This window comes from Leptodactylus fuscus, chromosome 2 (assembly GCF_031893055.1).
Source record: "Leptodactylus fuscus isolate aLepFus1 chromosome 2, aLepFus1.hap2, whole genome shotgun sequence".
Taxonomy (NCBI): domain Eukaryota; kingdom Metazoa; phylum Chordata; class Amphibia; order Anura; family Leptodactylidae; genus Leptodactylus; species Leptodactylus fuscus.
This window is the reverse complement of record NC_134266.1, coordinates 110,302,319-110,371,612: the sequence shown is the minus strand read 5'-3', so window position 1 is coordinate 110,371,612 and position 69,294 is coordinate 110,302,319. Positions and strand designations below refer to the sequence as shown.

The following is a 69,294-nucleotide window of genomic DNA, read 5'->3' as shown; positions in this document are numbered from 1 at the left end:
ACACTCAAATTGCATAAAAAATAGAATAATCTTGCGAGGTTCTAAAGATGGATTAGGTATAACCAAAGTGAAAGTAATCATCCCAGGTCAATAAGTACCCTATTATACTTTACCTATCTTCTTCCTGTCCAGGATTCCTTCTGCAGGGAACGGCTCCTCTTCTTTTGAGACTGCCAGTGCGCAGCAGTCCCAGCACCGTGCTGTAGCCTTCACTACATCTCTATTGTGCAGGCTCCCATGCTTGCGCAATGGAGATGGATTGTCGGCTTCAGCGCAAAACCAGGAGTCCGGCTCTTTTGTGTAGGCTGACGTCAAGGAAGGAGAAGGAGCCATTCCCCACAGAAGGAAGCCTGGACAGGAAGAAGAAAGGTAAGTATGGCTCTGGCTTTGGGCACAGCCGACTGCGCATGTCTGCAGCCATTTTCTTGTGACTGCTTACATGAGCGTACTGTGTAAGCGGCCACAAGAAAATGGCTGCAGACATGCGCAGTCGGCTGTGCCCGAAGCCTGATGGCAGAGCCGACTGCGCATGCCTAGGGTTTTTAAGACCAGGCCGGAAGATGACGCGGCTAGAGGCGTTCCGGAAGAAAACAAAGGTGTCACTGGAGATTTTGCAAGCAGCATTAGGGATGCCCCCAGTGCTGTTTGAGCACTGGGAACACCCCCAGTGCTGCGAGAAAAATCATTTACATACCGCAGAAAACTGGGAATATCACCGGAACGGCGGCGCAGCGAAGACTTCTATAGGTAGGAGAATAGCCTTTCTTAAGGCTATTCCTACATGTCAGTCTTAAAAATGGGATTCTAATAATAGAATCCCTTTAATATAATTCTGGGCAAGCGCCCACACCATCACATCAAACTGGAAAAAGCACATAGGGCCCTCCGACCTAAAGGATTCAGGATTTTGAGCTTAAGGAAACCATCATGTCTCAGGCAAGTTATAAGAGACTTTGATATGGCCTCCATACAACAGTATCATGATCTTTCTTGGATTACACTTCAAAAGAGAAGGAACCTATGACCACTTCTGTATGTACCTTCACGGTCTGCAAGGATGGCCTCTTTTTTTGTGAGCTTGCCAGGTTTCTGTGTCTCCCTGGGCATTGTTCAACCTCATCTACAGAACTGGGAAGCGAGTGTCCTCACCGCCATCCCCCTCCTCCAGTGTAGAAAACAGTCATGCAGAAGAAACGCCACTTGCCCTTGACTGACTCAGCATCTTTCTCCTTGACCTTCATGCCCCCTGCATTGAGATTTGCCACGTTGACCCCTCTCCGTCTCTGGGAGGACTACACTTTTTTGATCTTGCTGTTCCTGATTGAGGTTTTCTTGGTATTAGAGATCTGTTTTAAGGTTTGTTTTTTTTTTGCATAATTTTTGCAACATAGTTTTCTTTCTTTGTAAGCTTCAAATAGAAGAGACCGCTGGGAGTGTATCTGTAAGGATTGGAGTCAGGGTCAGGCAGTGCAAAGTGACACAGCTGGGAAAGCAACACTATGCAACTAATGACAAAAGGGGTCGTAGGCCCTGCAGCTATAACTATGCTGTAATATCTGAGATGAGGCAGACCAATGCACTTCCTAATTGAAGTGCACCTACCACGACTCCTTACGCTTCTATCCCGGCGGCTAGGATAAGGGAAGAGGAGGCCCTGAAAGTCCTAGGGACTGGAGTCACGGGGTCACACCTAAACAGAAAGCACAGTGTAACTGCAATGCAAAACAAAAGACTAAACAGCATGGAACCAGGGAGGACCACAAGTCCCAGCAAGACACAGAAGAGAAGGCGAGGTCAGACGAGCAAGAGGTCAAGCCAGGAGATATAATAAAGGTACCGAATCAAAAGACAAGGGATAGTCAAAAATACAAGCCGGGTATATAACCAAGGAACAGACTGAATACAAACAGATAGGGAAACAGACTGAGCAGGGGGACCAGGAAACCCAAAGTGAATGGCTGGCAAGGATCCATGCCTGGGTGGGGTTTAAATAGCAGCAGAGAAACACACCTGATGGCTAATGACATGGAGACTGAGAGCAAGGAAAAGATTAACCCTTAATGACCTAAGCACACCCAATAGAACTCCTAACACGTCTCCCAGGGAGACGCCGCGCAGCAAGGAGACCGCGGCGACTCCGTATCCTGACAGTATCTCCGCTGGAGTTATCTGGTTCTATCTCCACTTTTCTGGGCTCTTGCGGTCTTGCATTACGGTGTTTGAGGGTGTATAACCATGGTTTACTGTACTTCTTCACAGTTCTCTGATAATGTTTTCCTGTTCGGTAGTAATCTTACCAGCCTTTGCTGGGAATAGCACTCCCTGAATTGTCTCTCCCCCTTTCCTTCTGTTTTTTTCTTCATCTTGTTGACCCCTGTTGCATATTTTGGCCTTCTCCATCTTCAAAGGAATACATAATTGCCTCTGGGACACCGCTGGATTCATGTATCTACTGCATATATCGTACTTCCCTTAAATATGGCTAAGTTAGTTTCATTAAATATTAAGGATCTTAACTCAAATGTGAAAAGAAGGATGGCTCTCGTTGATTTGCATGCCCTTAAGGCAGTTATTACATTTCTGCAAGAGACCCATTTTGATGCCTCTTGTTCCTGTAATTTTGCACTCTGTTATTATCCTACTGTTTATTCCGTCTACAGCTATTTTGGTCTCCTTGTCCTGCGTACTGGAGGTTACTCCTTCTATTTTGGACCCACATGGGAGATATGTCATTTTGCATGGTAAACTTGAGGATAAACCTGTCATACTATGTAATCCCTATGCTCCCAATTCTTTAAATTCTTTACAAATTGACTTTCTTACTCGGGTCCTCAATAAAGTGGCCAATCTCCCACCTGCAACTGTAATAGTAGGTGGCGATTTTCAATATGCCCTTCTTAGACACAATGGACCACCAGAGTCTCTCTGGAGGCTCCTCAAGTCCTGCCCAGAGATGATTGGCAGCTAACTTTTGGTGCATTATTAGACAGTACTACATGTATGATTTATTGCGGATTAACCACCCCTTAGATGGTCCTATACATATTATTCCCCGCTTCTGCTCCGTGTCTCCCCTGGCCGGCCTCCATGACTTCTACATGATCAAACACATCTGATGATTGAACTGACTAACCATAATGCATGCACCAGCGTGGAGACAAGTCAACTGCTCTTGTCCCACCTTTAATCCATTTTTTTTTCTTTTTTTTAAACTTAAAGGGTCGATCCCATCAGAGGCAGTACTCTGGAAAGCCCATAAAGCTGTAAGGCAGGATCACTACTAGTGACTAGGTTGCAGTGTGATGCTAACTTCTCCCTTAACCCTGATGCATTCACCCTATTAATCAAGCTTACTGGTAGAGAAATAATGGAAGTTTTGAGTTTGATTCCAGGTCCAAAAACATGTATAAATTAGATACTGAATCTGAAACTTGGGAAAATACAGCAATAGTGGATCCACCAGTAGCTAACCTTTCTAAGGGTAAGGCCCCACGTTGCGGGAAAGTTGTTTTGTTACAGATTTTGCTGCCCATTCACTTTGTAGCCACTATTGGGTTTGGTACAGAAAAACTGCCGCAAAATCTGCAACATGTTAAAGCAGCTTTTTCGGAACATGGGACCTTAGCCTAAGTAAACTTCTTTTTCTAGGAGATAATTCCTCATTATTAAGCAACCTATTGATCGCAGAGCCGATGCATTGATGAAGAAAACCTGTCTAACAACTTTTAGTAAGGCAGCAATGGCAATAGTCCCAGTGTCTCGGGCTTTCAGAATCTGTCACCTTAAGCAAAATGTTCAAAATGGTGCTTTTATGATGAGTTAATGGAACAAATGTTTTCTATTAAGCTAGCAGTGAATTATATCTGTGATTTTGCACGGTATGTGTTAAGTATTTCATCAAAAAAAATATAAAGACTTCCAATGAGACAAGATGTGCTATCTGGCTAAAGCCCTGGTTAGTGTGCCATTCCTTTCCAGCCTGGTCATTTATTTGGAGCTTTTAGAACTTTTAGACTCTAATAGCAAAGGGAAGCCACTGAGGTTTATGCAAGTCAATAGGAAAATGCAATCTAGAGTCTCCTATCAGTGGTGTAACTAAAGACTTGTGGGGCCCCGTTGCAATCTTTTGTACAGGGCCCCTTACCTCATCCCTACAGCGAATTCTTGATAGTGCTGGTTACAGGTACTGAAGAATTTAATCAACCTTATGTGGTTAGGGTAATCTGTGGGTGTCCTTGGCTTATGGGCTAGATGAAAGCTGCATACTTAATACTGATGCCAATGCTTATGGGGTCCTAGGCACTGGTGCGACTGCACCCCCTCATGTTATACCCCTTGTGAGAGAGTGAATGGCGTAGTCTGGGAAGACAGTTATGTCCGAACCAGGCAGCTAAAGGGTGTTTGGTAAAGGCCCACACCAGGAAGGTCAGCTGACTAATCAAGGCCTGATAATAGTCTGTGTGTGAAAACTAGGAGTGTGGCACCACACTGACAGAGCTGACCTGTCCAGACCGAACCTCCAGAGCAGGTATTGTGCCACCTGTTGTTGTTGCCAAGGTGGAAGTCTGGTAGCCAGGCTTCTGCATAGTCAGGGAAAGTTTCCTTATGTTTAAGTTGTTCTCAGCTGAGAAGGTTTTTGTTTTGGTTATTTGTGCCTTTGCAAAGGCAGTTAATGCACTACAAGTGAATAAAGCCTGAACTTGTGTGCACCCAGTGTCTGTGTCCATGTTTCCTGCACTACTACAATGTATCTACCTGAGCGATTCCCCACAACCTGTTCACTATCAAAATAGGAGTGACTACTATTCACCTACAGGAAATCGAAAAAGAAATGATCAACTCAAGAACAATGAACATATGGGGCCATACGGTGGCTCAGTGGTTAGCACTGCAGCCCCTCAGCGCTGCAGTCCTGGTGTTCAAATCCCGCCAAGGGTATAAAACCATCTGCAAGGAGTTTGTATGTTCTCCCCGTGTTTGCATGGATTTCCATCCCATCCCAAAGACATACTGATGTCTTTGGAATATGAACATATTAGAGCGGCCTATACAAATAGAGCTTTATATAATATATAAAGCTTTATAAATATATATATATTATTTTTTTTTTTTCTTTATAAATTCTTTATTTATGAAAACAAGATAACCAAAGAGATAAACAGAGTGTAGCAACACCCAATCAGAAAACAAGACCAAACCATAAGGACCCAACACAACAGCAAATACATAACAAATAATAAGAAACAATACAGGGACAGGGACTCCCGTAAACAACCGGGCCAGAAGAGGCCCCAACTCTGCCTTAAATAGACAACTAATCCACAGGCTAATCTTAGTGCATGTAAAGACTCCTTCCCTACACCAGTATACCCCTTACAATATTTATGCATGGTTTTTATTGAATTGACTCCATATCAGGTAGAAGTAGAAGTGTTTCTCACAACAAAAGAGGATGCTATTGCAGTATCAAAGGTGTTAATACAAGAAATAATTCCAAGGTTTGGAGTCCCAGAAAGAATTTATAGTGACAATGGGCCACATTTTGTAATAACTAGACTAGCTGAACATTTAAATATAGAATTTAAGCACTACTGTGCCGATCATCCCCAGTCATCACAGCTAGTGGAAAGACTTAATGGTATAGTTTATAACAAATGAGAAAAAAAATGGCAGAAACTGCACAAGGATGGGGGGTACAGTTTACCATTAGTAACCTTAGAGAGGACCGTTTATGTCCTCATGCACATGCAGTTTTATATACCACTAGAAAGTCGACATTGAGCTGAATTCAGCGCATTGTCTGCTTTCTATCAGTATATAAAACTGCATGAGGACATGAAAGGTCCTCTTTAAGCCATTACCCCAACTAAGATAGGACTGACCCCTTTTGAAATGATTTATGAGCGGGCTTACAAGGTTCCTCAGTTTGCAGCTACTCAACCATCTTTTGAGTCTAAAGTCACAGTTGTTGACTATATGCGTAAAATCCCTGAAAATAAACAAATGCAGAAGTTTAATTCTGTTCCAGACCACAGTGCAACAGAAAGAAGTCAAGATGGGGGATTGGGTCCTAATCAAAGTAATTCGTAAAACAATCTAGAAAAGCCCTTGCTGGGAAGGGCTCTATGAGGTATTGTTAACAATCCAAACTGCACTAAAGATAGCTGAATCATCTTCTTGGATCCACCAATCACACCGTAAGAAGGTGATCTCTATTCAGGAATGGCCATAGCAGAGAATTCAGAGTAAAATTCAGCTACAAAGGGGCCTGATCCAACAGGGACCAGGCATCTCAAACTGGTGAAAAAAAACATATTACATTCCCCCTCTATGATTCTCTCCTGCAGATAGGGAACAATGCAGTATATATTATTGATCATCTCAATATATCTAAGTAGGGCCCAATCAGATGTTATAGATGACACTGGTTTTAGTTGTCATGGTGTTGAAATACCTGAAGATGATGACCCAAATTGTCAGGTAACCTACCAAGATGGAAGCACAGAAAGTGGGTTTCCGAGTACATTTGATGGCTGGACAGAAAAAAAATAGAACTACAAAGAGGTAAAATTAATGAGGGCCAAGACAACACTGTAATATGTGATTTCTGCAAATTTCTGAAAATTTAGATAATGGGTGAATGTGCCCTAGTCCAGTTTGTTATGCCCTTCCACCTCCTGATGACCAACCAGTGGGCTAGGGTCCAGTATGGGTGAAAAGTAAGGGACATCTCTCCCCAAGGCTCCTTTGATAACCAGGTCTACATAGATGAAACTGGAGTGCCTCGAGGTGTGCTGAATTAGTTTAAGGCGTGGAATCAGATTGGAGCAGGGTTTGAATCTATCTTTTCTGGTGGTCCACTATAAATAAGAATGTAGATTGGAACAATTATCTCTATTATAGTCAACGGAGATTTGTAAATTTTACCACAGACGCAATCAAGGGCATAGCTGAGCAGCTACTGCCCGCTTACCAAATGGCCTGGCAAAATAGACTGGCCCTTGATGTGACATTGAGACTTGTGCAATGTTAGGGTCATTCTGTTGTACATTCATCCCAAATAACACTGCTCTGGATGGAAGTATTACGGAGACAATTAAAGGGTTAACATCCTTGTCAAATGAATGGACCAAGAACTCTGGAATAAATGATCCTTTCTCAGCCTAGCTAGAATGATGGTTTGGGAAATGGTCTGGTACAATAACTTCTGTATTAATATCCATCTGTATTGTTGCTGAATTAGTACTATGTGGATCTTGTTATATTCCTTGTATCCAAGGTCTTGTTCAGAAGCTAATCGATACTGCTATACCTAGAACAATGAACCTTACACCTTTCTGAGTAGATGTCCAAAAGAGGAAGATCCCTACACTTTCATGCCAAATTCAACAGTATGAAGACAAGAGAATAAAATCCTACAGAAAGGAGAGGCTCCAGTTTGAGAATTTGTATCAAAAGTTGAATTATGATAAAAAGTAGGGATTGTGGTTTAAATAAAATTCTAAAATTCAATTAGATTATTATTTTCTTTAAAGAGGACCTTTCATGGATTTGAGCACGTGGTGTTATATACCGCTGGAATTCAGCGGACTGTCAGCTTTCCCGATCTGTGCCTCGGGTGAAGAGCTATTGGTGCCCGTACCATAGCTCTTCACAGTCAGAAGGGCGTTTCTGACACTCTGTCAGGAACGTCCATCTGCACAGCAGGGCCTTTAGCACTGTACTGTGTGAGCGGGGAGGAATGCCCCCTCCTGATAGTGCTCATCTATGGACGAGTACTGTGAGCAGAGGGAGAGGGCGTTCCTCCCTGCTCACACAGTACAGCACGATAGGCGCTGCTATTCAGAAGGACATTCCTGACAGAGTGTCAGAAACGCCCTTCTGACTGTGAAGGGCTACGGTACCAATAGCTCTTCACCTGGGGCACAGATCGGGAAAGCCGACAGTGCGCTGAATTCAGCGCACTGTCGGCTTTCCAGCGGTATATAACACCGCGTGTGCCCAAATCCATGAAAGGTCCTCTTTAATATATATATTTTAGTTTGTGAAATGCAATTGTGAAATTACCAGGCGTCTCCAATAAAGCCTTGTTGTTAGACCTTGAGAAAAGCTTGGTAAAGATGTATTTTCTGCTTAGTTGCAATATCTATTATAGCATTTTGTTTCTACTTGGGAGAGAGAAACCTTGAGGAAAGGAACAGAAGAACCTTGAAAACCACACCAGGAGAAATTGCATCTGTGCTCTTTTTTATAATCCTATAAAGGATATCTTTAGAAGAAGAGGTTAGACAACGCTTTTTGCTGGGATAGACTCATAAGCCTTGTCTCCAATATTGATCTTGCAATAAGCCTGAATACTATACTTATTGATCACCGAGAGATATTGTTCTCATTGGTAAGATAGTGGAGACTTTTCCAACAATGCTCAGCCCCTGAGGCCAGGAACAATGTGCTGGGTAGTCGACTAAAAGACTTTTTTTTTATTCCTGCTTGGTCATAAGTTAATTTGGACAGATGGATCTTACACGTTATAGAACACTGTTATACTCTCAAGTTTCATTACAAACCTTAAAACAGATTTTTAATAAATCCTCAAGAAGATCCACAAGTTTTTTCCTCTGGTGGAAGAGTTCATTGGAGGTAGTTCCCAAGGCAGAATAAGGTCTGGGGGGTGTACTAAAGACTATTTCCTATCCCCAAACCTGAGGGAAAGTAGTATCTTATAATAAACCTAAGATTTCTAAACCATCACACATTGTTACGCATATTGCACACTGAAATTATGTATTTCAGGAAAAATTGCCATTTTTACTGTTCATCATCAGGTGTGTATTAATCTCTAGAAACTAAATTAATGCAACACTCACTACACCGCTTGATAAATCCCTTGAGGGGTGTAGATTCCAGAATTCAATTCACAATTCAAAATCTCTGCAAAAATGGCATGACGTCCAAAAACCAAACTGTGCTCCAAAAACCAAAATAGCGCTCCTTTCCTTCTGTGCCCCAAACAGCAGTTTATACCCACATATGACATTTAGGCTAAGGCCCCACATTGCGGAAAAGCAGCTTTTTTTGTTGCAGATTTTATTGCATTTTTTTGAGCCAAAGCCATGAATAGCTACAAAAGGATTGGGAAATATATAGGAAATTCTTAGGCTGGGTTCACACGATGTATTTTGGCACGTAATGTGGCACGTAGACGCTGCGGGAGCTTTTGCGGGCCGTATACGCTCCCATTGATTTCAAGGGGAGCCGGGACTGTATACGCGGCGCTATTTTGTGGCCGCCGCAAAATCACGGCCGCAAAATAGCGCCGCGTATACGATCCACGCTCCCATTGAAATCAATGGGAGTGTATACGGCCCACAAAAGCTCCCACGGCGTCTACGTGCCACATTACGTGCCAAAATACATCGTGTGAACCCAGCCTTATACTTCTACCTTCTGCTCAATCCACTCCTGGCTTTGGCTCAAAAAAATGCAGCAAAATCTGCAACAAAAAAAGCTGTTTTTCCATACCTCCCAACTTTCGAAGAACTGAAAGAGGGACAAAATGTGTGGCGTGCGTAGCGTGCCGTGGCAAATTTAGCTCCACCCACTTTTATGTTGACTCCGCCCATTCTCAGTCATTTTCCATGTGCCCCCACACAGTATAATACTTCTACAGTCACCTGTAAATTATATGTCCCCCCTCTATCTCTCCCCCAGTTTCATGTCCCCTCCATCTCTGTCCCAGATTCATGCCCCCCCATCTCTTCCCCCAGATTCATGCCACCCAACTCTGCCCCAGTTTCATGTCCCCCCATCTCTGTCCCCAGATTAATGCCCCCCATTTCTATCCTCAGATTAATGCCCCCCATCTCTATCCCCAGATTAATGCCCCCATCTCTACCCCCAGATTAATGCCCCCCATCTCTGCCCCCAGATTCATGTCCCCCCATCATTGCACCCGATTCATGTTCCCCCATCTCTGCCCCCAGATTCATGTCCCTCCATCTCTGCCCCCAGATTCATGTCCCCTCCATCTCTGCCCCCAGATTCATGTCCCTCTATCTCTGCCCCCAGATTCATGTCCCCTCCATCTCTGCCCCCAGATTCATGTCCCTCCATCCCTGCCCCTAGATTCATGTCCCCACATCTCTGCCCCTAGATTCATGTCCCCCCATCTCTGCCCCCAGATTCATGTCCCTCCATCTCTGCCCCCAGATTCATGTCCCCTCCATATCTGCCCCCAGATTCATGTCCCTCCATCTCTGCCCCAAGATTCATGTCCCCTCCATCTCTGCCCCCAGATTCGTGTCCTCTCCATCTCTGCCCCCAGATTCATGTCTCCCCATCTCTGCCCCCAGATTCACGCCCCCCATCTCTGCCCCCAGTTTCATGTCCTCTCCATCTCTGCCCCCAGATTCATGTCCCCACATCTCTTCCCTCAGATTCATGTCCTCTCCATCTCTGCCCCCAGATTCATGTCTCCCCATCTCTGCCCCCAGATTCATGTCCCCACATCTCTGCCTCCAGTGTCATGCCATCCTCTCCTTCTTCTGCCCCCAGTTTCATGTTCCAGCTCACTGTGTACACACAAAAAACACTTACACTCACCTTTTCCTAGCTCCCCCGCCGCTCTCTCTGCAGTCTCGCTAACAGAGTTGCAGGCGCGATGTGACATCATCACATCACGTCTACACAGCCACTAGCCGGAATGCAGCAGCAAAGCGAGGAGCTGAACTGTGACAGCTCCTCGCTTTAGCCGCGTATGTATTCAACTCAGATCTGCGTCTGGTGGAAATCGGGACGGTTGGCAGGTATGGTGTTTCCACAATGTGGGGCTTCAGCCTAAAGGGGTTATCCAAATTCCAAAAATTATCTGCAAATACATGCACAGCAGTGCTAAATCCTCACTGTTCCATTGTGCACCCCTTGCTTGTCTTATTTACATGCAGTGAATCTGTGAAAACTACATTTCCCATGATTCATCCTCATACACTCTCTCAGTTTTACCCTTCCCTTCTCCACTATCCCCTGCAATGAAATCACAAGTAATAAATCCCTCCCACAGCTGAGGTCACGTGCTGCTGTGATGTTTCATTTGCTGGCTCACAGGCAGGGGTAGCTTACAAACGAAATGTCACAGCTGAGGTCAAAACAAATCAGATAAGAAAATAAATAAATAAAAATACTCTCTTGTCCATGGTGCGTTCCGGCATGATCCAGTCCTGCTACTCCATTGTCTTCCTCTGGCGGAAGTCCCGGCTGCACGCGACCGCTGAGGCCAATCAGCGGCCTAAGGAAAGTGACACCGGATGTCACAGCCACGGAAGACTATAGGCAAAAGAAGCCAGCAGAGCAGCAGTACCGAACTGCGCTGGGAAGCAACGCAGCAACTAGGGCTAGTTCACACGGAGACATGGAGGAGGATTTTGACAGCGGAATCCACATCATAATCCTCCTCCATACAATGTTAGCCTATGTAGACTGCTAGCTTTTCTTTTTTCTGCTAGCAGATTTTTCTACTAGCAGAGAAAAAGAAGCAACATGACCTTTCATCAGGCGTTTTCCGCCTGAAGAAAGCAATAGAAGTGAGTGGGAGGCGAAAACTGACGCGTTTTTTTTTCAGGCCATTCACTTTACAGAAGGGGAAAACAGCCTGGCTTTTTTTTTAAAGCTGTTTTTACAAAAAAAAAAGCTCCAAAAAAGCTTGGCAAGGTCCAAAAAAAAGCTTCCTAATTTTTCAGGAAGCCTTTTTTCCGGTGCCAAAATAAGCCACACGTTATTTACGTGTGAACTAACCCATGTCTTTTTTTGTTTGTTTTTATCACCTTCCCTGGCTTTTTTTTTTTTTTTTTTTAATTGGACAACCCCTTTAAGATAGGCCATCAGCTTTTGACCGTGGGTGCTGCGCTGCCTATTCCCATATTCTTGATAAAACAGGTTGTGGCTACTATGAAACATTACTGCATCCATAGCACAGCTATCTATAACACGCCATAGGGATGTGCTAGGGGAGCCTGTTCATACTTGTAACGGGACCTAAAGGAGTTCAGTTCTGTCAGTACTGCAGGTACTTCAGTAGTGAGGGGACAAGCCTGGAGAAGCTACGGGAGCCACAAATGTATTACAGACATACACAGTGAGCTGCCAGCTTGTCAGACCCTGAGCTACATACTGAATACAAGAGGCCGGCCTGTACAATCGTGTTGCACTAACTAACGCTACAGTTAGGTTTTGTCTCCGAGAAAATGGCGAGCACTTTTTCCAGACACTTCCGGTAACTCCCATCATCGCTGGCTATGGAGACTTCGCAGGAAGCGCAAAAATGTCATCAATGATCGCCAGGCAAAGCAGTGAGTGAGAAAAACGGCGAGAAATTGTGGTTTCTCCATGTTATGTGTGTGTGTGGCTGAGTGTCATGTTGCTCGGTGGTAGAAGGGAAGGCTCGGCTATGCCGTGAGGCGCCTATTTATGTAGTAACCTCTAGCCCTGTGTATCTGCTGGCGTCAGTGCTCGCCTATAACTGTGGGGGACATATTTGAATTGGGTGCTTTAGTACAGACACTGCACATTTAGTCAACCTGTGTGATTTAAGCCATAAAATGGTGGAACTGACAATATAGTCACTGCTTGTTGTTTTTACCTCAGCACAGCTAGTGCTATGCATCAATTTTACCCAAATAAAGTGCTGTGCTTAGTGATGTTGCAGCGGGCAAGTTACTGTAACATAACAGTTGCCAAAACCCCAAGCGTTCTGGATGTCAGTTACTAGTTGTATCTGTATGATACGTGTTGTGTTAAAAGGGTGTTCTGATTACAGGTCCATAGCAGGAGGGGTAACTGGACTGTATGGGTCACTATTCGGTTTACCTCCAAATGAATGGAGGGCCGGCTTTGGATTCACAACTGCAGGGATGCAAGAGATAGTAAAGCTTGTTGGAAAGGGACCTATGTTCTCGTGACAGGTGGTCCCAATGGCCTGACCTCTTACCAATCAAGAGTTTCTCCCTATACTACAGATAGGAATAGATCTCAAAGCGGAATACCTCTTTACGCTAAAGCCCTAAGATGTAGAAGTCAAATGTTTTCCCCTATTACTTTAATAGGGGAGGAATAAAAACAGCAAACTACTCAATGCAAAACTGTGTTGTTGTTTTTTCTGCAGTGTTTCACTACATGGGGACTTCTCCTCAAAGTTGCATGATGCATGTATAGTGCTAGCCTTCGCTAACCCTAGTCTGTGTGCCTTATTAGTGCACATGGATAACATTGAAGAGGGAACTTGATCTAGACCTGCCCTATCTTAGGTAAAGTGAAGGTCGTCCAACACAGAGTTGGTTGTTGTGGTCCAAGACCCTCCATGCATTACTTCTTTTCAGCACTATTTATTATAATGAACATTGAGCCCCTGGCTTTTTATAACAGCAAGGATATCTACAGCCCCGGGGCACATAATGGGAAAGCCAACAGTGCGCTGAATTCGGCACACTGTGTGCTTTTTAGCGGTATATAAAACCGCATGTGCCCGAGGACATAAAAGGTCCTCTTTAAGGAAAATACGCATTATGTCTGCACCCTATGAACACACCTGTAAAGGAAAGTCTGTTCACTATTCCAAGCTGAAGCATCCAAGCACAAGGGCCCAAGAATTACAGAAACCTAGCCATATGCATCCCATAGTATACCTCTGATAAAAGTGCTGTTAGTATTGGTCAATAAAGTACCCTCACATTTTTATTTCTATATCTACGAAGTGTTGGCTGGTTTGGGAATATTGCCTGTTCTCTGGGACTGGCACTCTTTCTTTTGACTGCTGTCTATCTTTCGTTTTCACTATATAAAACAATTTCTTTTGTCTGCTCTTTATGCACGGCTGAATTAGGGGGCGTTCACACTACCGTCTGTGTCCGCTCAAAATCTGGCACAGACATTAGGAGCGGACACTAGCTGTGTCCGTGACACCTGTCATTTATTTAAAACCCTACATGTCGGGTTTTTCTGTCCGCTTGAGAAGTCGGACATCTTTACATGCGGACAGGGAAGGAAGGGCACGGAGTGCAAAAGAACGCACCCGATGCCCATTTAAATAAATGACAGGTGTCACGGACACAGCTAGTGTCCGCTCCTAATGTCCGTGCCAGATTTGGAGCGGACACTAGGAGCGACACTACCTGTCGGTCTCAGACAGTAGTGTGAACGCTCCCTAACTGGACCAATCCGCGCCAAAATTGTCACTTATAGAAAAGACAAATGCACCTCTGGCGCAGATGACCTGTATTAGCCAGTAGAAGCTTGCAGGGCCTTTTTTCGTAGCCACACTAACATATCCACAGTTTTAGACCAGGATTTCATAAAGCCAGCCATTTCATAGAATGGGAGCTTCATATCAATAGCTGAGTTTTTTTGTTTGTGTGTTTATCGAGCACATTACAATGATAAACAAGATTTGTCACGTTTCAGATTTTGAGAAGAAGAGCTTTGGAGTCTCCTGCCTCCACCACATGCAGTGAGAGTTGATCCTTCCACTGCTATGACATCACCATTTTACTTAAGCAACAAAAGCCCGCCCCCAATTCATCAACTGTCTCATTTGCATAAGGCTTCAAAATAGTTTTTCTCCAAATCTACAAAAGTGGCATATATCACCAAGGTATGTTTTTATCGCTGTAATGTGTTCTGCAATGTGGTGGTAGCAGTTGAATGTTTGATTATGTTTAGGACAGGTGGTAGACTTCCTTTAAAGAGGACCTTTCACCACTTTGCAACCTGTGCAGCTTTCTGCCCCATGTTATAGATGCAGCTGCATAGACTGTAGTGCACTTTGAATTACCTCCCTAGCCCCCCTCGTTTTGGAGCTGTGAGCCCCGTAAATTTTGGCGCCCTGTATGTTAATTAAGGCTTTAGTGTCAGAAGGGCGTTTCTGACGATAAAAAGAAAAGCTACGTCAGTCTGACACTGTCCAATTAGCAGTGGACAGTGTCGGAGCTGCTTCTCCTGCCTAATCTCGTGAGTTCTCGTGAGATCAGGCAAACGTCTCTTCACAGGGCTGCACAGAAGACCCGGAGAAGCGATCCAGGCTGAGCACTGAAGTGGATGAAGGAGAACTTCAGTGACATCTTCACAGGTAAGTGAAGAAACCCCTAAGCAATGAGCATAACTGCCCTGTACACCCTGTGGTCCTAGGTCTAGCCCCTATACAACGAGCATTAACCCCTATAGCCCCCTAGGCAATGAGCATTAACCATACCTCCCAACTTTTGAAGAACCGAAAGAGGAACAAAATGTGCGGCACGCTTAGCGCGCCGTGGCAAATTTAGCCCCACCCACTTTTGTGTTGACTCCGCCCACTCGTTAATTTTTCATGTGCCCGCACACAGTATAATCCTCCTACAGTCACCCGTAAATTATATGTCCCCCCTCTATCTCTCCCCCAGTTTCATATACATCCTTCATCTGCCCCCAGTTTCATGTCCCTCTTCCATCTCTGCCCCCAGATTCATGTCCCTCCATCTCTGCCCCCAGATTCATGTCCCCTCCATCTCGGCCCCCAGATTCATGTCCCACATCTCTGCCCCCAGATTCATGTCCCCACATCTCTGCCTCCAGATTCATGTCCCCACATCTCTGCCCCCAGATTCATGTCCCACATCTCTGCCCCCAGATTCATGTCCCTCCATCTCTGCCCCCAGATTCATGTCCCTCCATCTCTGCCCCCAGATTCATGTCCCTCCATCTCTGCCCCCAGATTCATGTCCCTCCATCTCTGCCCCCAAATTCATGTCCTCTCCATCTCTGCCCCCAGATTCATGTCCCCCATCTCTGCCCTCAGATTCATGTCCTCTCCATCTCTGCCCCCAGATTCATGTCCCCCATCTCTGCCCCAATGTCATGCCGTCCTCTCCTTCATCTGCCCCCAGATTCACGTTCCACCTCCACATTAAACTTACCTTCTCCTCCGCTCCCTCGCCGCCTCTCTCGCTGACACATGCGGCTGAAGGAAGGAGCTGACACAGGTCAGCTCCTCGCTTCGCCGCTGCCCGCCTCTCTCCCTGACACACGCGGCTGAAGCTGCTCGTGTGCTCGCTTCGCCGCTGCGTCTCTCTCTCTCGCTGACACATGCGGCTGAAGCGAGGAGCTGACCTGTGTCAGCTCCTCGCTTCACTGCTGCCGCCGGCTCCTGGCTTGTACATCGCGTCTACAAGCCAGGAGCCGGCGGCAGCAGCGAAGCGAGGAGCTGACACAGGTCAGCTCCTCGCTTCAGCCGCATGTGTCAGCGAGAGAGAGACGCAGCGGCGAAGCGAGCACGCGAGCTGCTTCAGCCGCGTGTGTCAGGGAGAGAGGCGGGCAGCGGCGAAGCGAGGAGCTGACCTGTGTCAGCTCCTTCCTTCAGCCGCATGTGTGTTCAACTCAGATCTGCGTCCTCAGGACGCAGATCTGAGTTGAAATCGGGACATACCTCCCTCCAACCGGGACCGCGGGACATGTCACCCAAATCGGGACTGTCCCGCGGAAATCAGGACGGTTGGGAGGTATGCATTAACCCCTATAGCCCCCTAGCAATGAGCATTAACCCCTATAGTCCCCTAGGCAATGAGCATTAACCCCTATAGCCCCCTAGGGGTTAATGCTCATTGCCTAGGGGCTATAGGGGTTAATGCTCATTGCCTAGGGGGCTATAGGGGTTAATGCTCGTTGTATAGGGGCTAGACCTAGGACCACAGGGTGTACAGGGCAGTTATGCTTATTGCTTAGGGGTTTCTTCACTTACCTGTGAAGATGTCACTGAAGTTCTCCTTCATCCACTTCAGTGCTCAGCCTGGATCGCTTCTCCGGGTCTTCTGTGCAGCCCTGTGAAGAGACGTTTGCCTGATCTCAGGAGAACTCACGAGATTAGGCAGGAGAAGCAGCTCGACACTGTCCACTACTAATTGAACAGTGTCAGACTGACGTAGCTTTTCTTTTTATCGTCAGAAACGCCCTTCTGACACTAAAGCCTTAATTACCATACAGGGCGCCAAAATTTACGGGGCTCACAGCTCCAAAACGAGGGGGGCTAGAGAGGTAATTCAAAGTGCACTACAGTCTATGCAGCTGCATCTATAACATGGGGCAGAAAGCTGCACAGGTTGCAAAGTGGTGAAAGGTCCTCTTTAAGGAAAATGGCAAATTTCAGTCAGGAGACAATTAAGCATAAGACTTAGTAGCATGTTCAAAGTCTATTAAAGGGAGTCTATCATTGGGGAAACATGTCTTTAACTGAAGGCACATTGCCTTTATAAAGGCTATTTCACTCCTACCTTTACTTTTCTTCTCCTTGCTGCCATTTGGCCCAAAAAAGTTTTATTCTCATATGCAAATGATGCTCTGGGAGTACAGGGGGCATTCCCCCTGTGCTCCTCGCACACCATTGTCATCCCTACAACCCACCTCCAGCGCTGCTTTTTTCACACCCCAGCATCAATTTCTGTTCATCTTCGAAAGAAAAATGGCTGATGGAGCTTGCTCCCTCGGCCATTTTTCTTTTGCAGGTGAATAGAACAAGATGCAGGGAATATGAAAAAGCAGCGCTGGAGGTGGGTTGTAGGGATGACAATGGTGTGCGAGGAGCACAGGGGGAATGCCCCCTGTACTCCCAGAGCATCATTTGCATATGAGAATAAAACTTTTTTGGGCCAAATGGCAGCAAGGAGAAGAAAAGTAAAGGTAGGAGTGAAATAGCCTTTATAAAGGCAATGTGCCTTCAGTTAAAGACATGTTTCCCCAATGATAGACTCCCTTTAAAGAGGACCTTTCACCATATCTGGGCACAGGCAGTGTTATATACTGCCAGAAAGCTGACAGTGCGCTGAATTCAGCGCACTGTCGGCTTTCCCGATCCGTGCCCGGTGTAAAGCGCTATCGGTCCCGGTACCGTAGCGCTTTACAGTCAGAAGGGCGTTTCTGACCATTAGCCAGAGACGTCCTCTGCCTCGCGGCGCCAATCGCGCTGTGCTGTGGAGCGGGGAGGAACGCCCCCTCCCTCTCCTGCTAATGCTCGTCTACGGACAAGCTGTGTGAGCAGAGGGAGGGGGCTTTCCTCCCCGCTCACACAGTACAGCGCGATTGGCGCCGCGAGGCAGAAGGACGTCTCTGGCTAATGGTCAGAAACGCCCTTCTGACCATAGAAGAGCTACGGTACCGGGCCGTAAGCTCTTCACACCGGGCACAGATCAGGAAAGCCGACAGTGCGCTGAATTCAGCGCACTGTCAGCTTTCTGGCAGTATATAGAACTGCCTGTGCCCGGATATGGTGAAAGGTCCTCTTTAATAGACTTTGAACATGCTACTAAGTCTTATGTGTAATTGTCTCCCGACTGAAATTTGTCCTTTGTCACGATGACGATGTTTTTTTTGGACAAACAGCAGGGAAGAAAAGAAAAAGTAAATTTAGTGGTTTCATACAAGCAAGTGTCTAACAGCATTGCAGTTTTGTAGTCTAAACCTACATTCATTCTATCGTTGTTTAGTCTGTTGTTCTGATCTGTCCTGGGATGAAAGATGCAGACTGAGCATATTCTGCTTACATCTGTTGTCATTGACTGTAATGCTAGTAAACAGAAGCAAAGCCCCCCTCCCCTATGGTTTAACTTCTCTTCACAAAAATAAAGTCCTTTGTGTGGTAGATTGTAACATTGAAAAAATAAACCAGTAACAAAAAAAAAAGCTTCGGTCTCTTTTTTTTTTTTTTTTTTTTTTTTATTGTTAAAGGGATCCTATCATAAAATCCCTTTTTTTCTGAGTAACACGTCGGAATAGCCTTAAGAGAGGCTATTCTTCTCCTACCTTTCGTTTTCTTTCCCACACCGGCGTTCCGTAGGAATCCTGGTTCTTGTCGGTATGCAAATGAGTTCTCTTGCAGCTCTGAGGGCGTCCCCAATGCTGCAAGAAAACTTTCTCCAGCGCCGCCTCCATCTTTGTCAGCAGCGTCTTCTTCTTCCGAAGGTGGCTTGTAACTTCTAGGCCCCGGGCCTTGGGCAGAGCAGACTGCGCATTCCCACAGGCCGCGAAAAAATGGCCGCTTGCACAGTACTGTAAGCAGCCATTTTTTGTTCTACAGTCTTCTGTGTTATCAAACACATGGCTAGCCTTTGCTAATTCTGCTCATAAGTGAGTGATGGGTGCTGGAGACCATTCATAGGACCACTTTTAGGCTTGCCCATTTTTTTTTTTTCTTGCTTTCAGTACATCAACGTCAAGAACTGATTGTTTCCTTGCTGTCTAATATATTCCATCCCTTGACAGGTGCCCTGACTGCTAGTGTTTAGGCTGCCTAAATGTTAACATTGGTGAAACTCTGCTTTACCTGTCGAAGTCATGGTAAATGGGTATGCAAGATATAAATATGGGCACCATGTATGGAGCACAAACCCCCCCAGTTCTCATAAGTAATGTGGGTGCATCTGCTGGTATCAGCAAGCTACCCCCTACATACAATTAAATATGTATTGTTCATGAGGACTAACTGCTGTGACTTGTTTTTACTGCACTTCTTTGTATACAGCTAATCTTGTTTCTATTTAGGTTCCACAATGCCTGCTGACACCATGGCACCCAAAGACATTATGACCAACTGTCATGCCAAGTCAATCTTAAATACTATGAACTCTTTGCGCAAGAGCCAGACGTTATGCGATGTGACACTCAGAGTAAATATGAAGGATTTTCCTGCTCACCGTATAGTACTTGCTGCCTGCAGTGATTATTTTTGTGCAATGTTTACTAGTGAGGTAAGTAGTACATTTTAAGATGTAATAAAGGGGTTTTCCACAACATAAAGCTTTATATTTATTTTTTTTAATGAAAACTTGAGCACCGTGCTCAAGATCAGCATCCTCCCCATCGCTCCATTTCATTTTCAATATTAAATTGAAGCATATGACTGTTTGCTGCAGTGGTGAAAACTTAATTTCACAAGTGTACCTTGCTTTGCTACCTTACTGAAGCTCTGGCCATTCCTCCTAACAAAAATTATTCATGTACTGTGTATGCTCCTAGCTACTTTCACTGGGTGACCATCATATTTTGCAAAGGACAAACTGTGCTTTGCAATAGTGCTATTTATTATTCCATACAATGCACTGGGAAGCTGGAGAAAATTCAGCATGGAGTGGAATTAGAGAAAAACTGCATTTGTGCAACTTTTCTTACAGGCTTTGCTCTAACTGTGTTCACTGTGTAGCCAAAATGACATTACATCTGTATTCTGGGAGTTGGTACAGTTAGGGTGATAACATGTTAATTAATTCATTTATTTACTTTACGTCTTAACCACTTATCAAAATCCAAAACTTTACGAAAACGTTTCTGTGTACAGGGATGTGTAAGCTGTCTTTTTTTCTTTTTTTTTTTGTGGGTCCAGATGTACTGTTTGTTTATACCATTTTGGGAATGCATTGTTTTGATTTCTTTTTATCAGAATTTTTATGGGGGCCGAAAAAAATAGGTTTGGGTTTTTTTTTTTTTCCACTACTGTGTTCAGCATATGGAAAAATTTATTTATTTTTTGTAAAATAATAGATTTTTCAAATATAATTAAAAGGGATCCTATCATTCAATCACTTTTTTTTTCTCCCTAACACGTTGGAATAGGCTATTCGTCTCCTTCCTTTCGTTGTCTTCTCCATGCCGCCGTTCGACTAAAATCCCAGTTTTTCTCTGTAAATGAGTTCTTTTGCAGCACTGGGGGCGGGCCCCAGCGCTCAAACAGCACTGGGGGCATCCCCAATGCTGCCAGAGAACTGTCCAGCGCCGCCTCCAGCTTCTTCTGGAACGAGTTCTTCACCGCGTCTTCTTCCGGCTGTGGCTTGTAACTTCTAGGCCTCGGGCCTAGGGCAAGCCGACTGCGTGTGCCCGCCAGCCACGAGAAAATGGCCACTTACAATACTATGTAAGCAGTAAGGCCTAGAGGCCTAGAAGTTAGAAGTCTCCACCGGAAGAAGACGCGGTGAAGACCTCGTTCCAGAAAAAGATGGAGGCGGCGCTGGACAGTTCTCTGGCAGCATTGGGGATGCCTCCAGTGCCGTTTGAGCGCCGGGGCCTGCCCCCATTGCTGCGAAAGAACTCATTTACATACCGAGAAAAAACGAGATTTTAGGCGAACGGTGGCACGAAGAAGACAACGAAAGGTAGGAGACGAATAACCTTTCTTAAGGCTATTCCGACGTGTTAGGGAGAAAAAAAAGTGATTGAATGATAGGATCCCTTTAAACAAAATAACCATAAACATGTGGAGATGCTTATTTTTAAGACTGGGTTCACATCTGTGTCTGGTATACATCCGGTTGCGTTCTCACAGAGTTGTTTGGCTCAGGAATTTGGTCAGGAAACTGACTCAAATTCCTCCTCCAAAAAATGTCTCACCATACAGTCCTATGGTGAGGCATTTTTAGGTGGAGGAATTTGAGTCAGTTTCCTAACCAAATTCCTGAGCTAAACAACTCCATGTGAACGCAACCTAAGAGAAAGGCCCGGTTCACATAGAAAAGCAGTTACCTGGGAAAGCACAGAGACCCCACAGACTAGAATGGGGTCCGTGCGGTTTCCACACAAAACATGCGTAGAGAAAAATGCTGCTTTTTTTTTTTTTTTTCATCCCCACCTACCCAATTTTTATTTTTTTTAATTTTGAAATAGGAGTAACTAGGTCTGCTGGGAATGGTAGTACGCCAGCCAGCACAGAAAGACTTTGAGAATTGTGATTGAGTGATGTAGCTTGTAACAACGTCGAATTCAGTTTGTACTGTGTCTGTTCTTATACAATCAAGTCATGCCAAACTCATTCCTTTTTCTTAATTTTTGGCTTACCGTATATACTCGAGTATAAGCCGAATTTTTCAGCCCAGTTTTTGTGCTGAAAAAGCCCCCCTCGGCTTATACTCGAGTCAGCAAAAAAAAAAAAAATTTTTTTTTTTTTTTTTTTTTAGGAGGGAGAGTCTATGACCAGCCACAATATCAATATATAGAATCTCCCATAAAACAGTGCAAAAAAAAAGAAAAATTAATAAAAAAAAGTTCTAAATCACTCATTTCCCTAGAATACATATAAAAGTAGAAAATGACTGTGAAACACATACACATTAGGTATCCCTGTGTCTGAAAGTGCCCGGTCTACTGAATATAGGGGATCTGCAGTGCTCCTGTTCCGTCGGGAAGGGGTTAATAGGAGCATTGCAGATACCCTATATTCAGCCAGACTGAATTCCAAGTGGGGGAAGAAAAAACAGTCCTCAAGCTCAGGGAAGAGGCAGACAGACAACCAAAACACCCCCTCCCCTTCCCCAGCAACTACTGCACCCAAAAACTCCGACCATTTTAATTTTTGATATTTTCCAGTAGCTGCTGCATTTCCCCCCCCCCCCTAGGCTTATACTCGAATCAATAAGTTTTCCCAGTTTTTTGTGGTAAAATTAGGGGGGTCGGCTTATACTCGAGTATATATGGTAATTTTCCAGATATGTTCTCAAACCCATTTGTTAGGAAGCACCCTGTGTGAGCTCAGCCTAAGAGTGTGTTTGCCATATGACTGCTGGCAGCAGTAGCGTGTATGTCCAGGATTCCTTTTGATCCTGATTCTGAATACAATAGGTGGTGGCAGTGAGTATTTGGTATGCTTGGACTGTGTTGGTGAGTGATTTACCATCAATTTGCAGCCTGATTGAAACGTGTGTGCGAGATTGAGTGAGTAGCGTGAATTTACCCTGATAGCTTCACCCACATCACGTGCTAGGGCGGTCAGTACGTGACAGTATCCAGCTCACACACAGAACTATATGGCGGTGGGAGGAGGTGCCTGTTAATTTATTGCCTTATTCTGCACAGTGGTAGATTTTTATTTGGAAACATAGCAGTGTTATCACGTACGCTGCACAAGGAATAAGACCTATGTACGTTTTCATTTCAATGTCTTCGTTCAGATGTCTGGTTTTCTTGTGTCTGCAAATAAATAAATAAATATATAAAAATCAGGTGATGTGTCCTGGACACAGAGAAATACAAAGTGCAGAGTTATAAACAGTTGATCTGCTTTTCACAGATGTGACTCAATGACTCAACCACCACATGCAATTAGCACGGCAGGGCACTGTATGTGAATATGGACCTCACATGTCTGCAGATTGCTGATGACTGAATGAGGCTTGGAAAGGTTTTCTAGGGTTATGCCTAGATCTGCAATATCATCACACAGTCTGCTTTATTACGGCTATGTGTAAATCTATTATATTATATTGCACTTTTATCCACAGTTATCTGAGAAAGGCAAGCCATATGTGGATATCCAGGGACTCACTTCATCCACCATGGAAATTCTACTTGATTTTGTATATACAGAGACTGTTCATGTTACTGTGGAGAATGTACAGGAACTCCTGCCAGCTGCTTGTTTACTTCAGTTGAAAGGTAAGCAGATGGGTTTATGTCTCTCCATTTTGCTAGAATTCTAAATGATCTGCTATTGATATGATTATATTATATTACTGTATATACTCGAGTATAAGCCAACCCGAATATAAGCAGAGGCCCCAGATTGTGCTAAAAATTTGGCTTATACTCGAGTATATACGGTAATTTTATAGCATGGCTTGGCATATGATCATAAACTCTATGATGTTTTTTTCTTTGGGCCTAAACCTCTCAGGGGTCTTGGCTGTAACAAATATAAAGACAGTTAATATGTTTTTTTATAGTGATAGACACTCATGAAAGCATCAATGAAAAATGATTAAAAAGGCAAATAAAAATTAATTAGCGTATACAAAATGACATAATATACACACATAAGCATATTTACCTTATTTACTTGCATAAATGTACTCTTTCTAGCAATACTTCTCATAACAGCTACTAATGTGGTCCGCTATACAGGTGTCAAGCAGGCATGCTGTGATTTTCTGGAGTCTCAGCTTGATCCATCCAACTGTTTAGGGATTCGTGACTTTGCAGAGACTCATAATTGCTTGGACCTTATGCAAGCTGCTGAAGTGTATAGCCAGAAGCATTTCCCAGAAGTGGTACAGCATGAGGAGTTCATGTTACTGCAACAGGAGGAAGTGGAGAAGTTAATCCGATGTGATGAGATTCAGGTAGAAGCGTATGTATATGGCATGTGACAGCCTATTCTGGGTTTTCTAGTTAATGGTGACCTGCTCTAGCATTTAATAGTATATTTGTATTGTTTTCAGTGTTGCTTATTTTTTCTCCTACAGATAGACTCTGAAGAACCTGTGTTTGAGGCGGTTATAAACTGGGTAAATCATAACAAACAGCATAGAGAAAAATCCCTTCCACAGCTTCTTCAATATGTGCGCATGCCTTTGCTGACACCACGCTACATAACAGATGTAATAGACACAGAGGTATACAGGTTGTCGTGTAAATAGAATTTTTGTTTTCTTCTTTGGTTTTAGTATCTACGTTAATCTGACATTTTTTTTCATGCCTACATTTTTGTAGCCTCTAATCAGATGCAGTTTACAATGCAGAGATCTAGTCGACGAGGCAAAGAAATTTCATTTGCGTCCAGAGCTGCGAAGTCAGATGCAAGGCCCTAGAACACGGGTGCGCCTGGGTAAGTTCAGGAATGTTTCGCTTTTGAATAACCTTGATTCTATACTCAAACAGTGCAAAAAATCTTACATCTTACATTTTTTGGGGAACTTCATACCAAGTTTCACTTTTAATTTTATTTAAACACTATAAAACAAAAAGCTGCTGACCTTACTATTAAAGTGTAACTGAAGTTTATAAAACTTTTGCCATATCAGAAGTTTTGTTCAGTGGAGGGCCGAGTGATTCTGTTCTGCTCTCTTTTTTTCGGAGTTTGTGGGCTCATAGGACTGTCGGTAACAGTTCAATAAAGCTGTCATAAATCTTTTTTTTTCATTTGTTTATGATTCCAATCCTGGTTTTGCAAGGAAAAAAAGTGCTGTATTAGAAAACCTCAGCCTCTTCATGATGTAGTCATTTTTCTGGCTCCTGATCGGACACATTTTTGGGATTTGAAAGCTATTTTTCAGTTGAGTTATACAGATAGTTTTTGTCTTTTTTGTGATTCATAAGTCTTTAATTTTATGTAATTTTTCTATTTGTTTTTTTTTTAGTATGTGGGAAAATTTTATAAATAGGGAGGAAGTTTCAGTTTTTTGACTTTTTTTCCCTCATTTCATTTTTAAATAGCACAAATTGCTATTACTAGTTTTATTTTTTAAGAATTTCTCACCAGTTTCACTAGGAGGCAATAAGAAGCCAAAAAGTGTCAACTTCATCGTTATACCATAGGGGCTACTAGGGGATATGCTGTATTGAGACCTCAAGGCGCATGGCACCATGTCAAGGACACTATAGGGGATATTAGGCTGGGTTGGCAACATTGAAGAGGACATTATATTGTGGGTGACACTATACTGTGGAGGCCACATTAAGGATGAGGGTCCACAACGAGGGGGGCTTTATACTGTAGAGCAGGGGTCTCTAACTCTATTTACACGGGGGCCGCTAGAAGTAGAGTCTGGGTGAGGCTGGGCCGCATCAGGTTTACCACAAGCTATGTGCGCCGCAGCAAATTTAGCTCCGCCCACTTTTATGTTGACTCCGCCCATTCTCATTCATTTTCATGTGCCCCCCACAAAATATAATCCTCATACAGTAACCCGTACACTATATGTCCCCACATTATAATGTTCCCTTCCAACTGTAATAAAGGAGTTTACACATTACCTAGAGTTAACATTTTATTTGCCGATAAATCTATTGCCAAGCAGAGTTTATATTGTGACTGTTCGTGGTGTCTGGTAGAATCTGTAGTATAAGACTGTAGTGAATAAGTGGATATAATCTGCATCTGAAAAATAATAGTAATCTGATCGATAGATACTTCTTTTCATACCTTAGATTTCTGGCATACAGGGATGATATTGAGGAGAACATACGCAAGGCCGTTTCTTGCACCATGTCTTCATTGTAACCACAGTACACAGACCTGCTGAAATAGACTGCAGTATGTTTAGACCTACAGGTTTAGCCTTTTCACGTCACACTTTTATTGTCTGTGACACTCTCTCTGACTCAAAAAGTCAAGAGCAAGGGGGGATATTTCAAACTACCAAAGGATTTCCAAGAAATAAAGATATAAATAAAACAAACAAACAAACAGATGAGGGCATCAGGTATTTAATCTATGCATTATGCATTTATTTTGAGATCTGTATTGGTTACCAGAGTGTCATTTTAATTCTGTAACAATCTGCAGAACAGTTTTCTCTAAACTACTGTGTAATAGCTGATACAGCTTTGCATTATGCATGCTTATACTTTTTGTTCTATTAGTTTTGTTTATTTCTGTGTATATCGTTCTGTTATGTTATTTTGAAGGGGCTAATGAGGTACTACTTGTCATTGGTGGATTTGGTAGCCAACAATCTCCTATAGACGTAGTGGAGAAATATGACCCTAAAACTCAGGAGTGGAGTTTCCTTCCGGTGAGTTTAATTATCCCTTACGATTGAAAAAAAATATGTATAACTAATATGAATTTGTGTGTGTATATATATATTTATATATATATATATATATATATATATATATATATATATATATATATATATATATAATCTGGTCTGTCAGCAACTTCTATGGATGGAAATTGTCCTTTTATTGGAAAAAGCAGTACACCACGTATCGGTCCACCCTGGGACCTTTCTCAAGTGCTCTTCCATAGAAGTTGCTGACAGACCAGATTGTTTGTTTGTTTGTTTGTTTGTTTGTTTATATATATATATATATATATATATATATATATATATATATATATATATATATATATATATATATAGTGTCTGTGTGTGAGTTACAAAGTTTTTCCCTACTCAATTTCCATTGAGATCAGGTGTCAGTTGTACTGGAGCTAATCTCCTATCACAGGTTTTAACCCTTTTGATGCCGCAGTCAGTCATGAACACAGCATCAAAAGTTGTTTTTTTTAATGCTGCTCCCTGAGTCATGTTCAGCAGTGCTGATCTGTTGCCATGGCAGCCCAGGGGCAGATCCATTACCTGAGGTCTCACAGCCAGAGAATAGATTGCACATATTTCAAATTTTCATGAAAACTCAGGCTTAAGTTTAAAAATATGAAATGAATAAACTTCGCCCCTCAAAGTGGGACTTTCCCATATGAAATGATTTATGTAAAAAACAACCCATACACTAAACTAAAAACATTGTTTCACTTGGACAGTGAACATAAAAGAAAAAAGTCAGTTAGGGAGTCTATCAGCCCAAAATTGAGAGAGTAACTAATCACAGTACCTTGTAGGGCCGTCAGCACAGTTTACAGTGATGTATTTATTCAGGACCACTGCCTCATTCTTGTAAAAATCGTTCTTTTATCCCTATGCAAATTAGCAGAAAATGGCTTTTAGGGTGCATTGTTTTCCATCGATGGGCTTTACTATTTAATGCTGCTCAGCTCTGCCAACTAACTGTACTGTGCATGTCTGATGATAGCGGCACACTGCCGCATTTGAAGCCGGCTTCCTTCACTTCCAGTATAGTATGTCGCAGACATGAGACAGCTTTGACTGAGGCGCCGGAGGAGTTAATGCCCCCGATTGGTCCAGGCACCGATTGGGGGCATTAGTGCTGGGTGTCTACTGTGTAAAACAGTAGGCACCTGGCAGCTATGGTGGCTGCCCAACTCCCGGGCGTCCGCCATAGTTAAACACCCGGCATCCGCCGTACTATTACGGCAGATGTTGGGGAAGGGGTTAATTTAGATGGGTCAATTTATTTAAGAAAATGGGTTTGAGGCAAGCCAGTCCTGTAAGATTGGTTTTCCCTGTACGATATAATGGTCCACATTGTCACCTGCTCAGTTTAATGCTCCACAGTGGCCCTTGCACGGTATAATATGCTCTACAGTGATCCCCGCAAGGTATAATATGCTCCACAGTGGTACCTGCACCAGATGGATAATGCTCCACAGTGGCCTCTGCACAGTATAATGCTCCATAGTGATCCCCGCAGAGTATAATGAACCATAGTGGCCCACACACATTATAATGCTCCATAATGGCCCCCGCACAGTATAATATGGATTGTGCATTTGCAGTCCATATTATATAGTGCTACATGACTCGTCTTTGACCTGCCAATATTTCTATTAATTTCTTACCCTAACAGTGAAAGAACACATTTTAACCTTAAACCAGTAACTTTTATCCCTGTCTGCATTTTTTTTTTTATATTTTATTTCAATGTATCTTGGATTTTAGTAGGTAAGACTTTTTAATCAGTTTGTATTTCTATGTGTTTTTTAAAGAGGTGAGATGAGCAGAAAACATCAATTCTGGCATCTGAATTTTAAGGTTTATGACATTCATCATTTAGAGTAAATATAATGTAGGATAAATAATAAATAATTTTATTTTAGGGGTTATTATGAATGTGGGGATACCAATTATGTCCAAAGTCGATGGTACTCCCTCTCTTGGGGTTACCTGAATTCACAGAGACAGGAGGGGAGGGACAGTTGCATGTGTTCTCCTGCACACTGGTTAAAGTGGAAGCTGTAAGTATATGCAGATCCATTTTAACCAGTGATATCTCAAGATCTGGGTGGGCGACAGATAAGGTTTTTTTTGTTTTGTTTTTTTAAATAAAAACAAACAAGATCCTGTTCAGGCAGGAAGTGGTTAATAAGAATGTAGTAATCTTCGAGGTTAGGTGACTGCTAATGGTGTAGTGTGGTATAGTATTTACTCTTCATGTTTCATTTTGGCTTTCTAGAGTATTACTCGCAAGCGCCGCTATGTAGCCACAGTATCACTCGGGGATCGTGTGTATGTTATTGGAGGATATGATGGGCGTTCACGACTCAGTTCAGTGGAATGCTTGGATTACACCTCAGAAGAGGATGGTGTGTGGTACTCTGTGGCTCCCATGAATGTACGGCGAGGTCTTGCTGGAGCAACTACATTAGGAGGTATTGATTTGCCATACTTTTTCCTGAGATTAAAAAGGTATGTTTATGGCTGTATCCACAGACCGCTTCTGCTATATCTGAAACTACCATACAAGTGAATAGAGAGACCAGTGCATGAGCTACAATCTATAGATCTAGCCATAGCTGTGCATGTGCTACCACATCCACAATGGAGTGTCTCTTTTAAGTGTTGTGTATCTGTAATTTTTTTCTAAATTTTCATTTAATGCTGAATGACGAAGAGTAACCTTAGTTAACTTGTTTTACAGATATGATATATGTGTCTGGAGGATTTGATGGAAGTCGACGGCACACAAGTATGGAACGCTATGACCCTAACATTGATCAGTGGAGCATGCTAGGTGATATGCAGACTGCACGTGAAGGGGCAGGACTTGTTGTGGCCAATGGGGTTATTTATTGTCTAGGTGAGAGTGGAAGGGGAGCTATATTAAAACTGCTAAGCGCTAGTTAAAGATAGTTTTTGCATGACGTCACTTTGAATGAGTTTCAGGTGGTTATGATGGTTTAAACATTCTGAGCTCTGTTGAACGATTTGATCCTCATACTGGACACTGGAGCCACGTGACACCTATGGCTACTAAACGTTCAGGTAATAAAAGATTATCATGTCTTTTCAGTTTCATAAATGTGGTTTGTCAGAATTGTGACACTATTTGTTCTGTGATTCCAGGTGCTGGTGTGGCGCTCCTGAATGACCACATCTATGTAGTGGGAGGTTTTGATGGCACTGCTCATCTATCATCTGTAGAAGCCTACAATATTCGTACAGACTCCTGGACAACAATGACTAGCATGACGACACCACGCTGCTATGTTGGAGCCACAGTTTTACGTGGTAGACTCTATGCTATAGCTGGGTGGGTACTGTGTCACTTGACTGTGTTATACCTAGTACACAGCCTTAAAGGGATTGTCCCAAAATTTAAAGGTAGAGTATACATGTCTGATTGCCGGCCACCTCAACTCATTACTGAATTAGCCCCATCCCTGCTCACTATAAGGTCATCAAGTCTTGGGGACTGGCATAGTATCATGGGCATTAAATGGAGAAACCGAGTGTAAGCCGCTTTCTCCATTTAAACTTTTCTCTTCTGTGGTTATGCATTGATGTGGAATGGGAATCTTGGGATCCCTATTATAATGAATCTATGGGGATTCCAATGATGAGACATTTATCAGCTGGTTTATAGGTAAATGGTTGTTTGGGAGAAAAAAAAAACATTTTAGAGGCAGTGTACACCTTAGACCTTGGAAGAACACCAGAGTGTTCAGTCATGCACCACCTTAAAGCCCTGCATTTCTCATAACTTAGTGTATCAGTTTATAGCCTGGGGACTTATGAAATCCTTTTTGGTAATAAGGAAGCTACTACCGATCATAAAGTGTGATGCTGGTGGTATCCAAGCCTAACCAGCTTTTGTTCAGTAAGGTTTACTGCTTTTGGAAAGCAGAATAGCATAACGGATACATATGCTTTCTGTGAAAAATGTGGACGGCACATGTACCTGAAATGCAGACATGTGAATAAGCTCTGACTCTGAAGAATCAATCTAAGTCCCTGTTATGGTACATGCAGTCATCTGCAAACGGTAAATTACATGTGTAGGAATCCACAGAAGCAATATAATATTTCAGCAAGAATGACAGATTCTTTGCTATTAATTTAAGAGCCATCAGACATTTACAAATTTCTAATGGTTTCTTAGCTAAGTTAATGTAGTAAGCATGCTTCTTAGTGACCCTAATGGAATTAGATACCTGTTTTCTAATAGGATATATGAAATGGGTCTTCTAAACTAATCATACTGTTTAAAGAGGACCTTCTATGGAAACAGATCTATGTGATATTTAAGGAGCTGCATAGGAAAACTGTTAGCATTCTAATAATCACATCCCTTACTTTCGATCTGTGATTCAGCAGCGGACTTGATTACATTTATGTAAAGGTATAGAGGTGTTCTACCCACCAGCCTAGCTTTTAGAACAAGTTTAGTGGTCTGTTTCCTTAGCAGATCTTTTTAGGCAAGGTCTCCAATATATTGTGAAAAGTATCTGCATTACACCACATTATACATGCATTTTTTTTAACAATTAATTTTTGTTTTAGGTATGATGGTAATTCACTACTAAACAGCGTTGAATGCTACGATCCTGTTATTGACAGTTGGGATGTAGTTACATCAATGGCAACGCAGCGCTGTGATGCTGGAGTTTGTGTCCTTCGGGAAAAATGATGACAAAGACTGTAATGCTGGAACTGAATTGTCCTGCTGGTCTTTCCTTTGTGGGAAAATGTGAATACTGACCTACTGTTAAATATAAAAGAAATACATGCCTGCCAGTCACTGGAATTTAATGAAACTGGCAAAGACAAAGGTCATTTTAAACTGTGAATCAAAAGGTGCCTCATCATTCTGCCACAGATAGCCGCCACCTTGTTGTTAGACTTTCAATATCAAACTTTACTTCAGCAACAGGAAGAAAAACTATATGTGACGTTTTATGGATGCTGCATTGCAGAAGTGACAAGTGTGGTTGTGGAAGATTGCAACTCATTCAACTCTCTGGTGCCAAGAGAATGCCGTTTGACACATGCATGCATGAAAAGGCACTTAAAGGAATGTTATACTGTAGAGCTAAAATGAAGAATTTTTTAAGGCTACTTTTTCATGGCAGTATTTTGTTCAGTAACTATGGTAACAAATCCATTATATTTTTTTCATTGCAAGTTTCACTTCTTGTTTTGCCTTCAAAATACTGATACAAAATACTGACCGAAATAGCGATGTGGGAATCACTCATCTATAATTCAATAAGTTAATGGAAACAAGTTAATACAGTTTCCTGTTCTCATTTCAAGTGAAATCCAGTTTCTGAAATATTGAACATTCTTGTTGATTCTAGATAAGTAAAGGCACATTGTTGGAAATTTAGAATTGTTTTATTCAATCTGAGCAAATTGCTGAAAAGTTTGTAATTAAGCAGCTTACAAAACTACCCCTTTAACATTTGTGAATAGGTGACATCCACTACTAGAGAAGACTTACCGTAATAAATCTGCTGCTTCATACAACAGTCATATTTGAAAGTACTTTGGAGTAAAATGCACCAAGATACACACATCTTGGTAAACTTAAAAGGGTATTCCTATTTCAGGTAAACATAGTCAGGAGTTAAACAAAGAGCTTAAGGCAGCTGTTCTATACTCTTTCAGTAACCTAAACTGCATGGATCAGATGCATTCAACTGTAATTGTAACTTCTGACCACCTCAGCGAGGCAGGGACAGGGCTACTCCCATAAAGGACTGAGATGGGAATAACCCTTCAGGTTAGACAGGAAACATTCATAGATTAACATTTTCCAACCTTACTGAAAATGCAGAAAAGATAAAACCTCCATTACTACAAATCTCTTATGTATTTCAAGTAGCAACAGTTAAACCTTTCTCTGCCAAGGAGGTATCTCATGTCCTCTCAGGATGGCAGTTCAGTGGCCAAGGGCATATGAGATGCATCTTGGCTACTAACACCTGTCTCAGGCTGTATATAACCTAGATCAGACCTGGGCAATGTACGGCCCGCGGGCCACATCCGGCCCTCTGACTGCTTCTATCTGGCTGCAGAGCTAGTGGAAGTTCAAGGACTTGTGATGATGTCATCACAGCCTATCACCAGGATAGGTTATGACTCATTAGTGGGCGGAGCCACACGGGACTGTGTGCTTGCTGCAAGCTGCCGGCAATGGAGACTGCTGGATGATGAAGAGAGAAGAGACAGCATGTGTGAGCAAGAGGGGGGGAACTAGGGGCAGATGTAGGGGGGCAGTTAAACTGAATGCACATGGAGGGTGACATTAAACTGGGGCAGCTGGAGGAGGATATTAAACCATGGGGGGTAGCTGGAAGGGGACATGTCTGCTCTAGTTGCCCCCAGTTTAATGTCCCCCACCAGCTGCCTAAGTTTAATGTCCCCTCTAGTTTCTGTTAGTTTATACTGGGGCACCAGGAGAGGGACTTAATATTGTGGGACATTTGGAGGGAAATGTTATAATGTGGGGGGAGTATAATGTTAGGGTGACTGTAGGAGGATTTTACTTTGTGGGGCACATGGGAAAAATGATTGAGAATGGGTGGAGTCAGCAGAGAAGTGGGTGGAGTTAAATTTGCTGCGGCGCGCATGGCCCTCTAGAACCGTTACAATTTCTCATGTGGCCGCATGGGAAAATTAATTGCCCACCCCTGGTCTAGAATGATCTAGCTGTGATACAAAATGTTGAGGACACAGAAGCCACTCTAGATGGTATTCAGCCTAAAATAAAGCTAGTTGAGGTGCTGAGAAGAATGGGAGGTGAGAGAAACTGAACCTCTTAGCTGACACCAAAGAGGGATTACAATTTAGTTCATGTTATCAACATGGTTGTAGAGCTGGAAGAAAGTTACCGAGTCCAGTATCTAAATAATGATTAATATATATATTACATTATACAACTATTGATAATGGATAATTAGATGCATAGCTTGTTGCACATTTAGGTTCATAGGAATTCAATCAATGGCTTTTTTCTGAATTAGAAGAGCATTACTGCATTTGTCTGAGTTGGAACATTAATAGGGCTGTTGGAAAATTGAGAATTTGTAATTGCTGGTTTGACCTACACCATAGCCCAGTTTTCAACGTCTCTTCCCCCACCATTAAGGGAGCACCTTTTTAACACCACAAACAAGCCATTTACCAGTGTCAAAGTGATCATAGTGTCAAAAAGTCACACCAAACACTCATACCACAACTACAAACCTAAATAAAGTTTACATTCTACACTGTCCCTATTCCGTCTATACCTAATATGAAGTGTAAAATATGCAGACAACTTCTCTAGCAATACCCATTACACACTAACATATTAGTGACAATGATTATCGCCAAAGAGGAATGCCTTGCTCATTAGGAAAACGGAAAGGATATATAGAAAACCGGGAAATGATAGAGCGCTAATGGCAGCAAAATCCGTATTAAACGTAAAAATAAACGATGTGGATGGTAAAGATGAATTGGTTCTGTTTATTGCTCCAAGGATCAATAAGGATCACCACCCACTGTCTGGGAAGTGTCTAGGTAAGAGCTGCAATTGGCCTGGTAGGCTCCTTACTGGAGTCTATTATTTCCACCAGACGGGCGCCAGGTCACCATTTTTAAATTTATCATTAGGAAAACATTTCAGTCAGTCAGAATTAACATTTTCACCCACTGAATGTTGCATTTTCACAAACGAAATCAGTATTTTGTCGCTATCAGAGGGGGTAATATGTGTATTTTTTGATCTGTATTATAAACACAACACTTGCAGGTCCTGCAGTTCATCGTAACAAGATTTCTACCTCTCTATCTGAAGTTCTGATGAACCACATGAGGTTCAGTTGTTACATCAATAATCCAACAATAAAGCCTTATTACACTCATTTGAAAAGGGCTGTAGTTATCCCATTACTTAGGCTAAGAGATTTCTGATTATTGAGCAGACTAACAGTTGTATAGGACAGTGGTTTTCAACTTGCAGTACCCCTGATATCCCTGGGGTATGCGCCACAGTGACGACCACTATGCACACTCCACCCCCACCAATGGTGAAAGCCACAGGCGCCATCCTTGCTTTACAATTATAATGAGTGTTCCTGAATGTTGAAAAGCCATAAAGAATTGACTTTATAAAGAAGTCATCAAAAATATCCTAGGCATGCCTGAAGATAGTAACAATTTACAGAATTTCAAGAAAAATTGACATACTCTGTGTGTCTGGCTTGTCTTCTGCAACGCTGGAAGAGCGGACAACCCTGTCTGTCATCCCTTCATGGGAGCAAATACCATGGCAAAATATAGTTTATAAATCTCCAACCTCTTTTAAACTTCTGCCAAAAACCAGCAGCCATGGGTTCTTCTAAGCAGCTGCCTAGCACTCTGAAAATGGTGGAGGCCCACAAAGCAGGAGAAGGCTATAAGAAGATGGCAAAGCGTCTTCAAGTTGCCCTTTCCTCAGTTCAAAATGTAACTAAGAAATGGCAGTTACAGGAACAGAGGAAAACAATATAAGGTCTGGAAGACGAAGAACAATTTCAGAGACATCTGCTCGTAGGATTGCTACAGTGGCAAATCAGAAGCCCTGTTTAACTATAAATGACCTTCAGGAATATTTTGCAGATTATGCAGTTGTGGTACATTGTTGTACTGTTCAGCTATACCTGAACAAATATGGCCTTCATGGAAGAATCATCAGAAGAAAACCTCTCCTGTATCCTCACAATAAAGTTCAGTGTCAGAAGTTTGCAAAAGAACATCTAACCATGCCTGATGCATTTTGGAAACAAATCCTGTGGATTGATGAGGTCAAAATAGAACTCTTTGGCCACAATGATCAAAGATATGTTTGGAGAAAAAAAGGCCTAATGAAATTTTGAGTCCTGTGATTAGGCCCCAGCGGACATATGGGGCTCAGCAGTGTAATGAAGTCAGTGCGCCCCACATAACCGCTGAGGCCCAATCACAGGGGCTCCAATGGAGGACTTCAAAATACCACATTGTCCCTGAGGTTTGCAGCATGCAGTAATTATTTGCTGCCTTCTGCTGTTTAAACAAATGTTCCAGCATGTGCCACTGTTCCACGCAATGTGCGTTTCACTTTACAGCCATGAAACGAGGGAAGAAGAGTGAAAGTAATGGCTCGCACAGGTAAAGTTTGGGACGTGAAGTGGTCCAGTGAGGAACAGAGGAGGCGGATGGGTCCCGCCTGATATTGAAATTGGGCCTGCATCCACGAACTGGTGTCAGTATTAGTACCTGGCCTTGCTGTTTTTCTAGTGGCTGCTGCTGCTCAAAACATTTAACCCTGTAGTCCATGAAAGCTATTGTTATGTCCCAGCCTATAATTGCTGCTCCACATGTTGGTGGTGATGTGCACTCTTTGCCACATGAACATATTCAAGGAGAGGCCCAAATGGTGATATCAAGCAGGGACCGCCTTTCTAGAAAAATAATGACAGCTCGGTATTTTAAACTGAGACTGTATGCATGCCATCAACTGGCAAAATGCATTCCTCTATAACTTTACAATTCCCACCTTCAGATTTTCCTCTTGTGTCCTTACAAGCACAGTTCCCAGTATTACACCCTTTGCCACTGCTACTAACTCCATCATTCACTGCCAAGTTATGTATATCTGGCTCCTCTACATCTAAAAACACTTTTCACTTCCACCTCATCAAGAAGAGGAAGATTTTGGCTATGAGGATTTCAAAACCTTAATCATTATTCTCAGGAAGTACAACAACCCTGCAGCTACTGACAGGCAGTAGTGTTGCTGTTGCCACTAACTTTTTTATTGTTCGCATAATATGGTTGATTATGTAGATAATCTGTTTTCCCTTAGTCCAAACAGAAGCACCACACATGGAGTATTCCTGCCCCTGTGTGCTGTTAGGACAGGTGGAACTTTTAATTAATCAACCTTCACCTTTAAGAGGTCAGGGAAACCAATGTATTTAGGAAAAGTCTTAAATCCACATAAGGCTTGGTTCACACATCAGTATGCCATCTGTCCGCCTGTTTGAATTCAGTTTGAGACTTTAAACGGACTGATGCACATACTTATTGTATACTGACACCTTTTTATGCTGATAGTAAACGCTGTCCATCCCCTAGAGGACAGATAAGGGGATGAAAACCTTATCTCTACTCTGTTTACAATTGCTACTTTTAATCCCCTTATTTGTCCTCTAGGGGACTGACAGTGTTCGCTATCAGGATAAAAAGGTGTCAGTATACAATCAGTATGTGCATCCGTGTCCGTTTTTAGTCTCAAACTGAATTCAAATGGACGGATGGGATACTGGCGTGTGTGAACACAGCATAAGCTAGCAGTGTAGATAGGATCCTTGAGTTGGGACAACTCCTTTAAAACACTTTAACACTGTAGGGATTGTAGGGTTATAGGTTGGACTTGATGGACTAATGTCTTTATCCAACCTCATCTACTATGTAACTTTGTGGATAATCACAGATCATAGTACATAGTGTAGTAAGCTATAGTAATGGCAAATCTGACACTGCATTAAAAAAAATTGCTCTATTGCAAAAAAATTAAAAAAAAATACTTAACAAAATGAGAATATTGACAATTAAATGATGACCTGGACAGTGTACATGTAGCACACTGCAGGGCTTCTTCCCCACAAACACACACACTTATGATTTTTCTGCCGATATACATACCTCCCAACCGTCCCGATTTCTGCAGGACATTCACGATTTCGGTGACGTGTCCCGCGGTCCCGGTTGGAGGGAGGTATCACCCGTTTTCAACTCAGATCTGCGTCTGGAGGACACAGATCTGAGTTGAATACATACGCGACTAAAGCAAGAAGCTGTCACAGCTCAGCTCCTTGCTTTTCCGCTGCACTTCGGCTAGTGGCTGTGTAGATGCGATGTGATGACGTCACATTGCACCTACAACTGTGTTAGCGAGACTGCGGAGAGAGCGGCGGGGGAGCGAGGAAAAGGTGAGTTTAAGTGGTTTTTGTGTGTAGACATTGAGGTGGAACACGAAACTGGGGGCAGATGAAGGCGAGGACGGCATGACACTGGAGGCAGAGATGTGGGGACATGAATCTGGGGGCAGAGATGTGGGGACATGAATCTGGGGGCAGAGATAGAGGGACATGAATCTGGGGGTAGAGATGGGGGATATGAAACTGGGCAGAGATGGGGAACATGAATCTGGGACAGAGATGGAGGGGGACATGAAACTGGGGGCAGAGATGGAGGGGGACATGAAACTGGGGGAAGAGATGGGGGACAGGAAAATGGGGGCAGAGATGGAGGTGGGACATGAATATGGGGGAAGAGATGGGGGGCATGAATCTGGGGGTAGAGATGGGGGACATGAAACTGTGGGCAGAGATGGGGTAACATGAATCTGGGACAGAGATGGAGGGGACATGAAACTGGGGGCAGAGATGGAGGGGGACATGAAACTGGAGGCAGATGAAGGGTGTACATGAAACTGGGGAAGAGATAGAGGGGGGACATATAATTTACAGGTGACTGTAGGAGGATTATACTGTGTGGGGGCACATGGAAAATGAATGAGAATGGGTGGAGTCAACATAAAAGTGGGTGGAGCCAAATTTGCCACGGCGTGCTACATTTTTTCCCTCTTCTAGTTCTTCAAAAGTTGGGAGGTATGCAGAAGTATCCAATGGGAATCAGAAAAATTATACAAAAAAATATTGAAAATAAATATTAACAAAATTAGCATAAAAGGATAAAGAACACAGAAAACAGGTTCTAAAAATCAAAAAAATGTCGGGCATATGACCAAATATGGAAGTGCATATGAATAAAAACACAGTTGTCCCGAAAAAGTATTGCTAAAACTACATTGTGATGCACGGACTACAGCTGCAAAGGCCTATAAAGGACAAAGAGAGTAAGCTTGGGAAAGGTTTTCTCAGTCATTTCATGATCTTGCCAGTAGATGTCCTCAGAGTCCAACAATAATGAATAAAATCTACAAAATCTTGGCTGTAGTAATGTATCTTGACCACAAGATGTCATCATTAAACCAGTGGACAAGGGTGGTGCAATTGTCATGATGAACACATCAGACTACATACAGGAAGCACACAGACAACTGACAGACACACACTACCATACCTCCCAACCATCCTGATTTCCGCGGGACAGTCCCGATTTGGGTGACATGTCCCGCGGTCCCGGTTGGAGGGAGGTATGTCCCGATTTCAACTCAGATCTGCGTCCAGAGGACGCAGATCTGAGTTGAACACACATGCGGCTGAAGGAAGGAGCTGACACAGGTCAGCTCCTCGCTTCGCCGCTGCCCGCCTCTCTTTCTGACACATGCGGCTGAAGCTGCTCGCGTGCTCGCTTCGCCGCTGCGTCTCTCTCTCGCTGACACATGCGGCTGAAGCGAGGAGCTGACCTGTGTCAGCTCCTCGCTTCGCTGCTGCCGCCGGCTCCTGGCTTGTAGACGCGATGTACAAGCCAGGAGCCGGCGGCAGCAGTGAAGCGAGGAGCTGACACAGGTCAGCTCCTCGCTTCAGCCGCATGTGTCAGCGAGAGAGGCGGCGAGGGAGCGGAGGAGAAGGTAAGTTTAATGTGGAGGTGGAACGTGAATCTGGGGGCAGATGAAGGAGAGGACGGCATGACATTGGGGCAGAGATGGGGGACATGAATCTGGGGGCAGAGATGGAGAGGACATGAATCTGAGGGCAGAGATGGGGGACATGAATCTGGGGGCAGAGATGGGGGACATGAATCTGGGGGCAGAGATGGAGAGGACATTAATTTGGGGGCAGAGATGGAGGGACATGAATCTGGGGGCAGAGATGGAGGGACATGAATCTGGGGGCAGAGATGTGGGACATGAATCTGGGGGCAGAGATGTGGGACATGAATCTGGGGGCAGAGATGTGGGGACATGAATCTGGGGGCAGAGATGGAGAGGACATGAATCTGGGGGCAGAGATGGAGGGACATGAATCTGGGGGCAGAGATGCAGGGACATGAATCTGGGGGCAGAGATGTGGGACATGAATCTGGGGGCAGAGATGTGGGGACATGAATCTGGGGGCAGAGATGGAGAGGACATGAATCTGGGGGCAGAGATGGAGGGACATGAATCTGGGGGCAGAGATGGAGGGACATGAATCTGGGGGCAGAGATGGAGGGACATGAATCTGGGGGCAGAGATGGAGGGACATGAATCTGGGGGCAGAGATGGAGGGACATGAATCTGGGGGCAGAGATGGAAGGACATGAATCTGGGGGCAGAGATGGAGGGACATGAATCTGGGGGCAGAGATGGAGGGACATGAATCTGGGGGCAGAGATGGAGGGACATGAATCTGGGGGCAGAGATGTGGGACATGAATCTGGGGGCAGAGATGGAGGGGACATGAATCTGGGGGCAGAGATGGAAGAGGGACATGAAACTGGGGGCAGATGAAGGGTGTATATGAAACTGGGGGAGAGATAGAGGGGGGACATATAATTTACGGGTGACTGTAGGAGGATTATACTGTGTGCGGGCACATGAAAAATTAACGAGTGGGCGGAGTCAACACAAAAGTGGGTGGGGCTAAATTTGCCGCGGCGCGCATAGCGCGCCGCACATTTTGTCCCTCTTTCGGTTCTTCAAAAGTTGGGAGGTATGCACTACTACTCCAAGTTGGATTCAGACCCCACAGTGGAATACTCCAAAAAACTAAAAAAAGGTGATCTCCGACCTATCTGATGGAGCAATAAGCCTAAGCGGCCTCATACCAACAAGTCCAAGAACGGGGACTTTTTACATGCTTCCAAAACTGCACAAACATGGGAACCCAGGGAGACCGATCATCTCATGTGTTGGGACTCTCACTGAACAGATCTCTTGATGGGTGGAGGGCATCCTCAAACCTTTAGTGAAGGATACAGCCAGCTACCTACAGGATATTACAGACCTATTAAATAAACTATCTACTATAGGTCCCTTTCCAGATGGAACCATCCTGGCCACCATGGATGTAGAATCCTTGTACTCCAACATCCCACACCAGGACGGTGTAAACGCCTGCCAGTTTTTTATGGAAAAACAAGGTATGAATGCTGAAGCTGTGGTGAAACTCACAAAATTCATCCTCCAACTGCATCTACCTACAGCAGACTGGCACCGCAATGGGGAGCAAAATGGCGCCACAGTACGCTAATCTCTTCATGGCCAAACTGGAGAGTGACTTCCTCTCCACCTGCACCACTAGGCCTCTGGCCTACTATCGCTTCATTGACGATATCCTAATCATTTGGACTGGGTCTGAACAACAGCTGAAAAACTTCCATGAACAATTCAACCAGTTCCATCCCACCATCAACCTGACGCTCAGTCACTCCTTCTCTGAAATAAACTTCCTAGACACAGTCATCAAGATACAGGACAACAAAATTGAGACATCACTGTATCGGAAGCCGATTGACTGCCCTACCTACCTAAGATGGGATAGCTTTCTTCCGAAACACATAAAGAATTCCATTGTCTACAGCCAAGCCATCAGATACCATCGCATATGTTCAGACCCGTTGGACAGAGACAAGCACATTGGGGGCCTCAAAAACACATTCTTGAGGCAGGGTTACCATCCAAGAACAGTTGAAAACCAAATTAACAGGGCCACGAGAATACCGAGATCGGAGTTATTAAAATACAATACCAAACAGGAGAACAATCGGGTGCCCCTGGTGGTCACATATAACCCACACCTGGAGATGTTTAGAGGAATTACACGCAAATTACATCCACTACTGCAAAAACACCACCATCTAAAATCCATATTTCCAGATCCCCCTCTCCTGTGCTACAGACAGCCACCAAACCTCAGGAATATGATTATTAGCAGCTCACTGTCACCTCCAACTAACAAAGGAACATTTCCATGTGGAAATAAGAGGTGCAAGACCTGCCCGCACATACTGACTACGGACAAAATAAAGATCCCGAACTCCGATCGACACTACAAGATCCCAGGTAACTTCACCTGCAGCACACCTAATGTAGTGTATTTGATATTGTGTACTAAGTGTCCTGAGGGCCTGTATGTAGGTGAGACAGGACAGTCACTTAGGATGAGGATGAACTCACACAGACATACGATTAGAGAGCAAAGAATGGACCTCCCTGTGCCAAAACACTTCTGTAATCAAAATCATAATATCACCCAGGATATGAAGATCCTGGTACTAAGGGGGAATTTCAAGAGCAGAAAAGATCGCCTCATATGGGAGGTTAAACTTATGGTGAACTTTAACACTCTCCAAAGGGGTTTAAATCAGGCCCAGGGTTTTATGATGTTTTACAACCACTAGACAACACGTCACTGATCAAAGAAGCTATAAACCCAGAGAACTTTCCTGTGAACTGATATATATGTTTTTTCACTGTTTATTTACATTGTGTTCTGTTCTCCATCTATTTTGCATCTAACACTCCATTTCTCTGTGTATATATATACCTACCTTCAGAAATTGTGTTATACCATCCTGATGAAGAGACCTCTATAGAGTCTCGAAAGCTCGATATGTTATCAAAAAACTTTTTAAGTTAGCCATTAAAAAAAGGTATCAACTACTGAGGACTTCTCTCAAAAAATTTCTTTCATTTCAGTTACATTACAAAAGTCTTCCTCTCTGATGTAAGTTTTCGTTCTTGGGAACAGAGGTGATAAAAGCTGAATTTGCAAGATGAAGAAAGGAGATCAACAGTGGTGTAATGTGGCGCAGAGGGTGCGATAGGGCCCAGAGGAGTATGGGGCCCATGACTAGCTGGATAAGGTTGGGGCCCAGACCACCATAATAGCAGTTGGGGAAAGCCCAGCATGTCAAATGCCAACCTCTCCTGGGATTCTGATGAGTCTTGACATGCTCTCCGGTAATCTTCCAGCCTTTGATTGAGGTAATGATTGGAGTGATGACATCCGTGAACCCCATGTCACAGCTGAGGTCCAATAATGGACCTCAGCAGTGACATCTGGGGCGCATCACCTCAGTCACCAGCAGAAGAGGACCGAAGAAGATGCCAAAGAGAGCCAGAAAGAGTGAGTATGCCAAGGCGAGGTGAGGCAAAACAGCCTCACCAGTTATAATAATAGCCATGAAGTGGAGGGCTGACCCTTATGAATATTAATAAAATTTTGTGGGGTTCACCTGTAGCAGCTGGCTCTTGGGAGAATTTTATACCGAGTGGGGCCACTGACAGGAGCATATTATACTACTTGGGGCCCCTTCACTATTACACACAATTTGTTTTATAGCAGATGTGCACTATTATTCCAGGGTGTAAAAACATTGCATGGTGATTATAAAACAGATATTATGCAATGTAAATAGTAGAGGGGTCACAACACTCGCAAAAGCACCACAGTATCTTCAAACAGTTGATCAGCAGGGTCCCCCGGGCGTTTGACCCCCACACTCTCTTACATCTCTTAGAGTGTTAGGAGTTCAGCTAGTTTCTATGATATAATTTAGACCACTAGAGCTGATGGTCTGCAGTTTATAGATTTCAATATACTGTATTTCCCTTTTCAGGAATAGTTCAAACCTCTTCTTACAGCATTCTAGGATTTAATCTTTAGGGATTATAGTAATGGGATATAGGTTCCCTGGATGGAAATAGGTGAAATGCCTAGGCCATGGGGGGAAAATGCTTGTTTCAGGGATAGGCAACGTTCAATCAAATTATACTTACCAAGTCCACGAGTGAGGGTCGGGCTGGATCCTCCGAGAAGTCTTCTTCGTGCAGCGTTCCCGCGGCGTCTTCCGGCTCTGAATTCACTCTGCCAGGCATCGGGCCTGGGCAGAGCCGACTGCGCATGTCTGCACTACAAGCCAATGCCTGGCAGAGTGAATTCAGAGCCAGAAGATGCCGCGGGGAAGCTGCACGGAGAAGACTTCTAAAGGTAGGAGAAGAACCAGCGTTGATTGGCCAACTGTATAGCATTCGGCCAATCAATGCTGGCTCTGCATCGATCTTTTCCATTTGAATAGCGAGTAGTATTCGATCGAGTACGAGTATTTCGAATACCGTAGTATTCGATCGAATACCTACTCGATCGAATACTACTCACTCATCTCTAGTAAACATTTAATATTTTATGAAGAGATTGTGTTGTTTGGCCCACATATTGCAAAAGGCAAGTTAGATGATGTTTAACCTTTTCCAACTTAGGAATTTTACCATTTTGGATTTAGAATCCCTGCTGTTAGGATACAGATGCAGCACTAAGCAAATAGTGAGTACCAGCACCAGACTGATCAATATGGCACAATACTGCGCAGAGGGTCCAGCGCACCCCGAGCCGCACCAAACCAAACCCTCCAGAGATGTTCACCAGAGCTCTTGATGGTGGGGATGGACTTGGAAGCTACTGTCCAGCAGGGGGGTCATGGGTCAGGGAGCATCGGATGCACAGCGCACCACTAGTCACAGCAGACCCAGGAACTGAAATCACTTACCAGTAGGTTTTCAGAGTTGAGATGAAGGTCTGAAGAACCAGAAGGCAGCGGTTTGCGATAGCCAGTAGATGGCAGCAGTGCACCAAGGAGTAGTCATCCAATCTGAGTCGTCAACTTGAGGTCAGCGCAGTACAGAGTGGTAATTCAGGAAAGAGCTCAAGCAGGCTGGGTCAGTAACATATGAAAAAATAAGAAGAAATTACTTGGCACTCACCAAAAGTAGCGTAAAAAGCTGAAACTTTATTGAAGAATGTCCATACAAAGTTTAAAAGTGGGAGGAGGCACGCTCAGCAACCGGGCGACAGCTGTTTCGTATACAAAATATACTTTTTCAAGCTCGTTGGTTTCCAAGAGCGTGCTACCTTCTATTTATACTGGTGAAATCACATACACGTCAATCACATTTGTCATTTAACTATTATATGTCCGTAACAGTTTTAAATACATAGAAGAACACCTCCATAATAAAAACATTTCTATGTGTGAACAAGACCAAATAAATCATAATTCAAAGTTTAAGCATTAAATAAAGTTGGTTACACTTTTAATAAACTTTAATTGGTCAGAAAAAGAGCTAAGAATCCATGGATAAATATCCATAGAATCCTATAATATCATATCAACCAATGAGGAGCCTGCCGACGACACGGGCCCGTTAGGCTTGAATGATAAACTAGACATGAGTATTTTTTTGTAAAAAAGCATTCACACTGGTTGTGTTATTTTTCAACAGTAGTTATCTTTGTGGTTAACTTGTCTTTATTATTATATATTTTGGGTTTTTCATACTTTACAGTAGGCTTTATATTAGCCTTGCTATTTCCTTCGTTACAGCAATATTTTATTTAAGGTTACTGTATTTTTTTGTACAGGTACTATAGTCTTGTTAGAAAAAGTAGGCGGACCGCTGATTGGATAGCGGTTTCGCATTGATGTGTAGGCTCGATTTTGATTGGCTATCATTTTTCCTTATGTCAGCGCTTTTCTCTGGTTCATATGAAGAAAGTAGTTTTCATTCAGGTCCGTGCCCTGAAAAAGAGGAGGAGCTTTAGGATCATAGCTTTAGGCAGATTCTTCATGAATACATATACGGTGTAGCTCTGATCCTCATTGGTTGGCGGCTCTCCTTTGAAGTGTAGGCAGGAATCCTATTGGCCAGTTGTTGTTAGATAGAGTGCAGGGTCTCCGTCACAGAGCAATAGGAATAAATAAGTTGAAGTTCTCCTTCAGGTCCGGCTCTCTTAATACACCCCTAAAGGGAGGGGCCATTTGTCGGCAGCTCTCCCATTGGTTGAAACAGGACCATAGCAGGAGAAGCTCTAGTTCTCCTTCAGGTCCGGTCATGTGGACACACCCTTAAGGGGTGGAGCCTACCGTCGGCAGGCTCCTTATTGGTTGACCTAATCCCATAGGATTCTATGGGCATTCGTTTATAACAAAAATGCTTCAGTTCTCCATCAGGTCCGGTTATATAAACACACCCCCAAGGGGAGGAGCCTGTCGTCGGCAGGCTCCTCATTGGTTGATATGATATTATAGGATTCTATGGATATTTATCCATGGATTCTTAGCTCTTTTTCTGACCAATTAAAGTTTATTAAAAGTGTAACCAACTTTATTTAATGCTTAAACTTTGAATTATGATTTATTTGGTCTTGTTCACACATAGAAATGTTTTTATTATGGAGGTGTTCTTCTATGTATTTAAAACTGTTACGGACATGTAATAGTTAAATGACAAATGTGATTGACGTGTATGTGATTTCACCAGTATAAATAGAAGGTAGCATGCTCTTGGAAACCAACGAGCTTGAAAAAGTATATTTTGTATACGAAACAGCTGTCGCCCGGTTGCTGAGCGTGCCTCCTCCCGCTTTTAAACTTTGTATGGACATTCTTCAATAAAGTTTCAGCTTTTTACACTACTTTTGGTGAGTGCCAAGTAATTTCTTCTTATTTTTTCATATGTTACTTTTTTCTGGACTTAGAGCACCACCACATTCAGCGTTTTTTTGTCTCCCGTACAGATGTATATCTCTGTGTGAGTAGTCAGTGGAAGGCAAGAACCAGAGGTTCAAGATGAAGTGGAAAAACTGCGCTCCCTGGTTGTTGATAGATAGTGACACAAAGACCAATTGTCCACGTATGGATTTATTGAGAAACAAAAGCACGACGCGTTTCGGACCTTCAAGGGTCCTTCTTCAAGTGCAAGAACAAAGCTAAAAGAGAATACATACATATACACAAGTAAAACCTCATGGAGAGGGATGCATCTTGCCTAGTTAGCTAAAAAAGTATGAAATACTGAACATATAATATAGTTCAAATAAAAAACATATAGCATTGAAATAAATAAACAATAGCAAGAAGAATTACAGTTTAAAAAATAGTGAGTCAAGCTCAAAGCAATACTTCCGATTAAAAAATAGGAGAGACTCAATCCTTCATCATAAGTATTGTGATCCCCTTGGGTGAACATACCTTAGCAGAAGCTCATTTAATATACAGCCTTAAGCTTCAGGCATAGTCATAAAAACATATTGGTATAGATGTAAAATACATATTGGTATATATACCAATATGTTTTTATGACTATGCCTGAAGCTTAAGGCTGTATATTAAATGAGCTTCTGCTAAGGTATGTTCACCCAAGGGGATCACAATACTTATGATGAAGGATTGAGTCTCTCCTATTTTTTAATCGGAAGTATTGCTTTGAGCTTGACTCACTATTTTTTAAACTGTAATTCTTCTTGCTATTGTTTATTTATTTCAATGCTATATGTTTTTTATTTGAACTATATTATATGTTCAGTATTTCATACTTTTTTAGCTAACTAGGCAAGATGCATCCCTCTCCATGAGGTTTTACTTGTGTATATGTATGTATTCTCTTTTAGCTTTGTTCTTGCACTTGAAGAAGGGCCCTTGAAGGTCCGAAACGCGTCGTGCTTTTGTTTCTCAATAAATCCATACGTGGACAATTGGTCTTTGTGTCACTATCTATCAACAACCAGGGAGCGCAGTTTTTCCACTTCATCTTGAACCTCTGGTTCTTGCCTTCCACTGTCTTCTCTCCGGGATTCCGGTACATCGTGGATTCTGCTGCCACTCTCACCTGGATTGTTTACTAACTTAAATCCACATTGGGGTTGTGATATCCCACAACCCTTCAGGTGAGAGGCCAACTGGTCTGAATTAATATTAATGAATATTGTCTACCACCATTTTAATAGATCTACTACGCTTAGAGCGCTCGGTGTCTTTTTCCTCTCTTCTGTGTGAGTAGTGCCACCCATATCTACACGCTCTTTTGGATTCAATCTTTTACAGTAACAGGAGAGCAAAGCGGTACAAAATTGTGTTCAAGGAACAGAAGTCTGAAGGCAAGCCAGGGTCGTAAACAGGAGAGAGTAAAGTACAAAGTCAGGAGGGAAAAGCAGAGTCAAAAACATAACCAGGTTATCAATGCAGAAACACACAGGACACAGGCAGAGGAGAGCTAACTTCCAGAGTGATTTGTATAGTCAGTGGTGACCTGGAGCAAAGTCACAATATACAGGCTCTTAGCAGGCCAGCATCACCCCTGTGCTGAAAGAGAAACCAGAGTCCATTTTAGGAGAGGGCCGGCAACCCCTGCATACCGCCATGGAGGTGCCGACCAAACTCGTAACTCCTGCCTGCCAAACCACATAACGTACTTTACTTTTCCATTCACAGAGCCATATAAGTACTTAATGTTTGAGGGACAAACTGTATTTCATATTCCATATGATGCATTAGGAAGCTGGAAAAAAAATTCAGAATGAGTTGGAATTCAATAAAAACTGTGTTTATGCAACTTTCTTATTGGCTTTGTTTTTACAGTGCTCACTGTACAGCCAAAATCACGTCACTGGTATTGTATCGGTCGGTATGATTCTGGGGATACCAAATTTATACAGTTTTGTTTACATTTAACCCCTTAAAGGAATTCTGTCATTACAATCCCTTTTAAAGGTAATATCACGATGGAATAGCCTTAAGAAAGGTTATTCGTCCCCTACCTTTATAATTCCGCTCTGTGCCGCCGGTTCCTTTGATATTCGTTTTTTCCCGGTATACAAATGAGTCTGCAGACAGCACAGGGGGCATTCCCTGTGCTGCCTGAAGACTCTCCAGCGACATCTCCATCTTCTTCAGCTGCGCCTCTTCGCCGCGTCATCCTCAACATCATCTCCCGGCCGAGCCTGAGTTTGGGATCTAAATCACGTGCATGCTCAGTTGGCTCTGCCATCCGGCTTTGGGCAGAGCTGACTGCGCATGTCTGTTTGGCCATTTTACTGTGGTTGCTTACATGAGTGGTACTGTGTAGAGATGAGCGAAACACTGTTCGGATCAGCCGATCCGAACAGCACGCTCCCATAGAAATGAATGGAAGCACCTGGCACGTACACTTTGCCGGTAGCCGGTCGCCGTGCCAGGTGCTTCCATTCATTTCTATGGGAGCGTGCTGTTCGGATCGGCTGATCCGAACAGTGTTTCGCTCATCTCTAGTACTGCGCCTGTGTCCAGTGCGGGTCTGCAATAGGTTTCAACCTCAGGTCCTGAGGCTCATTACTGGGCCATAAAAGGCTGCAGAGCCTGCACTTCAGGGCAGATCCTGGGAGGAGAGGAAGTGGCTGTCCTAACACTGAGAGCCTTGTTCTGCAGTACAGTGTTTTTTTTGTTTGTTTTTTTTAAATTAATTCGTGTGGCTGGTAGTAAGCAACAAGTAAAGTTAGAATTTTCTGTTTAGTTAGCACTCAGACGAGCAGGATTTTGTTTGACATTACTTTGCCTGAAGTTAAGTTGCTCATTTTTGTGCATGACGTGAAGGTTTATTTATTTTTCTGTTTTTCTTAAATAAACCAGCTTTGCTGCAAGATTTGTGTCCCTGTCTCTGACTGGTTGGTCCACACCACTGCTTCTACCGAGCTACCTTCCTCTCAATATATATGTTTCTCCTCTTGTAAAAATAATTTCCTGCCGAAGGCATTTTTTTTATTTTCATTTTTGACTCCCCGTCTCCAAACTCCATAACCTAGTATAGTAATGAATTTTGCTTCACACACTAATGGTAGTGAAGGAATAAAGTGATTTATTTTACAATAAAGTAAAACGCCATTGACACAATGCAAAGTGTTGATATTTGAAAGACAGGATAGATCAATTGAGTATTTGAGTATTTGACATTTCAGTCTTTAGACCTTCCTCAGAAGTGATCTAGTGTGGCAATACAGGATGATGAGATGTCAAGGCGCCAAAAAATTGTTGTTCAGCTTTTGATTTTTATTTCCTGCTACGGTGCTCACCCTATGGGAAAAATGAACATAAAATGTTTCAGTGATTTTATAGTTCCGTTATGTGTTTGGTATGTGGATTGTGCTTGATTATAAGTAGAGATGAGTGAGTACTGTTCGGATCAGCCAATCCGAACAGCACACTCCATAGAAATGAATGGATGCACCTGGTACTTTCGCTTTGACGTCGGCCGGCCGCTTAACCCCCCGCGTGCCGGCTACGTCAATTCATTTCTATGCGAGCGTGCTGTTCGCATCGGCTGATCCGAACAGTACTCGCTCATCTCTAATTATAAGATATGGGTACAAGTCTTAACATGGAAATATGGCAGCCTCTGATGGTGACACAGGGGCAATTCCAACCAGAAGGTTCAAGTTTGGTTGCTGTTTGTATGCAAGATGAGGCAAATCTGGGAATACTTCATTTAATTTCTTGTCTCTGTAAAATATGAGTTGGAGGTTAGCAGCAAGATTCAAGATTTAGTCATACCTGTCCTTCTGGACTGATGTCCTATATCCTCCTGCCATTGTTTGGCTGTTGTGCAATGCTGCCTCTAATGACCAACTCCAGGAGAGAACAGGAGATGGATGGCCACAATTGTGCCACCATTTCTAATATGGTGGCCCTGCTGTGCACTCCAGACTTGGACTGATAGTTGGATGCTGCTGCACGGTTGGAGCAGTTTGCAAGCCTCCCTGTATTGCTCTGTTCTACCTCAGCTGCTGCAGGAAGGTTTTCCCCCTTGCTAGATACTACGGATCTTCCAGTAACACCACCCACCCTGGATCCTCATGTGGGCAATATGGCACTGCCTCTTTTTCTACAACAGTGACCCCAGGCATGGCTTTCTTATTAAGACTCCAGTGTTCCTACTGCTGTGGAAGTCATCTCCCTGAGTCACATCATGAACCTTCCCTACAATGTTTTGCCTGCTGTGGCTGCCTGTAAATTTACTCCGGCAGACATCTTTGTTAGGCTGATGACCGTGTGAGCCATGCTAAGGACTAGTTGTCATCTATGTAACAAGATCATGCATAGACATTTGACAAATTGGGCAATTTAGAGAACAGGGTCTGTAAGTACAATATCTGCCTGGTGGAGGATCCAGGGGGATGGATGGCTGTGATGCAGAAGAATTTTTTGAGGCTGCGGAATACTATAGGCAAGGACTTCTTTTCCCACTTCTGTCCTATATCCCACATCCCATTCTATCCTGATAAAACTTCTCCATTTCAAAGTCTAGCACTCTATCCTCTGCAAAGCTGGAAACCATCCCGGACTTGTGGACATCATAAGTCCAGCAACAAAGGGCCAAGTTTCTGGATATCTACCATATATTTAGTTTGTGTGCCCTTCAAATACCCTACTTTATACAATACCCAGCATGCTTTTCTGTTATTGCCATGGGTGAAACTTGGGTCTTTGATTCTGTGATGCACTAAACATTTAGGTAAAAAATAGGAAAATTGGCATGGCATGCTGTTATTTAACTTTTGATTTACAAGTACACTCAGGTGCTTCTCCACCAGTGGCTCCTCCCAGCTTTACTCCCCTAGGACATATGTTGCATGCAGATTACTTTTGCCCAGATGCATAACTTTACATTTATCCTCATTGAACTTCATTTTCAAGTGGATGCCCAAACACTCAGTCTGTTCAAGTTTACTTCTAAGCTATGGTCATCCTCCATAGACTTCTCTGTACTACATAGCTTGGTGTAATCTGCAAAAATAGAGGCAGTGCTATGAATCTCATCTTCTATATCATTAGTAAAGTTAATTAACAGCAGACCCAGCACTGAAACCTGGGGTTCACCATTTACACAAATTATGTAATGAGTACCAGTTATAGACTACAGCTCTATGGATATGATCTTTTAACCAGTTTTCAATTCAATTACAAACAATCCATTTTCTAAACCAATTGACCTGATTTTACCCATTAAAGGGGCGCTATCATTGGGTAAAGTCATTTTTAACTAAGCACATCCTTGCATAGCCTTTAGAAAGGCTATTCCACACATACCTTTTGTATGCAAATCGGCTCAGTGGTTTTTTAATAAGCCCATTTTTATTTATATGCTAATTATCCTCTTGGTGCACCCCAGAAGTCTCATCGTGCACCCTCTGTGCCATTCTTTCCTATGTATGTGTACAGCACAGGCTGCTGCTGCTGCTGACTTCCGGCTTCCTGTTTGCATACACATAGGAGAGAATAGCAGAAAGGAGTGCTGCTGGGAACTTCCTGTGCTGGCTGGAAGCTCATCAGCATATGAATAAAAACGGGCTCATTCAAAAACCACTGAGGCAATTTACATACTAAAGGTAGGTGTGAAATATCCTTTCTAAAGGCTATACAAGGATGTGATTAGTTAAAAATGATATTTGCCAATGATAGAGCCCCTTTAAATGTTTGATAGTGTCAAATGCCTTTGCAAAGTCTATGAGCGCTATATACACAGCCTCCCCTCTGATCACTTCCCCACAATTGATATTCAGCTTATTGGAAATTATCTGGGGAAGACATACAGTCCTTTTTGAACTATTTTCATCTTCCTGAGCCTCAGATAAAAAAACAAAGCAAAACAGGTGTTCTCTGACAACCCTTTCGACATTTTTTCCTTAAATCCATACTGCTGTTTTAACAGCAGAGTGCTGCTGATTTTGTCTTAGCAAATCTTAAAAAAACAACAACAAAAAAAAACAACTCCATTATATACACAAGCAGTTTGTATATAGCTTTGTACTGAAGGAGGAGGTGGTAGTGGTAGGTAGGCATGTTTCCACTACTGCTGGTTGCTTCAATTACACACTCTCATGTGGGAATTTTTCTTTGGGAAAAATTTGTGGGACTTTGTGTGGGAATTTCATTGCCAAACGATAAATCCATGGTGATTTACATGCCAGTGTCAATCATCCATAAAGATATGTATTGCCAGGAGACAGCAATATGCACCTAGTCATCTGGCAGTTGACTGCCAGTTGATCTGGCCAAGCTGCTGTCGGCCCAGTTGCTGCTGTATCACAATGGATTCCACTGCATTTTACCAACTGATGGCATGCACTCAACCATTAAAGAAGATGCCTAGCCACCATTATTTGATTAGGAACATCCAAAATATACAAACAACAAACAGCCTTGCATTTCAGTGCTTATCAGAAAAAACAGTGCACTTACGTGCCCTTGGTCAGAAGCATGGAGTTGAAGGCGCACGGGACAATTTCCCCTGTAGGAAACTTCTTGGCAATGCAGAAAAAGAGCGTTGTCCCAGCACAATGCAGACTCCACGGAAGTTATATTAAAACATAACTTTTATTATGGCCACATACAGCTGCTTTAAAAATCAATGATGTTTAGTGGGGTTTAGTAGACATGAGCCTATGCGTTTCGGAGTCTATGTCTCCTTATTCATGGCATAACAGACCTCATATACACGCCACCAATATATATAGAAATAAAAACAAGTAATTGTCCTGCCCCTTCCGTGCTGACGAAACATTCATTAGTATGTCTGCATTTGACTAGGAACGCTATCGCACTTTATATCACAGGGAGAATATAGGGCCTTTCCTTGGATATGCGTCTAGTGAACGGTGCATGTCACTGTTGTCACTTAGAGCAACAATTATGGACAAGGACAATATATGGTTTTCACGGCCCACTATGTTTGAGCAACAGAGGCCATAATCCAGAAAAATCCATGCAGGGCTCATCCACCTCCATTGGATCCTCGCCTATGGACCGTTTCCCACTGCTATCTTCACCAAGGCCATTACTTCCATTGCTCTTCCTCCTTCATTTCATGGGTTAAAGGCAAGTCACTGCCATGCAGTTTTGCAATTAATGGGCATGGAACAGAGGACCCACACAGTGGAGGAGCTACTTTGCTGTATCCTGCAGTAAGTATCCAGCTGGATGGCTCCTCGACAACTCCAATGGGAAAGCGTTGCCAATTACAATGGCACCAATATTGTTTCTGCACTGCAGTTATGAGGAGTAACACATTGTCTTTGTATGGCATATGTCCTTAATCTGGTGGTTTTCCACTGTATGAGCCTGTATATTGCCTTAAAAGGTGCTTCTTATGGGCAGAAAAATCTCTGAGCATTTCAGCAATTCTTACGATGCATAAAAATGGGATGGGATATAGTGATGGGATATAGTCAACACTTCTGCACACATAGTTGACATCTCACGGGAAAGTGTAAAGGTTAGTCTCAAAGCCTCAGGGGCTACATAATCAAGCCAAGGGTGCCAAATACTCTCAAACAGATTGTATGTATCTGTTTCTGTAGCTTCTATTTTCATAGAACATAATAAAGATGAATCCTATGTAACACTGCAAAGTGTGATGCCCTGGTAGTTTACCGTTGGGAGGCAATATGTATTCAGGGACACATGGTAATAAATTGTATTAGGCAAAAAAACCTTGTTATTGACTCCAGGGGGCCTATTTCCCAATAGAAGGACCAAGGGTGTGGACAATAATCGTATGGCAAAAACAGTACTAATTGTATGTATGATTTTCATACACAAGGAATGCACTAGTGGACAAGCCCACCACATATCACCTAATGCATAACCGCCCGGAAAGCATCTATCAGACACATTCGGATAGTATTTATGCAAACACTCGGGGACATAATAGGCCTTGTGCAGCAATCTGAGAGATGCCTCAGTTAGCGAAACCAGATGGCTACCATGTGTTGCAGCAATGATTCCATCTAGCCAAGTTGACAGTATATCCAAAATCATTTTCCCAATTTTTTAAAGTCTTTTATTTAACATGGGGGAGAGCATTAAAGATAAAATATAAAAAAAGAAATAGTACCTCTACCAAATTGATCATCCATGCAGAACTGTGGAAAGTGAGTGGAACTACGGCTGGGGGAGTTTGGAAGAAGGCCTCTAAGAAAGTGAAATATCTTTAGGGAACGTAAACCTTCTGAGGAGGGAGGGATTGAGATACCTGTATGGAAAGGGAGGGATAATTGTACCTAAAATGTCAGAGGTGTATTAGGTGCTGTTGTATTCCCCAGTGATATCGTCTGGCTTCCAAGCCGGACAGGGACATAGGGTTGTTAAAGACAGACATTGGGGTGAGGGATGCGTTTGAAGGCAGTATTGAAATGTGGTATTAAATGTTTTCCTAGTGTGGCAACTAGGAGGAACTAGGTGAACCATGTAAAAACAATTTGACACTAGGTTCACATTTGCGGGTTACATTATGGGGTAATAATACATGATGAGGCAATACAATTCCCTATCATGTAACTCTGCTACCAGTCCAATTTAACACCACAGATTAAACACTGTGATAATAACTCCCTCATTTAGAGCTATTATGGCCTGATCTGAAGTGTTACATAGGACTGCAGATAACGCCTATTAGGGCTAGTTCACACGGGCACAGAGGGGCGAATTATGGGGCGGAACCCACGTCATAATCTGCCCCCTCACAATGGTGGTCTATTGAGACCGCTAGTGTTCTTTTTTTCCGCTAGCAGCATGTTGCCGTTAGCGGAAAAAAAGAAGCAAGATGCCCCTTCTTCAGGTGGACTCCGCGGCTCGTTAAGCCACGGCGTCTGCCTCGCGCCAGCAACCTCCGGAGTTGGTCCATTCATTTGAGCCTACTCTGGAGGGGGAAGCTGCGACTGTAGAAGCCGCGACAGTCATAGCAGGCGTATTTTGGCCACAGAATGACGGGGGCCCCTCGTCACTCTCGGTGCCAAAATACGCCCTTCCGCTCCCCGTGTGAACGGGGCCTTACATTATCTGCAATATTTAACAACAAAGATAACACCATAATAAGACTCTGAATACAGATAATGTAGATGATGTTACCTGCAGTCCTATGTAACGCCACAGGAAACAGTGATAACTCTCTAACTATTACAGCATAACCTCTACTACATTATCTGTACTATGAAACACTATGAATAATAGTCATAACTCTCTGAGCACAGAATATGTAGTTGATATAACTTGCAGTCCTATGTAACACCACAAATAACACACAGTGATAACTCTGTTACTCAAAGAGTTATCATATAAACATGAATGGTCCAGCAAAAAAAGATAACACATAACCTTTATTGATAATATAAAAAATGGACATCCACTACCAAAATCAAGGACGATATAATAATATTCAAATACCCTCACAACACCCCCTGAAGGATAATCACTAATACCGTCCATCCAGTAACCTGAAGTGAGTTAAAAAGCTCAAACACCCAAGCGTAGGGATACGGAATTCCACACAGCTCAGTGTCATGGCTGGGCGGTAAGGAACGCCCCCTCTCACAGTACAGGGCTGTGAAGGGTTAAATGAAATAGAACCATATGCTGTGGAAACTATGTGTGAAGGACGTTAAGCTACACATTAAGCTACACGTTAAGGTACACAAATATTGGTGCAAGCTGTTTCAACTTAAAGAAAATACAGGTGAAAGGTGAAACTCTTAGTATGACCAGATAAGAGAAGGGGCTGTACTGTTTGCTCAAAAACTATAAAAACCCACTGTATTGTACAAATAAACGAAACACTTTGAATCACTGACAGCTGCGTCTGTGTTGTGTTTCCCTTGAGCTCAAGAATAACCCTCTTGCTTGAATTTGGCCTACGACAGCATACTCCAGGGGTGTTTAGCCCCGACAGAAATTGTCGCTCAACGTGGGACATCGATAATCGTTCAATGTGCAGCTGATAGTATACTGATCCACTCACCAACCGATTTGGAGACGGGCCCGGAGGACCTCAGATGAACAAATCAGCGCTGTAACGGTAAGTCCTTTTCTTACCATATAACTAATCTGAGTTCCTATGTGTCCTGAATCCTGTGTGTCGGCGAGTGAGGTTAGTACTGCATATAACAATCGATGCCAATTTATATAGTCTGGAAGGACCTATAGTATGCTTTCTGTAGTTGAATGGGAGACCTTGTACATGTCCTTTGGTTTGCTAAGTTTGATCCTGTTCACTGTTTATATCTGTTATAAAGTGTGTAAGGCGGCACAGAAGGGAGAGTCATTCTCCATCTTTAATCCCTAGAATTGCGAGAGTAGAAGTACTGAGTGATTGAAAAGTCCTTGTTTTGGAACACTAGCCTCCAGCCGTGTCTGGACGGTCAGGGTCGAATGGGACCCGAGTAGTAGCACTAAGGACTGAGTAGAATCCGCGCGAGTACGTGCAAAGATTCAGGTGTGTTTAGGCAAAGGGACACAGACATGAAAGTTGAGTCTGTGGAGACCGAATAAGGTTTTGCCCTGAGCACTACACCAGAATTTGCACATCAGAGATTAGTTCAATGAAAACAGAGTGACTGTTTGGGAGGTCCCACTAGGTGAGTCAAAAGTGACCCTCTATTGTCTTAATTGCCCTAGAGGAGTGGGACGCTCACGGCTGACTGGCCATCAGCTAGTATGGGGAAGGGACCCTCCAAGGTAGGGTATACCCCATATGAACTAATAGAGATGGGAGAAGGGAAAGAAATTGCTGCCCAAGTAAAGACAATCCTTAAAAGAGCAGGGGTTTCCAAGACAGGATTATTTGATAGTAAATTTTGGGACCAATGGAGACTAGATCATGCAGGACAGATACAGGAGCATAAGTTACAAAGAGGGATATATGCTCTGATTGAAGGTAGTAATAGAGTGGAGAAAGGGGGATGGCCTCAAAAATCAGATCCAAAGAAAGATGTATTATACACCTTACCCTCCGATGTGATCTTGAATCAGAAAGGACGGCAGAAGCCACCCTCCGCACCTCCACCATATGGAGATCCTGAGGGTTGGACTTGTAGAATTTGTGGTCAACAAAATCCCTATTTTCGGGAGATCTGTTTGGCATGTGGAGCCCCCCGCCCCAATGCCCAGCAGGTGAAAATGTTGCAACCACCTGATAATGAGACCTTCTCACCACCACCTCCACCAGAGCCAACCCAACATTTATACCCGGTCCTGACTAGGTCCCAGACAAAGAGAACCATGGGCATCCAGGACTCCCAGGCAGCGATTAGGAGAGACGCTGATGATGATTCAAAAGAAGGGACACCCCGAACTCCACAAAGAGAAGCAGGAGGGGGGAGGCAAGCAGTCAAAATGTCACCACCACCACAGTTGAATGGCGACCCTGGACCCCCAGTGAACAATTGGCCCTTTGCCAACAATTACCAGACCCTCAGTTAGAGCCCAGTGCCTTCTTTAGGAAGATGCAAATGATCCAGATGAATTATAAAGCTGGTTGGAAGGATCTTATGGCCCTTTTACAGGTCAAATGTACTGAGGGATTGATGACAACCATTAATCTTACTGCCCAGTTTGGTAGACATCAGCCTCACAGTACAGAAACCACTAGGAGTGGGGACGAGTTCTTAGATAGATTACAATTGTGGTGTGACAAACAAGCAGAAACCAGACGCACCGCTTTGACTACTTGTAAAAGGGAGAAAGGAGAGTCTGTTGAAGCTTATTATGGCAGACTACTCACCAAGGTAATAGACTCTGGGTGGGATCAGGCCCCTGATGCTTTGAAAAACACCATGATTGCTGAAGCATTCATGCAAGGAATCGGACCAAATATGGCCGAAAAGATCAGAGGTTGCACCCCAGATTGGAGACGCACAAACCCAGATGACTTGTATGCCAAGGCTGTTGGGTTTGCTGTAGATGAGAGAGAGAAATAGGCAGTCGCCCCAGTGAAAAATTACACCAATCAGGGCACCTTAAACCTGGGTAACCCAAGTAATCAAGGCCGACGGGGCACCCGCCCTAGACAACAAGGACAGAGGGAAACTCGAAAGTGTTTTAATTGTGGAGAACAGGGACATCTGGCCAGGAAATGTTCACGCCCAAAACAAAGAGACAATTGTAGAAAACCTGCCCCTAGTCAGAGTCAGGACAACTCACAATGAAGGTCAGGCCCTCCAGCCCCAGTGTCCCTCTTATCTTCAGCAGAGAGAGGTATACAAATTTTCCAACCTGTATTGATTAATGGAAAGGAGGTGCCATTCCTCATAGACACTGGGGCAACCAAATCTTGTGTCAGCAAAGACGTTGTCACTCATTTAGATTTACCCTTGTCTGGTGAGAGCCAGATGGTTCAGGGAGTATCAGGTCCCCCTGCCCCGTTTTACCAGACAAAGCCCATAGAAACGTCCTTTCAGGGGAGCAGGATTTTGACTAGATTCCTTGTTTCCGAAACCTCAGACAATATTTTAGGTACTGATGTGATGGGAGTGCTGGGTTGTAACATCATGCTGCACCCCTCTGGTGAAGCTTATGTACAAACCACACATACCGATCACGAGATACTTTGTTTAGTATCTGCAGCAGTGAATACTCCACATTCAGTATTCACCCTCACTGAGGAAGAAAGTGCATTATTGTCTCAGGTCCCGGAAAGTTTGTGGGCAACAAGTAAAACGGATTTGGGTAGATTAGAGGTTCCTCCTGTTATGGTAAACTTAAAACCAGGAGCCCAGCCACCTAGAATCAAACAGTATCCACTGACACACGCCCAAGAAGATGCTATAGCCACAACTATAGTAAAATTGCTAAAAGCTAAGGCTTTAAAAGAATGTACATCAGTGGCCAACACACCACTGTTCCCTGTTAAAAAGAAGGGCAAAAAGGGTGAACCAGATACATACCGCATGGTACATGATCTAAGAGAGTTGAATAAAGTGACCTTGCTAGAGACCCCGGTAGTGCCCAATCCTCATACTTTACTGTCTGCAGTTCCCACGGGGACCACGTATTATACCGTTGTGGATCTCTGCAATGCTTATTTCAGTGTGCCCCTACACCCCGATTGCCAATACTTGTTTGCCTTCACCTTCAGAGGTAAGCAATACACCTGGACAGTCCTGCCACAGGGAGCGCAAAATAGTCCAAATCAGTTCACAAGGTGTCTCACACTGATCATGAATGCCTGGGACCCTCCCTCTGATGATGTTGTCTTATTGCAATATGTTGACGATCTTCTTCTTTGTGCCCCAGATAAACAGACATGTGAAGCCGCGACCATAAGCCTGCTGTGTTTCCTCTGCCAGAATGGTTGTAAGGCCAGTAAAGACAAGCTGCAATTTTGTAAGCAAAAGGTGGTGTTCTTAGGACATTGTCTGAGCCAAGGTACCAAACATCTTTCAGATGAACGGACCAAAGTGGTAAGAGAAATGCAGGTGCCAACCTCCCATGCTCAGTTACGTACCTTTTTGGGTCTGGTGTCATACTGTAGGCCATGGATCAGATCTGCATCTCTGACCATGCAGCCCTTGTACGACTGTCTTTCCTCTAAACCGTTCAGTCTGACACCAGAGGCTTTGGACGCATTTTACCAACTTAAGCTCCAGATAGTCAGTGCTCCTGCCCTAGGCCTGCCTGACTATCAGAAGCCTTTTCAAATCTACGTCACTGAGATGATGGGACATGCTACTGCAGTTCTCACACAACAACATGGAGATAGAAAGCGTCCCGTGGATATTATAGTGCACGTTTGGATGCTGTCGCAAGGGGTACGCCCTCTTGTGTAAGGGTTGTACTCTCAGTACAGGCCCTGCTTGAAAAAAGCTCAGATATTGTCCTAGACCACCCCCTAGTGGTATACACACCACATGACATCCATGCAATCCTCACACAGGTAGACAGACGTCATCTTTCTTTGGCAAGACAGAGCAAAATGGAATTTGCTCTACAATCTTCCTCCAACATCTCATTTCAGCGTTGTTTAACCCCTTAGCGACCCTTGACGTAACTGTACGTCATGGGTCGCATGGGGATGTATGGAGCGAGCTCACACGCTGAGCTCGCTCCATACACGGCAGATGCCAGCTGTATCATACAGCCAGGACCTGCCAATAACAGCAGCGGTCGGTGCCCGAGCCGATCGCTGCTGTTAACCCTTTACACACTGCGGTCAAACGTGACCGCAGTGTGTAAACGGCGCCGGCGGCATGGGCGCCGCCATGTTTCGCCGATCGCCGCCCTCCTGAACGTCACATGAGGGCGGTGATCGGTTGCTATGACAGCCGGAAGCCTATTGAAGGCTTCCAGGCTTGTCTCTGCACTAGATCTATTAGACGATGCCAGAGGCATCGTCTAATAGAAGTGCTGGGATTCTGCTATTCACTGCAGTACTGTAGTATTGCAGTGAATAGTATGAGCGATCAGACCCCCTAGGTTTCAAGGTACCTAAGGGGTCTGATCATAAATGTAACAGAAGAAAAAAAAAAGTTTTTAAAAGTATTAAAAAAATAAAAAAAATATAAAAGTTCAAATCACCCCCCTTTCCCTAGATTAGCTATAAAAGTAATTAAAGAACATTAAACATAAACATATTAGGTATCCCCGCGCTCCAAAATGCCCGAACTATTAGAATATTAAAACATTTATCCCATACTGCGAACGGCGTAGCGGCAAAAAAAATAAAAACCGCCAAAAAGCGTTTTTTTCAACACTTTGCCTCCTATAAAAAATTGAATAAAAAGTGATCAAACCATCAGATCTTTCCCCAAATGGTATCAATAGAAACGTCATCTTGTTCCGCATAAAAAGACACCACAACCAGCTCCATACATGGAAATATGAAAAAGTTACAGGTGTTAGAACATGATGACACAAATTTTTTTTTCTATTTTGCAAAGTTTATCATTTTTTTAAAAGTATCAAAACATTTCAAATACTATATAAATTTGGTATCACCGCGTTCGTACTGACACGTAGAACACAGGTAACATGTCATTTGTACCAAACAGTGAACGCTGTAAAAATTAAACCCATAAGAAAATGGCGCAAATGCATTTTTTCTCCAATTGCACCTCATTCTGAATTTTTTTCCAGCTTCCCAGTACATTGCACAGCATATTGAATGATGCCATTACAAAGTACAATTTGTCCCGCAAACAATAAGCCATCATGTGACTCTGTGAACTGAAAAATGAAAAAGTTATGGCTCTTGAAATGTGAGGAGGGAAAAACGAAAATGCGAAACCAAAAAATGGCCGGGTCCTTAAGGGGTTAACTTTGAATCCTGCAACTCTTTTACCAATAGGAGTTCATGATTCAAAGGGGGGAGTAGATGAAGATGAGATATTTTTAAACTCCCTCTCAGAAGATGATTTGCATCAGCATGACTGTGTTGACCTGATGGCTCAAGAGACAGTCGGCTTCAGTCATGTTACTGATGCCCCATTGGAAAATCCTGATTATGAGATGTTTGTGGACGGTTCCAGGTACCTAAGAGAAAAAGGCAAATTTGTTACAGGGTATGCTGTAGTCACTATGCATGACATCATAGTACAAGAAGCCCTTCCACCACACATGTCAGCACAAGAGGCTGAACTGAAAGCCCTTATAGAAGCCTGCAAAGTAGCTAAGGATAGCACAGCAAACATTTACACTGACTCCAGGTATGCTTTTGGCATTGCACATGATTATGGTCCAATATGGAGGTCTAGGAACTTCCTGACGGCACAGGGCAAACCAATTAAGAATGGAAACTTAGTAAGTCAGTTGATGGAGGCCATATTGCTTCCCAAGCAGTTGGCAATTGTGAAAGTTAGAGCTCACACAAGGGGAAGAGACCCTGAGAGTATTGGAAATGAGAAGGCTGATCGAGCAGCAAAAGCAGCGGCACTACTGCCATGGAAGGATCTCAACCAGGTGAGCAAAATAGACATTGACCTAGCAGACCCTAAGGGGCTATACTCTAAGGTGACTGACGAGGAAATCGAAAAATGGACAAAGGCTGGTGCCAGAGAATGTGAAGGAATGTGGAAAATGGGGGATAGATTGTGTCTGCCCGCAGCAGCATACCCCCAAATGGCTGGTTTGGCCCACGGTAAGGTGCATGCCTCTCGAAATGCCATGGAGTCACTAGTGGGTAAATTATGGTTTGCCCCAGGTTTTGGAAGGGCTGCAGGGAATCACGTAAAAGCATGTCACATATGTGCTCTACACAATCCAGGACAGGTAGTTAAGACACCTACCAAATGCACACCAAAACCCCTGTATCCATTCCAAAGGTTACAAATAGACTACATACAATTGCCTAAATCTGGAACGTACGAATATGTGTTGGTCTGTGTGGATTTGTTCTCAGGTTGGGTAGAGGCCTATCCGGTCAGCCGAGCAACCGCACAGGTAACTGCCAAGAAATTGATGTCTGAGCTTGTGTGTAGATTCGGGATACCTGAGGTGATCGAATCTGACAGAGGTACACATTTCACAGGTGAAATAATGAAGGAAATAATGTCTGTATTAGGGATTGAGCAAGCTTTCCACACACCCTATCATCCCCAAAGTTCAGGCAAAGTGGAAAGATTGAATGGCACACTCAAGTTAAAAATCCAGAAAGCCATGGCAGAGACAGGAAGGCCCTGGCCAGAGTGCCTGTCTCTAGCATTATACTCAGTGAGGACCACTCGTAATAGAAAGACAGGTCTGTCACCATTCGAGGTGCTTTTTGGAAGTGTGCCTAGACTAGGGTTGTATTTTCCTCAGACTTTACAACTCAATTATGACAGCACTGCCAGCTATGTCCAGAACTTGTGTCAAAGACTGAAAGCAACACATAAACAGGTGTTTTCTTCTATTCCAGACCCTTCTGATTTTTCAGGAACACATAGCTTGCAGCCTGGTGATTGGGTGGTCGTGAAAAGACATACCAGGAAGCCTCTTGAACCCAGATATGATGGTCCTTTCCAAGTACTGCTGACAACTGCCACTTCAGTCAAATTGGAAGGAAAATCTACCTGGATACACGCTTCCCATTGTAAAAAGGTTCCTGAACCACAGAAAGAATGAAAGGATGGGCATTATTTGTTTTATGCTTTCTTAAAGGACTCACAATCAGTGGAACTTGGAAATCTCTTCAGGGACCTAGAGAAGTTGACAATAAATTTGTCAGGCATCATCTTGTAATGGTGGAAGGTTTCGATAAGACCCTCAAAGATTGTTGGATATGCACTCACTCACCCATTTCCTCCTCTAGTTTACCATTTTTAGCTGTGCCTGTCCCCATGGAAGAACTGATCGACTGGTCTAGTTGTATGGATCATGCCCGCAATACAGAAGAATCAGTGTGGAAATTGTGGGCAAATGTTACTGTGGGGATACCAATAGTGGGGTGGACAGATTACCCATGGTGGCAAGGTAATCTTACTGGGGATAATGAGAATATCCAATATATGACATATGATGGAGAGAGATGGGTTCCACAAAACAAACCCACTGCTACTATATTAGGAGAAATTCCCCAAACCCGACTACAGATAAGTTTTGGTGATGATGGAGAAGAGAGAGGGGATTTTTGGGCACCTTGGATCGTAGAAAGAACATTACACAACACCTCCTGGGAATATGCTCATCTATTCATAGAAGGGAATAATCACACATGTAAGGAGATACCCGGGAATATAGAATGTGTAAATGAGACAAGTGAAGAAAGGCTTTATAGGAAAAAGAACCTTAACTTTGTTTGTGGAAATCGAGACTTCGGGTATTGTGGAACCCTGGGTAAACAACCTTCTTGGTGTATGCTGAAAAATGTATCTAGCTTTGTGGATCTTGTGCACAAACTTATTACCCAACACTCAGCCTTCTTTGAACTACCTCCTCAGATGTACTGGGCATGTGGCAACAATGCATACAAGTGGTTACCGGTGGGGGTGAAAGGTACATGTACAATAGTAAGACTCACTCCTGCCACCTTTATAGTTGATAAACTAAATGCAAAAGCCATACCTAAGCATACTCTGTACAAGAGAGCAGCTGATAACACCCCTAGGAAAAGTGGTAGACCCCATCTGGTCCAAATGAGTACAGGGAACAAAATAGTCAGTACAGTTCTTATTTATCCAATGATAATGCAAACCTGGGATAAACTAGTAGAAGCCACTGACTATTTGGATGATCAAATATGGGGTATCTTAGGTGTACTCAATACCACCCTAGCAGTACAGAACCAGTTGATCATAGTTACCAACCAACACACCCTGGTACTAGATTATGTTACTGCGGCCCAGGGTGGGATGTGTCAGGTGGTGGGACCTACCTGTTGCCATTATATCGATCCAGAAGGTAATATCAAAGGAAAGCAAAAATTAGAGGATATATACACATTAAGGGAAGAGTACGAAAAGGAGGTTGTGCAAAATGAAGATAGCTGGTGGTCTAACACTTTTTCCTTTTTGAATCCTGCTAATTGGTTCAAGGGAGTAGGTGGATGGATAACTGGGATATTACAAACCATTGTACAAATTGCCATGATTCTATTGTTTATTTTCTGCTTTTTCAAGTTAACTTTGATGTGTTACAATCGATGTTATGCTAAAAATAGGTATAAATGGTAGACATTATAGGACTATCAGATGGGGAATCCAGCGAGGACTGGCATCTACATTGTAGGTGAACGTACTCATCTGATATGAGAATAATGTCCAAAATGGGGGAATTGTGAAGGGTTAAATGAAATAGAACCATATGCTGTGGAAACTATGTGTGAAGGACGTTAAGCTACACATTAAGCTACACGTTAAGGTACACAAATATTGGTGCAAGCTGTTTCAACTTAAAGAAAATACAGGTGAAAGGTGAAACTCTTAGTATGACCAGATAAGAGAAGGGGCTGTACTGTTTGCTCAAAAACTATAAAAACCCACTGTATTGTACAAACAAACGAAACACTTTGAATCACTGACAGCTGCGTCTGTGTTGTGTTTCCCTTGAGCTCAAGAATAACCCTCTTGCTTGAATTTGGCCTACGACAGCATACTCCAGGGGTGTTTAGCCCCGACAGGGCTATGGACGATTACAGTCGGGGGGGAGCATTCCTCACTGCCCAGCTAGAATGTCAGGAACGCCCTTCTGACAGTGAAGAGATATCGGTAACGGCACCGATATTTCTTGTCCCTGGGCACACAGCGGGAAAGCTGACAATGTGCTATTTCAGCACATTGTCGGCTTTCTAGCGGTATATAAAACCGCATGTGCCCAAGGACATTAACAGTCCTCTTAAAAGCATTGTGTTGGCCAGGTCAGAACTAGAGATGAGCGAGTAGTATTCGTTCGAATATTGAATCCTATTATAGTCTATGGGAAAAAACGGGAATGTTGTCCCGGTTTCCATGGAATCCAAAGTTTGACACCTCGGATCCTCCAAGTTCCGGAAGTAGCAGGATGAGGAGCACGAGGAGGTTTTTGCATTGAATTCAATGGATTTTTTCCGCGTGGTATTCGACCGATACGAGTATTTGATCGAATAGTCATATTCAGTAGAATACTACTCGCTCATCTCTAGTCAGAACCCTTGGTCCTGCTTTCCTATTCCTCATGGATGGGCATGGAAGGCAAGGTGAAAGGAGAGGGAGGGCACTTGGAGTAACATGAAGACTGTAGTAGGGGAGGGCTCCCTTGTTGCAAATTCCTGTGACTCCGCCTCCGCTCCAGCCCGATAGGCCCTATGTATTGTATACACTATATACCGTAGTATACTCTGTTTTCATTGACCCAATTGGCTGAGTGTGATGCTATTATAATATTTTACAATAAAGCGCCCCACTCATACATTTGACCAGGGCCTCCTTTGTTTCCAACCGGCCCTGCCTCTGGCTCGTGGACCATCAATATGGTAGCGTGTACGGAGCCATACGACAACCTGAGCGCTATATACTGCAGCAATCAGTATGCCTGCAGGCGCCCTCTAGCGGCAGTATAACGTATTGCGCGAGCTGAATCATCCTGAATCCACCACAGCAAACCCTTCAGAGAGACATCAGTCTCCACTGCTCAGACGTCTCGCAGGTTCTCTTTAGCTGTGCTATATACCTCCCCATCCGTTCCCGTGACGCCATCTTTCTCGGTCACATGACAATGACGTACATGGCCTTCAGTCAGCCGAACGACAATGGACGAGACGTTGGTGTCTGCTGAAGGGAAAAACTCGCGGGCGGTGTCGTGTCAGCGCTGCGGCTGCCGGGTGTTGGCTGCCGGGACAGCCACACTGGCGAAGAGAGAGGTCAGAGACTGTAGATGGCTGAGGCGCTGTTCCCTCATACACAGAGACAGCCCGGTTCCCCTATGCACAGAGATAGACCAGTGCCCTATACACACAAAGGCAGACCAGTTCCCCTATGCACAGACAGCCCAGTGCTCTATACACACAGAGACAGCCCAGTGCCCTATACAGAGAGACAACCCGCTTCCCCTATGCACAGTGATAGCTCAGTGATCTATACACAAAGGCAGCCTAGTTCCCCTATGCACAGAGATAGACCAGTGCCCTATACACACAGAGACAGCCTAGTTCCCCTATGCACAGAGATAGACCAGTGCCCTATACACACAGAGACAGCCTAGTTCCCCTATGCACAGAGATAGACCAGTGCCCTATACACACAGAGACAGCCTAGTTCCCCTATGCACAGAGATAGACCAGTGCCCTATACACACAAAGGCAGACCAGTTCCCCTATGCACAGACAGCCCAGTGCTCTATACACACAGAGACAGTTCAGTGCCCCTATACACACAGAGACAGCCCAGTGCCCTATACAGAGAGACAACCCGCTTCCCCTATGCACAGTGATAGCTCAGTGATCTATACACAAAGGCAGCCCAGTTCCCCTATGCACAGAGACAGCCCAGTGCCCTATACACACAGAGACAGCCTAGTTCCCCTATGCACAGAGATAGACCAGTGCCCTATACACACAGAGACAGCCTAGTTCCCCTATGCACAGAGATAGACCAGTGCCCTATACACACAGAGACAGCCTAGTTCCCCTATGCACAGAGACAGCCCAGTGCCCTATACACACAGAGACAGCCTAGTTCCCCTATGCACAGAGATAGACCAGTGCCCTATACACACAGAGACAGCCTAGTTCCCCTATGCACAGAGATAGACCAGTGCCCTATACACACAGAGACAGCCTAGTTCCCCTATGCACAGAGATAGACCAGTGCCCTATACACACAGAGACAGCCTAGTTCCCCTATGCACAGAGATAGACCAGTGCCCTATACACACAGAGACAGCCTAGTTCCCCTATGCACAGAGATAGACCAGTGCCCTATACACACAGAGACAGCCCGGTTCCCCTATGCACAGAGACAGCCCACTGCTGTACAGCTTTGCCTGCCAGAACTGCTATTATACCTTGGGCGCCGGAAATAGTTTTTTTTTGTCCTCTTGCCTTACAAAAAAATGATATAAAAAGTTATGAAAAAGTCATATGTACCCCCATAACAGTACCAATAAAAAGCACGAGTCGCCCTGCAAAAAAATCTAGCCATCAACCAACTCTGTGAACCGAAAAATTGAAAATGTTACACATTGATGATGCAAAAATAATTGATTTATGCCACCAAATGAGTTTTTACTGTTTGAGCACAGCCAGGAACAGAAGGGAATGGGTGCCATGTGGATTTTGGAGCACATATTTAGTCGGTTTGGTTTTTGGACATCATAAGACTCTTGCAGAGCCCTGAAATGCCAGTAAAATGGATTTCCCTGACATGGGACCCCATTTTCGAAACTACACCCCTGAATGAATTTATCCAGGGGTACAGTGAGCATTTGTAACTCCCAAGTATTGCATTCATTTTCCAGAAATGAATACGCAGCTGCTGGTGAAAATGGCAATATTTCCAGGAATATGTCATTTCAGTGTGTATTATATTGTACCTAGCCTGTATCAGAGACAAACGCTCCAAAAGCTGTTGTGCTGTGGAGGCTAAGGACCCACAGCAGAAAATGCAACATGAAAAACTGCAGCGGAAACGAATTGCGTTTTTTTTCTACAGTGTTTTTCACAGAAAGCCTTCAGAGTTTTCCTCTGCAGACTTTCTGCTTCAATTATACCTACAGGGAAACCACCAGCTTTTCTTTAGGAATAATTGACATGCCGCAATTTCCCAGAATTCGACGGTTTGAGAAATTGCAGCATTTCCACTGCAGTTTTTTTCTCTAAGGTGTGGATTGGATTTATAGGGAATGTAAAATGCTCCAATCTGCGGTTATTACTCTACATGAGGCCCTGGCCTAACAGTTTTCGAAGTGTGTGTCTCTGCTGAAACAACTGGGCACAACATATTGGGCATTGGGTATTTCTGGAAAAATTTTAATTTTCACTTTCTCAGCTGCACATTCATTTTTGAAAATTAAATTAATGCAACGCTCAAGGGTAAAAATGCTCGCTACACCACTTGATATATCACTTCAGTTGCTTAATTTTTCCAAAATGAGGTAACGTGTCTTTAGATTCTACTTTACTGGCAATTCAGGGGTTGTGCAAAAAGTGGCATAACATTCAAAGAAAAACAACTGTTCTCTAAAATAGCGCTCCTTCCCTGCTGTGCCCAAACAGCAGTTTATACCCACATATGGCATTAAGTACATTATCCTGAGGACAACAGTGTCATACATTTGGGCATACACTGTTGCTTGGTGCATAGCAGGGCACAGATGTGAAGGAGCACTACGTGCTTTTGCAGTGCAAATTTAGATTGTTGATTTTTGTACTCCAAGTCTCATTTGCAGTGACCTTAAAATTGCCCCTATAAAATGAGGTCACTTCTTGGGGAATTCCAATTTATTGGCACCTTCAAAGCTCTGCAAAAACATGATGTTCAGAAAGTCCCTCTAAATCTGTACTTCAAAAGCTAAAAAGTGCAGTTCTCCTTCCCTTTTGAGTCCTGCTGTATACCCAAGCAGCAGTTTACACCCACATATACAGTGTTTTGTACCCATGATCGCTGACTTAACATTTTTAGGAGTGCATGTCTTTGATGACACAAAGTGGGCACAACATAGGGGCCACATGGTGGCTCAGTGGTTAGCACTGCAGCCTTGCAGTGCTGGAGCCCTGGTGTTCAAATCCCGCCAT

The 69,294-nt window shown here is 43.5% G+C and overlaps 3 protein-coding genes across 5 annotated transcripts in view; all 3 read left to right on the top strand.

The window, feature by feature from the left end:
* Positions 1 to 12,168: 12,168 nt before the first annotated feature.
* On the top strand, positions 12,169 to 32,434 carry KLHL12 (kelch like family member 12). Of its 3 annotated transcripts, XM_075264381.1 has the most exons (13): positions 12,169 to 12,344; positions 14,452 to 14,641; positions 19,552 to 19,757; positions 23,274 to 23,427; positions 23,893 to 24,110; positions 24,234 to 24,383; positions 24,481 to 24,595; positions 26,398 to 26,504; positions 28,810 to 29,005; positions 29,275 to 29,433; positions 29,520 to 29,618; positions 29,700 to 29,886; positions 31,137 to 32,433. In XM_075264381.1, the coding sequence occupies exons 3-13, from the start codon at positions 19,560 to 19,562 to the stop codon at positions 31,261 to 31,263; spliced, it is 1,710 nt and encodes a 569-aa protein (XP_075120482.1). In that variant the 5' UTR covers positions 12,169 to 12,344; positions 14,452 to 14,641; positions 19,552 to 19,559; the 3' UTR covers positions 31,264 to 32,433. The 3 variants fall into 3 exon arrangements, with proteins under 3 accessions (XP_075120482.1, XP_075120481.1, XP_075120483.1); XM_075264380.1 differs by lacking the exon at positions 14,452 to 14,641; XM_075264382.1 differs by lacking the exons at positions 14,452 to 14,641; positions 19,552 to 19,757 and having other exon boundaries at positions 31,137 to 32,434.
* A 30,418-nt stretch (positions 32,435 to 62,852) lies between these two features.
* On the top strand, positions 62,853 to 64,759 carry LOC142194077 (endogenous retrovirus group 3 member 1 Env polyprotein-like). Its single transcript, XM_075263102.1, has one exon. The coding sequence runs from the start codon at positions 63,209 to 63,211 to the stop codon at positions 64,757 to 64,759; it is 1,551 nt and encodes a 516-aa protein (XP_075119203.1). The 5' UTR covers positions 62,853 to 63,208.
* Positions 64,760 to 66,263: 1,504 nt separating this feature from the next.
* Positions 66,264 to 69,294, top strand: part of RABIF (RAB interacting factor) — a 5,251-nt gene continuing 2,220 nt past the window's right edge. The window contains exon 1 of the mRNA XM_075264404.1: positions 66,264 to 66,423. Within this exon, the coding sequence (XP_075120505.1) occupies positions 66,313 to 66,423 (111 nt within the window). The 5' untranslated portion in view covers positions 66,264 to 66,312. The remainder of the gene's footprint in view (positions 66,424 to 69,294) is intronic.

Coding starts and splice junctions, on each gene's coding strand:
- KLHL12 (XM_075264380.1), top strand. CDS start 12,317: ATGTCATCAATGATCGCCAGGCAAAGCA. Junction 24,111..24,233: donor TCCGATGTGATGAGATTCAG/GTAGAAGCGTAT, acceptor TTTCTCCTACAG/ATAGACTCTGAAGAACCTGT. Junction 26,505..28,809: donor AGGAGTGGAGTTTCCTTCCG/GTGAGTTTAATT, acceptor TTGGCTTTCTAG/AGTATTACTCGCAAGCGCCG.
- LOC142194077 (XM_075263102.1), top strand. CDS start 63,209: ATGAAAGGATGGGCATTATTTGTTTTATGCTTTCTTAAAGGACTCACA.